Genomic DNA, 72,089 nt, shown 5'->3' on the forward strand with positions numbered 1-72,089 from the left:
GCAGTCATCAGGTTTCGTTAGTTTTGAATACTGAACTAGCATTGAACCGTGCAAAACTTAAGGTCACGCCACACATACGCTGGGACTTTTGGGCACAACTCTAGAGCAGCTCATTTCCCTGTGCCTTGCAGCTCGTTTGTGGTTGTTAGATTGGTCCTGTGCAGCTTTTATTCTTTCTTTTTTATTAGTACTATTGCTCTTGTTTGTTGAATTTGCCGTTGTGAACAGGGTACATGTGGGATCTCAGCATGGCCGTTCTTCTCCTATGGTGCTAAGATTTAAACTGGTTCTTGAGTTTGTTGCTGCTGTTGCCACTCAGTTTTGTGCGTAGATCAGGAAAAAAATTTCTCCATCGTGGGGCTTCCTGCTGCAGATAATGTACAAGTAGGTGAGCTGTGGCACATTTTAATGGTACTCTATGTAGCGTCTACGTGTACTATTTCCTGCCTTGCATTTCATACTGTTACCTTGTTTAACTCGGATTTTTGTGGCTAGTCGATTGAAGACTGCTCGCCACAATGCAGAAGGCAGATGTTCAGCAACCCAAATGTAAACAATGAACGCAAACATTAAGGAATGTGGCCCAACCACTGATAGTTCTACTCAGGCTCAATTTTACTCAACGGTTTGCCTGTCTTTTGTCCAAAAAGTTTTCTGAGATTTATTCCGGCTAAATTTCTAAGCTGCTGTTTAGTATTGCTTCTTTTGATGGTACTATGGGAGGTACCATGTTTGCACAATGTTCCTCACACTTATTGTGCAACCAGAATGTAGGTTCATTGCAGGAGCCCGCACTATGTTGTAAATATAAGAAGTGTGCAAATATGATTTGATGGCGCATGCCATTTGTTGCGACAGCATAGAAACACAGGCGGTTCACACGCTCAATCCCAAATGGACAAGGGCCCCCTCTATTCGAAGGCCAGTACATATATACAGTCAACCAACATCCAGAGGGAGCCACAAACTTTTGGCATACTAACAGAACAGTGGCATCCTTTACATCTCCCTTCTTAAGGACCACGGAAGAGAGGTGAGGCCAGGAAACAGTTAAAAGTGTAGGTGATCTGGGCACACAACACGTTGGCCACTGCGTGTCCTTACTACTCGATCAATTTCCATTGAAAACTGTCCCTGGGCGATTCCTGACCCTGCTGTGCTGCAAGACGGTGGTCCTCGGTTTGCAACGAGATGCTGTGGTGGCTCTTGTACACCTGGTGAAGTTATCTGATGTTCTTTTGCAAGAACGAAAAGGATGAGGTGGTGCCAGTTACGTTGCAGGATGCTGCCTCCCTGCGTTTCAGCCAGCTAGCATCGTGGCGTTTGGGTCAAGCTCAACACTAGCGTGTACTTGGTCGAGTCGCACCTACACCCTCTGACCTGTCAGTAGTGGGGGCAGATTTACGGCTCGGTGACACATATTAAAATCGCTGGTCTGCTTGTCCTTGTACTTACGTTCCACCTTCCTGTAGACCATGGTGCACATACAACTGTGTGCTGCAGCCGCTGACAAACAGACATATTGTAGACACACTTTTATAACAACTACTTGAGGAGAGATTCAGTGCTGGCTATGCTTGTGATACATATGACGATGTTGCTGGCCACATCTCGCTTTCTTTAGTGAAAGAAAATGACTTTTGGAACTAAGGCTTCAGTCACACTCGATGTAGCGTCGAAGAAAGGAGGTTAACCGAGGGGCTCGAGTCCCCGCAGGGGCGTCTGCGTCAGCAGGCGTTTGGTGTGTTGCGACACCACGTACCCGAGCAGACGAGGGTTGGACCCTCCCGCGTGTCGCCGTGCGCGCTTAGCCGTGTCTGGGGAAAGGGGGATCCTGGAGGTTGAGCTGATGCCGGGTGTTTGGACCTTTAAGGCCCCCCGGCGGAGGCAACACGCCTCTTTGGCCTCTGCTTCACATAGACGGCACCTCCAGGCTGACCCACCTGGAGGAAATCGGCAGTCACCTTTTCCTGTCCTTCTCTTCAATCTTCGTCTTTCTATCTCACTTTCAATCTTTCCTGTCTTCTCTTCGCTTCTTCTTACTTCCATACTTCCAGGTGGCGAGGGTTAACCTGGTGTAGCTATCCAACCTTGCGTATCGTATATTAGGTTATAGTGACTATGTACAGCTGGCGTCTTCGTAGCTTTTGGGCTTCGCAGGGTCCCCTTGTTGGGCTCGGTGGTGGGCGGCTGGCATAGCTACCGAAGTGATATTTATTTTGATGGCTTTTTCATCATTCCCCCGACTCCCTGATCGCCCTCTTTCCAAGAGAGGGCGCACCGATGACTCCCTGAAACTTTTTGGCCAGACCAAAGAAATTTATCCAAAGTACTATGTCCTAAGTTGTGGAAACCCTGATAAAACAGCAAGAACCCTATCACCATTTGTTGTCGCAAAGTCTCTTACTGAGAAACTAGGTCCCGGCTACAAGGTCACGAAAATGGCCAGCGGTGATCTGTTGCTCGAAGTTAGTGACAAGAAACAGTACGAGAATCTATCTGGACTTGTTGAAATTAATAGTACCCCTGTCTCGATAAATCCGCATCGTTCATTGAACAGCACACGCGGAGTCGTATCTGAACAAGATCTCCTTGATTTGAGTGAAACTGAGCTGCTTGAAGGCTGGAAGGAACAGCACGTGACAAATCTCCAAAGGATAAAGATCAGGCGGGATGACAAAGAGATCCCCACTAAACACCTAATTTTGACATTCCGCACAAGCACTTTACCAGAGTATATTGAAACAGGCTATATGAAAATAAAACTAAGACCCTACATTCCGAACCCGCGCCGCTGCTTTAAGTGCCAGCGATTTGGTCACGGCTCTCAGAGCTGCCGGGGCCGTACCACATGTGCAAAGTGCGCTTCAAACGAACACCCTGCCGATAATTGTACCAAGGCACACCGCTGCGCAAACTGTGAGGGTGACCACCCTGCACACTCTCGGCCATGTCCTTCTTGGAAGAAGGAAAAGGAAATTATCACATTAAAGATCAAGGAGAACATTTCTTTTCAAGAAGCACGAAAGCGTATTTCTTTTCTCCATACCGCGTAGGGGGGCAGCACCGCAGCAGACGGGGGCATCAGCCCGGCCCACAAAGAGTGTCGCCACGGCAGTGTCCTCAGCCCCCCAGGCGACAGTAGCGAGCGCTGCTGCGCCGTCTCTAAAGGAGGGCCCATCGACCTCTGGGTTAGTGGCCTCCAAGGCTCTGCTTTTCGAGGCAAGGCCTACCCTGAAAACACCCCGCTCTAGTGAGCGGAAGTCCAGCGGCTCCCAGGAGTCGATGGACACAACCCCGAGCCAGAAGGCGCATCCAGCGCCTCGGGAGCAGCGCGAGTCTCGCGACCGCTCCAAAACAGACAGAACCCGTACCATAATCACGGGGCCTGAAACGGCTCCGTAAGTCATCTCTCTAACTTAACTCCTCTTGACACACAGCATAAAAACACGAACAATATGGCTACACAAATAATACACTGGAACGTTAGAGGTCTTATCCGCAACCTCGATGACATTAAAGAACTCTTATACAAACATAACCCAAAGGTGCTGTGTGTTCAGGAGACACATCTTAAATGCACACAAACAAACTTCCATTGTCAGTACGCCATCTACCGTAAAGACCGCAACGAGGCGAATACCTCGTCCGGCGGTGTTGCAATAATTGTAGACAAGTCCGTAGCCTGTCACCAGGTCGCCCTTCAGACGCCCCTTGAGGCAGTGTCAATTCGGACAATTCTTTTTAATAAATTGATCACTGTATGTTGCTTATACATACCCCCCAATTTTCATCTGGAAAAAAGTGATTTTTATAACCTAATCGATCAGCTTCCGGACCCTTACCTACTCGCAGGCGATTTTAATGCACACCACACCATGTGGGGAGACTCTCGATGTGACGCGAGAGGCCGTTTCATTGAAAATTTTCTTGTGAACTCCGGTGCATGCCTCTTCAACAAGAAGGAGCCAACTTATTATAATATCCATAACAATTCATATTCATCAATAGACCTGTCTATTGGCTCGGCTTCAATTTTCCCGGACTTCCAATGACATGTAATAAAAAATCCATATGGAAGTTACCATTTTCCTGTAATGTTAAATTCAATGCCTCAACATGAAAGCCCCCTATATACACCCCGGTGGAAACTAGTTTCCGCCGAATGGAATGATTTTAAGGAAGCAACTTACTTATCCCGAGATTTTATCACTGATTTTAACATAGACAATGCTGTAGCATATTTTACTTCTTTTATATTGGACGCAGCTGAAAAGTTCATCCCCCAAACACAAGGTCTCTCTTGTAAAAGACGGGTACCCTGGTGGAATGAAGAGTGCAGACTGGCACGAAAGAAACAAAACAAAGCGTGGGGTTTGCTGCGTCGCTCCCCGACTGCAGAAAATCTTATTGAATTTAAACTGGCAAAGTCACAAGGGAGGCGCACGCGGAGACAGGCAAGGAGAGCTAGCTGGGAGAGGTTTCTCTCGGGCATCACATCCTACACTCAAGAATCTGAAGTTTGGAATGGTGTAAGAAAGATAAAGGGGCAACAAATCCACCCTCAGCCCTTAGTGGACGACCAAGGGACTACCTTGGAGGACCAGGCGAACGCTCTGGGCGAACACTTCGAACATGTATCAAGCTCCACACATTACACAAAATCATTCCTCAAATATAAACACTTAGCTGAACTTAAGACACTTGATCGTAAATGCCGTCCGGATGAACCTTATAACCGTCCTTTTAACATTGCCGAGCTTAAAGCTGCATTGAGCACATGTAGAAGCTCTGCTCCGGGAGCTGATAGAATCATCTATGACATGATTAAGAACTTACACGAAGACACACAAATCACACTTCTGGCACTTTTCAACTCTATCTGGGCTGCCGGATACCTCCCATCCTCATGGAAGGAGGCTATTGTTATTCCCGTCTTGAAGCTGGACAAAGACCCTTCCTTGGCGGCAAGTTATCGCCCGATAGCTCTTACAAGTTGTCTTTGTAAGCTATTCGAAAAAATAATTAATCGTAGGCTAATACATTTCCTTGAACTGCACAATATGCTTGATCCTTATCAGTGTGGCTTCAGAGAAGGGCGGTCCACGACTGATCATCTTGTACGCATTGAAGCAAATATCCGCGATGCATTTGTACATAAACAGTACTTCTTATCGATATTCCTCGATATGGAGAAGGCGTACGACACGACGTGGCGATACGGGATCTTACGAGACTTGTCGGAGATGGGCATCCGTGGAAATATGCTAAACATAATAGAAAGCTATCTGTCGAAACGTACCTTCCGCGTGAAAATCGGCAATGTATTGTCGCGAGCTTTTATACAAGAAAATGGTGTACCTCAAGGAGGTGTGCTTAGCTGCACACTCTTTATCGTGAAAATGAACACCCTCCGTGCTTCATTACCGCCAGCCATTCTTTATTCTGTTTACGTAGATGATATACAAATAGGTTTCAAATCCTGCAACCTTGCAGTGTGTGAGAGGCAAGTACAACAGGGCTTGAACAAAGTATCTAAATGGGCAGACGAAAACGGATTTAACGTGAACCCGAACAAAAGTTCTTGTGTGCTTTTCACAAGAAAGAGAGGCCTCGTTGCAGATCCTGATATCCAAATGTATGGCCAGCAAATCCCTGTGAACAAAGAGCACAAGTTCCTAGGTGTCATACTTGATTCTAAACTAACATTTATTCAACACATAAAATACCTCAAGGTAAAATGCTTAAAAACAATGAACTTACTGAAAATTTTATCCCATACAGCATGGGGCAGCGACAGAAAATGTTTGATGAATCTTCACAAAAGCCTCATTCGATCACGATTGGACTACGGAGCCGTGATTTATCATTCTGCAGCCCCGAGCACGCTAAAGATGCTAGATCCGGTTCACCATTTAGGAATTAGACTGGCCACTGGCGCTTTCAGAACAAGTCCCATTGAAAGTTTGTATGTCGAATCAAATGAGTGGTCACTCCATCTCCAGAGAACATACATCAGCCAAACATATTTCCTGAAAGTCCACTCTAATCCTGAACATCCGTGCTTTAATACCCTTAACGATATGACATATGACACACTCTTCCGTAATCGTCCCTCTGTAAGACGGCCCTTCTCACTTCGTGTGAGGGAGCTTAGTGTTGAAATGGATGTCCCAATCCTCAAACATCGCCTAATGCATCCAGCCAAGCTGCTACCTCCTTGGGAGTGGCATATGATACAATGCGATACATCTTTCATACAAGTTACAAAACACGCTCCAGAGATTGAAATACAAATGCATTTCCGGGAACTCCAATACAAACACTCCTGCTCGGAGTTCTACACAGACGCATCGAAGTCACGCGAGGGGGTGTCCTATGCAGCCGTCGGCCCATCCTTTTCGGAATCCGGTGTACTGCATCCGGAAGCAAGCATCTTTACGGCTGAGGCCTACGCACTATTGTCGGCTGTTAAGCATATAAGGAGAACAAAACTAAAAAAATCTGTTATATATACGGATTCCCTAAGCGCTGTGAAGGCTTTGATGTCATTTTGTAAGCACAAAAATCCAGTAATCAATGAACTATATTCCGTCCTATGTAAATCATATATCTGTAACCAGCATGTCATCATATGCTGGGTACCGGGTCATAGGGGCATCGAAGGTAACGTTCTTACGGACCAGATGGCCACATCAATTGCATCGTATTCTGCTCATCCTACTGCTCCAGTCCCTGTCACAGACCTGAGGCCCTTCTTGCGCAGGAAACTGCGAAACTACTGGCAACGATTGTGGGACAGGGAAACAAATAATAAGCTGCACGTAATAAAGCCACAATTAGGGTTCTGGCCTTCTGCAATAAAATCACGGCGGACAGATGTCCTATTCTGTCGTCTTAGAATAGGACACACATTTGGCACCCATAACTTTTTACTCACCGGAAATGACCCTCCTACATGTGGCAGATGCGGGGAGAGGCTGACCGTGCTCCACGTTCTCCTGAAGTGTCGGAAAGCCGAATCTGAGAGAAGGAGACATTTTTCCTTAGCATACCGTCAACACATTCCTCTTCATCCTGTAATGTTTCTCGGTCCAGAACCGCTTTTTAATACAAACACTGTCCTAGGTTTCCTCAGAGATGTTGTCCTACACGTTATTAGTCCCACACATTCGTAGCGCTTCCTCTCTTGAGAGGATGCCGCTGTGAAAGTCATACCTTATAGCACATGCCTCCAGGCCCTTGTTTCAAGGGCTCTGGCGAGGCAGTAGTGCTCCAGGTAATTTTACCATCTTACAGATCTTTTATAATGCATCATTCCCTCACGATGGACTTTATTTCTCATAGAACATGTCATTGTCATCGACATAATCTTATAACACATAGATTTTACGCACTCTAGAGCGACTATTTTTAAGGCCCCTTTACAGCCACCTCACACCAAGATCATTGAACTCATAACTACATTGCGAATTCATCAACACTGGCTTGGCGCTCTTTGGCCATACCTGGCCCTTGCGCCAATAAAAACTAAACATTCATTCATTCATTCATTCATTCATTCAGGGGCTCGAGTTTTATGAGTCATATCATATGAAGCCAACAAACACTGACACCAAGGACAACATAAGAGAAATCACTTGCGCTTAATAAATGAAATAAAGAAACAATAAATGATTGGAAATGAAAGTGCATAAAAAAAGAACTTGCCTCAGGCGGGGAACGATCCCAGAACCTTCGCATTACGTGTGCGATGCTCTACCAATTGAGCTGCTGCGGCGCCGTTTCTCCATCCACTTTCTTGGGTATTTATGTTTCCTAGAAGAACCCTGGGTGTGCTTGCCAGTGCCACCACTCGCAAACCTTGGCGGCGGATGTGTAACATTCTTTCTGCCACAGGCGTCACGAGAACATGATCTTTCTGGGTGAAGGCAACTGGTCAATAAACCCACACATGGTACCTGAAGGTATCAATGTTGCCGGATTCGAGACCCTCGTTTTGTTATAAACGAGAACAAAGGAGGTTAACCGAGGGGCCTGATTTTTATTAGTCATATCATAAGAAGCCAACGCTGAGACCAAGGACAACATAGGGGAAATTACCTGTGCCTAATAAATAAAATAAAGAAACAACAAATTAATGGAAATGAATATAGATGAAAAAACAACTTGCCGCTGGTTGGGAACGATCCCACAACCTTCGCATTGCACGTGCCTCCAATTGAGCTACCATGGCGCCGTTTCCCACACGTGGCTTTCAGTGCTGTCTCGAGCTTCACCTTTGTGCCTGTTGTTGGGGTCCTGTAGGCTGTGGCATCATCGCTGCTGTTGATGTGGGGCTGTGGGAGCAGAGACGCTCTGTTGCAACGAATTCTCTTGACCATGTTCGTTTGTATATGTAGGACCAAGGTGTAAGGTATTTTGTGACCATGACCGCTGGGGAACACTCGGAGGTTCAGCTGTCGCAAACTGCGACCACAGTCCCAGGGTGCAGACTCTCCAGGTCTCTTACACCAGGTTATAGTATGTCTGTTGGCGCTGGTGTATCTGAAGTCTTTCAGTCACCTGCGGGGGTGGCTATGTTTCAGGCTCTGGAACCTTAGTGTGCATAGGCAGCTGCGTCCTTGTCCTTCCTGTCAGACGCTGGACTGGAAACTGCAGGAGCTTGTCTCTTGGCATGTTTCTCCACTACAGTAGGGCACTATAGAACTCTGTCGTGTGGTAAGAGTGTCTTGCTCAGAAGTTTCTTCGCCTCTTGGACGGTTCGCTATGCCATTCTGTTTAAACAGGGGTAATGTGAGCTCAATGTACCGTGGATGGTGTCAAACGGCAGTCCGTTGTCGCGGACATTTCCAGGGAACGCCACGCATAGCAAAGAGCTCTTGGTAGAACTTAATGACAGCTTCTGACGCTGTGTGCTTCAAGCGCCGAAGCTCAAAATATACGAGTCAACCATGTTTCCATACTCCTCTCCCGCATGGTGGAAGAAGTTGATGCCAACTGTCGGCCAAGGTAGTTCGGGGATGTCGTGGCTCATCATGGGCAGCTGTTGGCTCCTGGACTTGTGTTGTCTGCAGAGCGCAAACCTTTCTACTTTCTCTTTGATGTTTGCTGTGTTAAGATGTTTATTTGGCCGGGCTATGAGCAGCGCAGCAGCGAGAGTCTACGCAGAGCACAGGCTCCGAGCGAGAGCAGAATTCAGAAGCAGAAGCACTGAAGAGGACGGCCCACTAGAAAGCTCCGTTTCCTTCCAATCCTTCTGTATAGCTGACATACCGTGTGAAGACATACGTCTCTGGCACTTTGCTTCATCTTTTCTGTGCCTCATGTGCCGCTTGCAGGAGGACTAGGATTTGGTTCGTCATGCCGCGGGTAAAGGTGAGTCGGTTGGATCGAAAGCGGACATCGTCTTCAGCATGGATCTCTTCACGACATGGTCAGTAGGCTCGTATTTGTTCCGGGACGCACTTTTTGTCTTCTGGCCTTTTTACGCTTGCATGTAGCTTCAGGGTACAGAGATCCTCATCTCAGTTTGTTTCACTTGATCTGCTGTGGTCTTTTTTTGGAGACTCGTAGATGACGTATACTTGAAACTGCTCTTGTTCCGGCTCATTTTCTTTCGAAGGAAACCGAGACAGGGCATCTGCTATATGAAGATATCGTTTCCAGGTTTGTATGTTATCCAAAGTGAGTATTTCTAGAGTATCGGGCGCATTATCTGCACACTTAGTGTACGTTGAGAGTGGATTCTTAAGACCGCCTCGAGTGGGCGGCGGTCCTATTCCACCAGGATTCATGGCTGTGTAAAGACGTAGTCGTGAAAGCGGGTGTAGCCCAGAGCCAGCGCGAAGATTTTTTTACTAGGGGGAACTTGTGCTTTGTTTTCTCTGTTTTTAACTGGGCTGAAGGCCTTCTGAACACATCAGTGTGAATAAGCTATCCCAGCATTGCAGTATGAGATATATATTAAGTTTTGGCATATTTGCACAGCAGTGCTTAAGAAACTGAAAATTTATATAACACATGGTACAGTACAGACATAAAAAAACAGTATTAAATAGAGAAAGAAAACAGGTAGCCAGCAGCAACAAAATAACATCGGTTGACTAGGTCGCAGTATAGCTTCGAACAAGTACATTTCACAACAGGTGAGAGGACAAACGCCACTAAGCAAAGTGGATATCAGTTCCAGCTTTGGTAAAGATGCGCTAGATAAAAGAAAAAAGTGAATACACTCTTGTGGCACTGGCCGGTGATTCTAAACGCTGGAAATGGGAAAAACAATGAAGAAAAGGTGTAGTGGCAAAGCAATAAAAAAAACAAATAAAAGAGAGGACGGAAGTGCAAAAATAGAGCACGCACTAGGCATTTCAGTCAGCATCACATTTGGTCGCCCAGTGCAGCAGGTTTCACAAGCGCTAATAACAGCTCTCAGACTATACAATGTTCACACAGGCTAGGCCATCGACGTGACCTCGGACATACAACCCTATGTGTTGTCTCTTTCAAGGTGATGACAGGGACAGAGGAAGGTTTCGTCACAACCACAGATGCCAATGCCTGCGCTGTGGCAGTACAGACAAAACACAGCTGGGATTTATTCGATGGTGAAGCGGGTGTTCTGCAGATACCGTTGTGGGTATCGGTCCTACTCCCGCGCTGCACAATTTTCTCACGAAAACGCCGCAAATATACGATTGTGTATGATTATACCAGCATACTAGTGCAGCTGTATACGTTGATTACTGTGCGCACCATCAAATATGTCAACAACACGCTGAAGATGAATCTTATTGGCAAGAGATCGCTCAACCGCAAGGAAAGCTAGGTCGCTCAGACAGTTATTCATCCTCTTGCTGCGAAGTTTTGAATCTTCGAAGGCACGAAAACATGCGCTCACAAGATGACGATGCCGGTGTTGTCACAGCGATAATACCTAGATTGTGCAGTTCGTGGAAGGCTAGTTCATGTTCTCATAAGACAGTCTCCATTTGCTGCAGTGTCTCTATCTTGTACTTCGTTTCAGCTTTAATACGCTGAAGAAGTTTCATTATCAGCTTGCACTCATCCTCAACGCTTTCAATGTGGCATGCATTGTGCTCAGTGAAATTCTCACTCCGTGGGTGGAGAGGGCTAACTCCGCAGAGTACTACATCATCATTCTCCGTGAACCGCCTATAGTCAGCTCCGCAGTAAGGTGATCCAAAATGGATAGAAAAACACTGACTCTGATTGTTTCCTTTGAATCTGTTGCCTTTTCTTCAATGGCCTGATCTTCACTCAATACATGCTGTTATGTGCGTGTCATTCTCTGCATTTTTCTTTGGGACACCCTGTTCTCAGAAAGGCTGCAGGTTTGCGGCCAGACAGTGTCGAATGCTTTCTGCGAATTTCTCATTTCGTAGAACTCGTCAATGATTGTGGGTGCCATGAGGCATGCCTGACTAGTATTGCAGTCTCTACTTTGCAATAGGTCCTAAAGAACCTTAAGGCGGCCGAGTACCTTGGTAAATAGGGTTAAATAAAAGAGAAACAAGAATTTCATTTGCCCAAACATACCGCTAACATCCGTTGCCTGCGTGCTCTTTGTTCCAATGACTTCGGCTAGATATACAAAGATAGCAGGAAAGCTTTTCCTTGCCGATGTACAAGCCATTATCTGGCAGGCCCATCATTTATCGCTTAGACGCTGCAGCTCTATCACGGGCAAAGAACTTTTCTACATCTCTATGTATAGAGAGTGAATTGCAGATCCACTAGGGAAAACATAGAGGCATTCTAAAGGAGATAAAAAATTCCTCACCTGTTTTATCACCTTGCATACATCCACAATGATTAGATTGAGGCAGTGGCTCATGCAGTGGACGTACACTGCCTGCGGAAATTCCTGTTTGAACAGCACCTGGACACCCCTTGAGGTATCGCTCATGACACTCGCACCATCATATGTTTGAGCAATGTACAGCCGAGTATCTATGCCGCAGCGATTCAATGTTTCCCTCACGTAGCCCAGGAGTGACTTTGCATCCAAGTGATCAGCGTTGCGGAATGCAAGAAAGTGCTCAAAGACAGTCCCGCTATCATAGTGCCCTATACTACAACTGATAATTTATCCGTCTTGCTTAGTTCATTAGTTTCATCGACAATAAGTGCACAGTATACTCGGAGCTTTTCATCTCTTCCTTTGTGGTTGGTAGTGTGATGTAACTGAGAATTTTGAGGATCTGGTCTTGTATCAAATGATGAACGTACTTCGCGTTCACTGCTCCACCATTTAGGTTCTTTCCGACAATATCGTCATATGTGCCAAACAATTTCAAGAGCTCAACCAAGTTTCCCTTGTTTTCATTTGTGGCACTCTCATTGTGGGTTGTCTGAGCAATTCCCTGAACGGCAGTGAATCGCAATATATCTGCGACTCTTGCTATATAGAGGCCATTTTCCTGCATTTTCCTGGATTACGCGTGGCTGAGATGTGTTGCAAATGACTTGCTCCATCTTCCCGACTTCATCTGCCTGTAGGAAAGCCACGGTGTCAGGCAAGACTTATGCGCGAGTGAGTTTTCGTGCCTTCCGAAAGCAGCATCTTTTTCTAGGGCTTTTTGCCAGTTACTGTATCCACCGTTTACAAATGCAAATTTCTTATTGGCAACAGTAGAAAACATTCTAGAATGGTAACAGAAAGTTGCGTCAGCCTACTTTCTGCACTCCAACCAAGGAAATAGACATTACTAGTCCGAGTGGAAGCTTACACTCAATTTACTGTACTTCTTAGATGGAAATGGGTTCAGTATTGACTGTGTGGGTGACTCTCTCTTAAATTTCGAAATCTCCAACTGGCCTGCATGGTCGACATCCACATCCGAGGTGCTGAATTCGGTCGCGGAATCGGGTTCATCCCTCGCTGCGCACGATAGGGAAAGCTTGTCGCACACGCTGTTCATTTGCACTGATGAGGACGGACAAGCGCCGTCGGAAGTGGTGCTTTTCACAGTCTCTTCAAGAGGAGTCAAAATGGAGCGCTGAGAAAGATTACCTTGTTCATGGCGCGTCTCCGAATCTCCCATTGCTGAAGCAGAAAGCTCGCTGTGGACGCATTGCTGTTTGGCCCGCTTGCTCGCTTTCGAAAAAAAAAGTCGGTAGTGGACCTTTTCTGCAAAATCTTAAGGCAACCCGAAAGTCCTGTAGCGTTGACCACACGTTGGAGCCCCTTCTGGTGGCGAGATAGGCTGGCGTTTCCTCTTGTGTTACGAGCACTGCTTGCAAGCGAGGAAACAAACTGACTGAAGTGGTTAGTGCGACCGCTGCAGTGAACTAGAAGACTAAAAGGGGTCAATGCAATGAGGGCAACAGCTGCACCGCAGCGCGAAATGGTGCTTCCAGGCATGATCATAGCTGTGGCACTGTCGACACTCGCTACTGAAGCTCCTGTTACAATTCAATACGGCGAAGAGCATTTCTTAAACGTTGACGACAGGCAAGCCACCCCATTCCTCCGCCTATCCCGAAGTCAATGCAGCTTTGACGCCGACCGTTGATGGGTCAAGACCCACAACCTGAACATGACAAGCTGAACTAATGGATGAAAGGGGCCCAAGTCAACTGCTACCGCAGAACAGCAGTGACCTTGGATTCCTAGGTTACTATACGCGTACACATTTCATACCACCGAAGTCGGATATCGACGGAATCGCGTGAAATCCTGGCGGGATATGGCGACCGATTCGACGTTTGTGATTCACCGCGATACAATCATCATATCTTCTAGTCTAGTTGCCTAAGGAGGACGAAGGGATAAAAAGCGAAGACCTTTCATTCATAGACGCTTATGTCTCTTGATGTGAACTCAACATCCTTTCTGATGCAGGCGTCACAAGTACGTGATATTTTTGGGTGAAGGCAACTGGTCGATAAACCTACGCATTAACCGTTACCCTCCGCAGAGGCATTGCAGAAACTGCTGCGCTTACCCTTCTACTAATGTGCAAGTCTAGACGCTAGCTGGATAGAGTGGTAGAGAGGAGGGGAAGAGGAAGCAGAGATAGGGTAGAACAGACTTTTTTGGGTATTCATGTTTCCAACTAGAAGCGTGGGATTGTTAGCCAGTGCCACCACTCGCAACCCTTGTCAGCAGATGTGCAACATCCTTTCTGATGCAGGCTTCACAAGTACGTGATCTTTTTGGGTGAAGGCAACTGGTTGATAAACCTACGCATGTTACCTGAAGGCATAAGTGTTCCTGGATTCGAGACCCTCGTGTTGTAATAAACCCAAAAAACACGTTTCTAGGTACTTTTTCGCCGAAGCACCACAGCAAACGCCCTAGATCTTTCTAGGTATTCGGTCTTACGTCCCTGGCTTTCCCTGGGCATGGAGTCTGCTCAGCCCAGCCCGAATTCACAGAGTTTAGGCAGTGCAGGTAAGTTAATTTTAAATGCATAAGCATTTGTATACATACACAACTAGAAAACCGGTTTTGCAATAGCGCCCGCAGCAGCGAGCAAATTTGTCGTTGCGCCGCCTCAAACTTCAATGCCAATGAAGCGGCGAGAATACAGCGCTGACGGACAGCAAACACCTCACTCTGCCACATGCGCAAGTCACCTTCAAGTTACGGGTGTGCATGTCTAAGCGGTGCAAACACAGCGTGCAAAGCTATGACCCATTGCATCACCAAAGTTCTGCAGATGTCTAGCAGAGATCCGAAGCGGGACATTCGCTCGTCCCTGGGTCATATGTAAGAAGCCTGCGGATAATTCTTGAATGTCCATGGGATCGTCCCATGCACGTGATTTGACGTTCGTAAAAACATCCTACGAACGTCATTATGAGATATTCAGACATCCAAGAGATGTTTAAATATAGATCATTCTTATTGCATAACCCCGAGCATGTCCTACGAACATTTCTGTCACGATTTAGGACACTTCTGGGACATTTTGTGTTATCTATCGTCCAAAGGACATTTGTGGGACATTCGGTTGTGGATTTAGGATATATACGGGACATGCATACTGATTATAAATGAACACAATGCGTGTGTTCGTGATAATGTGCCTTAGCAGTACAACAAGCTTGCTGTATTTCACATACCATGAACAAAGCTTGACGTGGTATTGAGGAAATTATGGTAGGTCAAAAAAGAACCGACTGCTTCGTTTGAGGTGAACAAAACAACTAAACTTTATTTCGATAGGGATGCCCGTCGCCGAGAGAGTTCGGAGGAGTACAGGGTTGCCCGTTGACGAAAAGAATGAGGCTAAAGTTGGCAGTTTCTTCATACTCCCCCCGGAATGAGCTTCAGGTCATTCGTCCATGTATTCCATTGGGTACAACAGTTGGATCGGTCTTAATTCTCAACGTGGTTCCATTAGGCATGCGCACCATGCAAGCTCTGATTCTTCCATCTCGTCCGCGAAGAACTTCTGACACTTGTCCAGTTTTCCAAAGTTGCCTTGGTAGATACTGTTCATGGACCAAAACGAGAGTTCCTTTCTTCAGTGCGCTTGACGAATTAGGAACAGCGAAATGTGCTGACCGGAGACTCGTCAGATACTCCTTTTGCCAGCGACGCCAAAATTGGTCGACCATCCTTTGTCGGTAGTGCCAGCGACGAGTGAGTTGACCAGGGGCTGAGCCACCTCTGTAGCGGAACCACTGTCAGGAAGAGTGGTCAGTCGCTTTCCCACTAGAAAGTGCGATGGTGCTAGAGGTTCGGATTCGCTCGCCTCCGTGTAGACATAGGTCAAGGGTCTAGAGTTGATAACAGCTTCGATTTCAGTTAGGATTGTCGTGAGCTCCTCGAAGTTGCAGTAGCTGTTTCCCAAGACCTTCTTCAACGATGTTTTTACGGACCGAACCATTCTTTCCCAGAATCCTCCCCACCAAGCAGCTTTCTCAGCTATAAATTTCCAGCTGATCTGGTGGCTTGTGAAGAAGTTGTGAATTTCTTCTCCTCTTATTGTTGTCCATAGTCGCCTTAGATCCTTAGAAGCGCGCTGGAATGTCCTGGCGTTGTCAGAAAAGATCACTCGACAAACTCCTCTTCTCGAGATAAATCTTCGGAACGCCATCAGGAAGTTTGAGGTGGACATGTCGGTCACCAACTCAAAGTGTATTGCCCTGGTCACTGCACATGTGAAAATAACGATGTAAGACTTCCGGTTATTTCCTTGATCCTTCGTGTTCAGTGGGCCAGCAAAATCTACACCGGTAACATCAAAGGGTGGAGCTTGTGTCACCCCCTCACGAGGCAGAGGAGCGACTGGCTCAGTAGCAGCTCGGCTGTTGAAACGGTTGCAAGTCACACATTTCTTAAGCACCTTTTTCACCATTTGCCTTCCACGCACGATGCAGTACATTTCCGTCAGTTCGGTAAGAGTCTCGAGTGCGCCGGCATGCAGGAGACGGTGGTGGGCTGCGCTGATCGTTAGCTCTGTGAAGGGATGTCTTGACGGTAGGATAACAGGATGCTTCACGTTGTAGGGCAAATCGGCTGCACCAAGCCTTCCTCCCACTCTCAGCACTCCATCGTCGTCGTAGATGACGCTGAGATCACGTATCGGGGAATCGCCTGGCATGCGTGTCGAGCGGCGAAGACACTGGAGTTCCTCTTGGAAGGCCTCGAATTGTACTTGAAGAATCAAACAAGTATGCGCCTTTTGAACTTCCTCGGTCGTAATAGGTCCCTCGTATTTTTGGCCGGAGTGCTTGGCGTTGTGGAAAAATCGCAAAACTCAGGCTGTCACTCGAACCAGTCTAGAGAGGGAGCTATATTTCTGCAGAGGCAAGACAGATTCCTTTACAGTCCCGTTGTGAACGCGAAGGGTTCTTCTTTCCTCCTCTGCGATGATCATGTCAGCGGTGCCTTCATGCCTTGGCCAGCAAGTAGATGGCTTCGAAAGCCAAGCAGGTCCATTCCACCAAAGTGAGCTCGACTTGAGTACCTGAGGTGTGACTCCCCTTGTCAAAAGGTCGGCGGGATTTTCAATCCCAAAACAGTGATTCCAGATGTCTGGATGCGATCGCTGGTGAATTTCCAACACTCTGTTGGCGACAAAGGGTTTCCATTGTTGGGCGGGACCTCGAACCCAATGCAGCGCAATAGATGAATCAGTCCACAGATACCATTTGGCTATTGGAAGGCTCAGTGACCGCTCCAAATATTCCCTCAGTCGAGCACCTATCACCATGCCCATCAATTCCAGTCTTGGAAGAGAAATTCTCTTAACTGGTGCTACTCGGGACTTTGAGAGGACCAGAGTAACCTTTGCTTCCTTGACCCCGGAGATGCGCAAATATACAACTGCGCCGTATGCTTTGGGGCTGGCATCTGTGAAGACATGTACTTCATTCCAGCTATCGTTGGGTAAGCTACCATATCGTCTTGGCACCGTTATGTCCGTTAAATGGTGTAGCTGGGTGTGCCAGTGCGTCCAAGCTGCTTTGACTTCTTCAGGCAGAGGGGCGTCCCACTCAATACCCAATTCCCACAGTGTCTGAAACATCAACTTGGTTGTAACTGTGCCCGCAGAAATGAGACCAAGTGGGTCATATATACGAGCCGATGCTTGAAGAATGAATCGCTTGGTGTTGCTGTTTCGGTCTAGGAAATCTAAGATGGCCTCCATGGAAAATGCTAGGTGATCTCTGTCCTTATCCTTACAAGTTCGAGGACCCGTGAGACACTTGTTGTTGGACATTCTACGTAGCCAAGGGCGCATCCGCTTCCTTCGTCATTGAACAGCTGTTGCAGCTTCTTGGAATTTGAGTTCCACTTACGCAGTGTCATGCTTGCTCGATTCATGACATCTAGTGCCCCTCGGTAGAAATCTGTAGCCTCCTCCACTGTGTTCGCTCCTGTTATGAGGTCGTCCACGTAAAGGCTCTCGCCGATGGTTTTTCTTATTTGTGGATAATCTCCTGTCGTGGACAGATGGTGGCGCACGGTGGCTGCGAGGAGGAATGGACTACTTGTCACGCCAAAAGGGACACGAGTCATTCTCCAGACCTCAATAGGAGGTTCTGGGTCTTCCTTCGTTGGAAGATGTGCATACCAGAGAAATCGGAGGGCAGCGCGATCCGCCGGTTGCACCGAAATTTGCAGAAATGCCTTTTCAATGTCTGCACTTAATCCAATACGATGAATTCTGAAGTTCAGCAAAACCTTAAGTAAATCTGGATTCGAGTTCGGTCCTGGTTCTAGGGCTTCGTTCAGAGATATACAACCTGCATCGTGAGAAGATGCGTCAAAGACGACTCTAATCTTGGTAGAAAGGCTGTCAGGTCTAAAAACTGCACGATGAGGCATGTAGTATAATCTGTTTACATCGTTGTTGCTTTCTTGCGATGGAAGTCGTTCTGCGAACCCGTGATCCAGGTACTGACGGATAGCCTCGTCATACTTGATCAGTGTCGAGTCATCTTTCATTAACTTCTTTGTGAGGTTAGTCAAGCGCTTCTTTGCAACAGCTTTGTTGTCGGCGAGTTGCATGTTCAAGGGTTTCCAGAGCAGTGCTACCTCATAGCGCTTGTTCATTTTCTCTACCGATGCCGAAAAGGTGCTCATGACTTCTTCGCTTTCTTCGCTCGTTTGGGCACAAGAGTCGATAATTCCAATGCTCTCAAGTTCCCAGAACGATTTAAGCTCCTTGGACAAGCTGGTTGTGTCGGCGAACACTCCGGCACGCAGCACTGCCACGGTTGAGCAGTAGGCAGCTGAGCTACTGCTGGGAATCGCTCCTTGCAGAGTCCAGCCAAATTCGGTCTTTACAGCAACTAGTGCGCCTTGCAGCTTCTTTACTTCACCACACACCAAAGTCCAGTAATAGTCAGCACCGATAAGAATGTCGATCCCGCCTCCCATCAAATGGGCTGGCGCAACAGTCATATCTGCCAGTTCATCCATGTCCGCTTGCACCTCTTTTAGGATGTCCTCAGGAACGTGAAGCCGATCAGAGCAGATCTCCGGTATTTCCAGAGCTTCGATAGAGTGCTCTTTACGGTCGTATTGACTTCTTAGCCAAATTTTTACTCTTCTGCGCTTCTCTTTGATAATGTTTCCTGCTCCTCCGAATGGGTAGATTGTGATGTCCTCTTCACCTACAACCTCGAGTTGCAGTTCACCTGAAAGTCTTTTAGTGACAAAGCTTCGTTGGCTACCTCCGTCAAAGAGTAGACGGGTGAGTGCTCTTCTTCGTGCCTCTGCCCACACTTGAGCGGTTTGGAGCAGCACAGTTCGTACCTTTTCAGATTTCTTTTTTGTCCAAGAGTGCAACTCTGTGGCTTTATTCTCGGGTGGCTTCCATGTCGGGTCACACATCTGAGTCAGATGTCTTCTGCCACATTGCTTGCATTTTATTCTTTTGTTGCGGCATTCCCTTGAAGTGTGTCCTTTTATGCAGCATCGGAAGCACCGGCCAGCTGCAGTGAGCCTTTTCTTCTTTTCATCCAATGAGATCTTCGCCTGGCAATTGTGAGTCGCATGATCTTTTGCAGCACAGAATGCACATGGATCGGACAGCTTCGAAGTACCCGCAGAAAAAAGAGAAGCTGCTGACCCTTTTTGAGGTTTGCTCTTTTCTTTGTCTCGATGTTTTGATTCTCTGGCTGCGAGATTACCAGCTTGCAGTGCCTTTTCCCGGCTCTCTACTTCTGTTTTAAGAAAAGCTTGCAAACTCTTGATGCTGATCGCGTCATCTTTGCTTGCAGCGGAAAGTCCCTTATAGTATTCGACAACAAGATCGGTTGGCAGCATTCGTAGGAGTGCGGAGGAGAGTAGGGCGCCGTAACTGTCTGTCTTGACACCGAGCGCCGTGAGACCAGCGATATGGCGTTGCAGGTGGTCATAGAGTCGACGTAGGCCGATGTGCTCCTTTTCGTTCTGTACCGGTGGCAATTCGAGTAACTGAGTCAGGTGTTCTTGAATCGGCACGTCTCGTCGACCGAAACGTTCTTTCAGAAGTTCGATGACAGTGGTGTAATTTGCCCCAGTCACTTGAATGCCGGCAATGGCCGCTGCGGCTTTTCCCGAAAGCACCGATCGCAAGTACAGAAACTTCTCTACGTTGGAGAGGCCGTCGTTTCCGTGCACCGCTTGCTCGAACTGCTCCCAGAAGGACTGCCATTCCGTGGCGGCGCCGCTAAATCGTTGTAACTCGAGCTTCGGCAGTTTCACTTTGCACTTTGCCCCCGCCGGAGGGCCGTCGGTCTGCGCCCGCGTCGCCGCCATTTCTGCTTGTTTTGTTAGCAGGTCTCTTTCTGCTTCTTGGCGGAGTTTTGCCATGTGTGCGACGATACGGTCGTTGTATTCTATGGTCCGCACATAATTTAGCTCTGCGTCTTGGTCTTGTACTAAGGGCTCGATGGCGGCGTCCACCTCGTTTAGCTGTATTTGGAGGGCGCTAAGCCTCGCAGACAATACATTAAGAGCTCCTTCGTCTGCATGACTCCCCAAGAACAAGTCCGCTTCAGAAATCAGTTTAGTGACTTGAGCTCTCAATGCACTTCTTTTCAGTTTGAGCCGTTCCATCGTGGCATCAATGTTTACAGTTCGCCTACCACGATGGGGCTTGAGTCGTGGTGTCGGTTTCGGTTGGGTGTGGCGTCGTTAGGCCTTGTTGTTGAAGGCGCGCCTCGTCGACCGTTTTCTGCCCAAGGATCGTTGCTGGTTTTCCCCGAGCTCGTTGTGGTGTCGACGTCTGTTGACCTCGTTGCCTCAATGGTAAGTTCGATCGTTTCTCCCGGGTTTCGGCACCAAATATTGAGGAAATTATGGTAGGTCAAAAAAGAACCGACTGCTTCGTTTGAGGTGAACAAAACAACTAAACTTTATTTCAATAGGGATGCTCGTCGCCGAGCGAGTTCGGAGGAGTACAGGGTTGCCCGTTGACGAAAAGAATGAGGCTAAAGTTGGCAGTTTCTTCACGTGGTTTTGCGTTTGCTTGTGGGGCAATGATGAAAGGAACTGCATGGCCCTTGAAATCCCAGTGGTCCAATAAGGCGACTAAACATTTTTGTAATGTAATATACACCCCACGGCATCTTAGAGCATGCTAAAGAAGGCTGCAGTGCAGCTAAGCATTGGGTACATTATTGCCTGCTACGGTAAGCTAATACAGTACATACAATGTGATAAAACTGCATTAAATCAGAACATATACACGTGCAAGCTCTACTTTTTTGGGCTAACAGTAACGAAGCTACAGAAATGAATTCCGCAGGCTGCTGAATCGTTTGGCAATCTCATTAAAAATACAGCATTTATTTCTTAAAACAGTAGCAGGAAGATCACAAGTTCAACTCTCAAATGCATTCAGCACATTTCAGTAAAGCGCATCAATGAAAAAAATAAAATTCAATAATTTCATCGCGCAAGCTCAGTGATTAGGAGTTATTTATGATGCACCATTGTTATTAAAAGTGTGTGTGAATTAAGCTGTCTACAAATGCACTTTGGGCAGCAAGAAAACTTAAGAATTCGCAGTGGGGTCACTAGGGAAGTTACCATGAGGCTTTCTGTGGGCTCTCTTTCGTGGTTGCAGGCACATCAATGCAAATTTGCTGAACAGTTGAGATATGTTAGCCACTTTAAGTTCCCAGAGTCTTTGACTAAGCCATATTTAGTAGTTATACACGCTAACACGAGGTTTGCTAAAGACGTCACTACTACATTAGGCATTAACGAAACTACTTGAGACTAGTTCAGTGGTCATATATAGGCACAAACAGCTTCTGTATGATCATCCATTCATACAGTAAATGCGCTCTGTATCCATAAGTTCCTGGAAAGGTCACCAGAGCAAACATTGGCACTTTCGTGTAGTGACGAGACCACTTCAATTGAGCAAATATTTTTCAGGTGCACCTCGGTCAGTAAAATAATTTTAAAAACCTTCTGCAAGGATGGGGGGTACAAAGGTAGTAGGTCTACTGCAGGCTGGCTCACTTCAGCGTTCTCAGGCACATAAATGCAATATATGCTGTAAAGTTCACAGGTGTCTCAGCTATGAAGGGAGCCATTCCAGACTCTGCGTGCCTGCTCCAGTGGTCCAAAGTTACTAAAGATTTGATAGATACACTGGGTACAAACACAGTTACAAGACACTTGCTTCAGCACAAAACTAAACTGATTTCACAGGTACTAGAAGTGAGAAGATACTTGCGGTACTTGAGTGGTTACAGATACAAATTCGCTTTAATTGTTCACAGGCTCAAAGGCCTCTAAACAAGTAAACAAACTGAATGCGACCTTTCCGTGGTCGCAGCCAAATATTGCTGAAGCCATCACTGGTGCCTACGTGACTACTCAATTCACTAAAAGCTTGCAGCACCCAGTTGAAAAAGACAACAGGAATTCCTGTCGCAACTACAGAAATTTCTGTTGTACAACAGGATTTTTCTGTAGTAACTACAGATTCCTGATAGAGCGACAGACTTTTCTGATGTACAACAGACATTTGTTGTTGCTACTACAGAAGTACAGTCTGTCGTATGTCTGTTGTTACAACAGAAAGCTGAAGCTCTACAACACATTTTTGTAGTACTACAGAAAAATTTGTCATCACTACAGGCACCCTGTTGTCCCAACAGAAATACTCCTGAAGTAACCCGAAAAACTTCTGTAGTGCTACAGAGAGCTGTTGAAATACTACAGAAACCTATTGTGGCAACAGGCCCTCAATTGTCACAACAGAAGTGTTCCTGATGTAATGCGACCAACTTCTGTTGTACTACAGAAAAATGTTGTTGTACGACAGAAACCTATCATTGCAACAGGCCCCCAGTTGTCATAACAGAAGTGTTCCTGAAGTAATGGAGAAACTTCTGTTGTACTACAGCGAACTGTTCCACAACGGAAACCTATCGCCGCAACATATACCCAATGATGACAACAGAAGTGTACTGAAATTGTGTGATGCGACAAGCTTCTGTAGTGCCCGGTTGAAAAAGACACAAGGAATTCCTGTCGCAACTACAGAAATTCTGTTGTACGACAGAAGTTGTTGACATTTCTTAATTGGGAGACATTTCTGACGTTACGACAGAAATTCTGATTTCGCAACAGAAGCATTCTGTCACGACAACAAGAGTTCTGAAGTCGGAACAACAGCTTTATATCCTGACAGCGACTCCGACGTTACGACACCAATTCTGACGTCGCAGCAGAAACATTCGGTCGCGACGGCCAAGAGTTCCGAAGTCACAACAGAAGCGCTTCCCGTCGCGGTCCTTTAAAATTGTATGTTTTTGTATCGGTAGTGTACACTGTACTTTTCTCCTGCGCGGCATTCAATCGCGCTTCTCTGAAGCCGGCAATGCTGACACCGATGGCACCGACACCGGTATTAAAGTCGACGTGGCGAATAGTTATAATTGTGCCGTGACGACGCGGCACCAGCAACGCCCTACCGGGCGTTGCTGCCGGGCTAGGAATCGAGAGGTCGCATGTTCGAATCCTAGGCAAAGACGTTTTTTTTATTTTTTTTACTTTTATGTTTTTCTTTTTTGTGCTAACAAATTTACATAATCTTACGGACGTCTCTGTCAATTTTTAATTAAATATTGATCAAGAACTACAGAACTTTCCACTACAGGACGTCACACTACAGACAACAGAACTACAGGCAACAGAACTACAGGCAACAGAACTACAGACAACAGAACTACAGAAACAACGTCCCAAAATACAACAAACTGGTAAAATTTCCTGTTGTGTTTTTCAACTGGGCATGCTCGCGTTAGCAGTCATAGACACAAAAATGCATCGTACGGATTCACCTGTATCAAAAGTTAACACAGGATTTGTGTGGGCTTGCTTCAACAGTCACAGAGACAAAACTTAACCCAGAGTTTACAGGTGCGTCGGCCCATTAGCAAGTTGGTGGGAGCAGCCTTTCATCCATGGTTGCAGGTGTGGAACAGAAGAGATCACGGGTACGCTACACAATTTACTAATCATCCTGCAGGATCAGTTCCAGTGGTTGCAAACACGAAAATGCACTGTTAAAATCAGAGGTGGTAAGAAAGTTAGCCGATTTCTGTGGGCGTGTTTTTGTGCTGATCATCAACGAAGACTGACGTTGACCCAGAGTGACACCATGGTGATGGCAGGAACACTGTATGGCTGTAATGTATGCAAGAAAAATGTGTTAGCCATGTGTACAAAAATTGCTATCCACCATGTGCATGTTGGCCACTTTTACTTTTAATAGCAAACTGCTGGTTCTGACAGCAACTTTGCTTCCTAGTGGCTTTATACAAGTGCTGAGCTGCAGTCATCAGAAAAGAAGTAATGATTTCAACTCTGTACAAAGATAGAAGGAATTCTCCTAGTCTCTACGTCAGCCTATCTTTGTCAAACGAGCTGATAACCCAGTACAAAATATCCGACAGAACAATCTTGTTGCACCCACAGAGTTCTTGACGGTCCTTCAGGATTTCTTGTTGGCGCCCTTCCGACACCGATAAGATTCCTAATGGTCGCAGAGAACAACCTGTGGGCACGCTACCCACGCCAATAAGATTCTTGAAGATCCCTCAGACCTGCTGTTGTGGAGCCTCCAACCGCAGTATGCTTGTTGCATTTCCCTCAAGACTTTCTATGGGCGCGCTTCCCGCACCCATAAAATTCCCGAAGGGCCCTCAAGCTTACAGGCGACCCTCCAACAAAAATACGATTTTTGAAGATGTCGCTTCCAGACCCCTTCCAACAGCAATACGATTGCGGAATCATATAGTATGTGCTTCGTATATGTTGAGAACTTTTGGGCTTCTTAATTACGTTTGACAAACTAGTATGCAGACCACTTAATGTAGTCGTAATAGGCTGATGTAGTGACTGACGAACGCGAGTCCTCGCAGTGTGCGGGCTTCTGCGAACTACCATGCAATGCTGACGAAACTGCCGATTGACTGCCGTACCAGCTAGATATCGGCCGTTCATCTACAGCGCTATTTCCACAATGCCTCCGCATATATTTATACGTTCTCATGCTTCGAAAGAATTGACCCATTCTTCGAGAGTTGAAATCCGCAAACTTCGATCAGCCCTTGTTACGTTTAGTGAAAGATATATATGTAGCGCAGTCAACCAGTTCTTATGTGCACGTCATCGGCAGATTTGAACTGACAAGTGCTTTTATTACGATTCATTGTCAACTATGGCGATTTGAAATAGTCCACCTTTCCATTCGCACAGTGCAAACGGGAAGCGGCGACATGGCGCGGTGCCCATGCCGCTGTTACGCGAATGATGCGAAAGCTGCCTTCACGTACGTCGCACTCTATCCCCGCGGCGCTTCGCTGAATGAAATGTGGCTGTGTAGACAGCTGTGTTTGTATGCACTCTTATGCTGACACACATAGCTTTTGAGATGCAGTGGTTGCCCTTTATTATACGCCAAATGATCAAGCGACGGCCATTTGACACAGCAGCCTGGCTCGGCCAAAATGAGTGCTTCGTGAAAACCATTTTGATCTGAATGTGAAAATTCGACTCAATCGAGCATGCACTTCTGCAATGCAGGGCTACTAGAGATGACATTGTTTAATATTTCTCACGTTATCTTGCAAGAAACTGATGTGAACGACCTTGTTTAATTCGCGCATTTGCTTGCACTCTCGAATTACGTAACGCTGCTGATGTGTTGACATCTAAGCGGGCACCAAATGCGCGAGGTGGCTCTGACATTCCCTTGGCGCACTGCTCCAAAGACTACCGCAATAATCGTACCTTTGCGGTATTGTGCGAGCGCAGTACACCCTTTAGGCTCATAATCATGCACCCTATTCTAACTAAACAGTTTTATTGATGTTATTCAGTGCTCATGCAGTCTTTAGCTTGCCTTGAGTCTTCGTGTTGCCTTTTTTGTGATGTTTAGCAACCATGACACCAAATTATGTGTACTGCAACACCAAGGCCTTCCAGGCCATCTCAAAAACAACCATCTTGAACCAGCCTAAGCAAGATTTTTGAGTGTGCAATTATTTATACATCATGCACCTTACACATAGCAAACATTGTCAGAAAGATTGGTCATTGTCTTCATGATCGATTAAAAGAATTACACAATCAAGTGTATGCATGGATGCAGATTGTCAGCACATTGCAGCACGTGTGTACCTCCATTGGTAAAAGAATGCACTATTGAGAGCAAACAGAGGGTTCTCCTAATGTGAGGATTCATAATGCCAAAAAGATATCGCATTCACAAGATGTCGGTGTCAGCAATGTCAATTGCTTTATTAGAATATGATCTCTGAGCCATCACCTTGATAGTTTGCTACCAAATAAATTTATATTACTGCAGCGCCTCATCACTTCTGCCTGTTCACCTGAGTGTTTTCCATGCTATACAGTGGCTTATGCCTTATCACTAGGCATGCCAAAACGTGCCTCGTGGTAGAAAGACTACCCAGCAGTGTTACTAACAAGTTAAGATCTTTGTAGCATACAGCTGCTTTGCACACTGCACTATCAAAAAAATTCAACATTAGAGCACCACACTCTTCTTAGCTTTGTTTTCGTGGCAGCTTTCCAACCAACAGACCATGGAACCATGGACTATAGCTAAAGGTTAACAACTGTCTATAAAGTAATTGTACAGATTTTACCGAGCAACAGAGAAATCAAGAAAATAATCATTTAGGCTTTACTGCTCAAATTGTATGCATTGCTCTTCATAGTGCTTCTCTACTGCTAAGTTCGCACACTCTTCAAGCTGATCAGCTACCAGCTAACTGAAGAATTGCCATTTCAACTATCTTCTAGGTGTAGATTTCAATCGCTATGCAATGCCTGAAAACCAAACCAAATGTTCAAAACTAGGCCAGCAGTGTCGAAGAGTTCATTATGAAAAACCAGTTTTAATTGAGTTTTCAGCTTTATCCATACAGGAAGAAAAATTGTGAAGATCCCACACACTGCGGGAATAAATGTAAGCGAAACATTCTGAGCAGTTCGCTTTGATCGAAAATAATTAGCGGCGATGCTGACAGTGAATCTTCAATTCCTTCAACGGTTAGTACATGAGAGTGGCGAGTTGACGTTAGACGTTGCGTTGCGTGCACCACTGTCGTTTGTCTGTGTAGTAGACAAAACAAACAGGGGAAGGTGTTTACTTGAGATAGTGTTTTGTGCCATACTTCATAACCTCTGAGAGGGTTGAACATATTCATTGCATCACATAGCACATCACATCTTGGCAGAATTGTTAAACTTTAATTGAAGTGTGGGACTGTACATGCTAAAACCGCAATCAAATTATGAGGCACACCGTAGTGTCGGACTCTGGATTAATTTTGACAGGTGTTCTTTAAGATGTCCTTAAATCTGAGTGCATGAGCAGTTCTTACTTTGTCCTCATCGAAATGCGCCTACTGCAGTCCGGCTCAAACCCATAACCTCAAGCAATGCCATAGCCATGAAGCTACCGCGGCGGGCGCTGAAGTGTTGACGTGTGACCACTTCCGTTGTGTCGCCTTGACCCTATGGTGTGCTTCAATGTGGCTCTGCTTCTGCATACCCCGCGTAAGTTGCCCATTTGACAAATTTGCGTGGTGTTTATTTTTCAGAAATACCAGAAACGTACCGTACTGTGCCTTAAACTTAAATTTATTCTGTTTGCCTGCAGCTACTGTCTACAGTAGTTGCATTTCCTTGCTATCGCCCGTCCCCTTGTATGGGAACTGCGAGTGAAGAGTGGCAAGTAACAACCAATTATAGCAAATATTTTTATTGAGAATAGAAGTTGAACCTGTTTTAAACATGGGCATTAAGTTGAAGACAGGTAAAGCATATGCAGTGCTAAAATATGGGCACGTCCTGTGCTACTGGGGCTTTGAGGAGAGACGAGAACTAGGAGTCGGATTCTTGATTAATAAGAATATAGCTGGCAGCATACAAGAATTCTATAGCATTAACGAGAGGGTGGCAGATCTTGTTGTGAAACTTAATAAGAGGTACAAATTGAAGGTCGTACAGGTCGACGCCCCTTCATCCAATCACGAGGACCAGGATCTCGAAAGTTTCTATGAAGACGTGGAATCGGTGATGGGTAAAGTCAAAACAAAATACACTATGCTGATAGGCGACTTCAATGCCAAGGTAGGCAAGAAGCAGGCTGGAGACAAGTCAGTGGGGGAATATGGCATAGGCACTAGGAATAACGGGAGAGTTATTAGTAGACTTTGCAGAGCAGAATAAGATGCAGATAATCAATACCTTCTGCAAGCAGGATAGCCGAAAGTGGACGTAGAGGAGCCCGAATGATGAGACTAGAAATGAAATAGACTTTATACTCTGCGCTAACCCTGGCATCATACAAGATGTGGACGTGATCGGCAAGGTGCGCTGCAGTGACCATAGGATGGTAAGAACTCGAATTAGCCTAAACTTCAGGCAGGAACGGAAAGAAACTGGTACATAAGAAGCCGGTCAATTAGTTAGCAGTAATAGGGAAAATAGAGGAATTCCGGATCATGCTACACAACAGGTATTCGGCTTTAACTCAGGAAGAGGACCTTAGTGTTGAACCAATGAATGACAATCTTATGGGCATCATTAAGGAGTGTGCAATAGAAGTTGGTGCATGGTAACTCCATTAGACAGGATACCAGTAAGCTATCGCAGGAGACGAAAGATCTGATCAAGAAACGCCAATGTATGAAAGCCTCTAACCCTACAGCTAGAATAGAACTGGCAGAACTTTCCAACTTCATCAACAAGCGTAAGACAGCTGACATAAGGAAGTATAATATGGATAGAATTGAACATGCTCTCAGGAACGGAGGAAGCCCAAAAGCCGTGAAGAAGAAACTAGGAATAGGCAAGAATCAGATGTATGCGGTAAGAGACAAAACTGGCAATATCATTACTAATATGGATAACATAGTTCAAGTGACTGAGGAGTTCTATAGAGATTTATACAGTACCAGTGGCCCCCACGACGATAATGGAAGAGAGAATAGTCTAGAGGAATTTGAAATCCCAGAAGTAATGCCGGAAGAATTAAAAGAAAGCCTTTGGAGCTATGCAAAAGGGGAAACAGCTGGGGAAGACCAAGTAAAAGTTAACAGCAGATTTGTTGAAGGATGGTGGGCCGATTGTTGTAGAAAAACTGGCCACCCTGTACACGCAATGCCTCATGACCTCGAGCGTACCGGAATCTTGGAAGAACGCTAACATATACCTAATCCATAAGAAAGGGGACGCCAAAGACTTAACAACTTAACAAATTATAGACCGATCAGCTTACTATCCGTTGCCTACAAAGTATTTACTAAGGTAATCGCAAATAGAATCAGGAACACCTTACACTTCTGTGATCCAATGGACCAAGCAGGATGCCGTAAATGCTACTCAACAATACACCATATTCAGACCATCAATCAGGTGATAGAGAAATGTGCGGAATATAACCAACCGTTATATGTACTTTTCATTGATTACGAGAAAGCGTTTGATTCAGTCGAAACTTCAGCATTCAAGGAGGCATTATGGAATCAGGGTGTAGACGAGCCGTATGTAAAAATACTGAATTAATCTATATCGGCTCCACAGCCACTGTAGTACTCCATAAAGAAAGAAACAAAATCCCACTAAAGAAAGGAGTCCGGCAGGGAGATACAATCTCTCCAATGCTATTCACAGCATGTTTACAGGGGGTATTTGGAGACCTGGATTGGGAAGAATTTGGCATAAGAGTTCATGGAGAATACCTTAGTAACTTGCGATTCGCTGATGATATTGCCTCGCTTAGTAACTCAGGGGACCAACTGCAATGCATGCTCACTGATCTGGAGAGGCAAAGCAGAAGGGTGGGTCTAAAAATTAGTCTGCAGAAAACTAATGTCTAACAGTCTCGGTAGAGAAGAGCAGTTTATGATAGGTAGCGAGGTGCTGGAAATGGTAAGGGAATACATCTACTTAGGGCAGGTAGTGACCGCGGATCCGGATCATGAGACTGAAATAATCAGAAGAATAAGAATGGGCTGGGGTGCGCTTGGCAGGCATTCTCAGATCATGAACAGCAGGTTGCCATTATCCCTCAAGAGAAAATTGTATAACAGCTGTGTCATAGGAGTACTCACGTGCGGGGCAGAAGCCTCGAGGCTAACGAAAAGGGTTCTGCTCGAATTGTGGACGACGCAACGAGCTATGAAAAGAAGATTGATGGGTGTAACGTTAAGGGATGAGAAAAGAGCAGATTGGGTGAGGGAACAAACGCGATTTAATGACATCTTAGTTGAAATCAATAAAAAGAAATGGGCATGTTCAGGACATGTAATTAGGAGGGAAGATAACCGATGGTCTTTAAGGATTACGGACTGGATTCCAATGGAAGGGAAGTGTAGCAGGGGACGGCAGAAATTTAGGTGGGCGGAATAGGGTAAGAAGTTTTCAGGGACGACACGGCCACGATTTGTACATGACCGGGGTAGTTGGAGAAGTGTGAGAGAGGCCTTTGCCCTACAGTGGGCGTAACCAGGCTCATGATGCTTAGTATTATTATTAAGTTAACGAACACAACATTTAGTATCTCCCGAGATTACTCAGCCCCTGTTCGTGAAAAACACCGAAAGCTCTTACAGTTCGCTAAAAGTATTAAGAAAGAAGTGATCGCACTAAGCTCGTGTTCACTAAGTTCTTTATCGGTAAAGATATGTACGTGTGGGACTGAGACAACAACTCGAGACAGCCAGCAATTGTAAACGTATGACGTTAAAATTTTGGAGATACTGACGCAAGACAGGAACCAATAGCAGCAAAATGCTTAAAGATTGATGGAAAGCAAATAGCAGCGATCGCAAAAAGCATAAAGAAGAAAATGGAGGCGCTTCCTACAGGAGACTGGGATTACAAGGAACTGGTAAACGTCATGCAGCAGGAGATGAGCTAAACAGGGCTAAAAAATTGTCGAAGCGGAAAGAAGAATCCACATAATGAGCGGATTAAGAAAATAAAGCAAGCTATGAAAAAGCATAAGCAGGCATCTAGGGACAAAAGAAAAGTAAAAAAGTTGGGATTACTCAAAGAAGAGATACTCCTTAGATGGAACAAATACCGAGAAAAGAAAAGGATGGCAAGTGAGATCGTGCAAGAGAAAATTAAGTGCGCCAGTGAACGTCGGGCGCATAGACTTCGCAAAAGAGACAAAGGCGCACGAAAAAGATTCTGGAACCATGTAAGAGCACTCAGAGCTCCAACTACAGTTCGTAAACGGCTATAATAGATGAAGGTGGTAACCTCTTTGATGGAGACGACGCGCTGCTGTGAGAGCAGTTGCTAGTGATAACGTCGTCAAGGAAGAAAGCGTGGTTAAGACAACCGGGACCCAGCAACACAGAAGCCTGAAATATTAAAATTTACCGCGGGTGACTTTTATTGGAAAAAAGCCGTAGAAAATATCCCTAATAACACGGTAGCAGGACCAGATTAAATCCCTATAGAGCTAATGAAACAGCTGGGTCCATGAGCAAGGTACAGCGGTCTAGTGGCATAGAGCAAGTGATTAACGCGAGGGCAATCCCGATTTAATAGCGTAAAAGCAAGATAAACATCATCTACGAAGTCAAAGGTAATAAGGATAATACGAGCTCGAACTGACCAGTTACAGTAACGTCCGTGATATATAGAATGACAATGTAAGTCATTGATCTGTCGAATTGGGTGGGAAAGAAATATGTTGAGGGAACTACAAAATGGGTTCAGACCAGGCAAACGCTTGGAAGAGAATATTTTTGCACTAACTCAGTGCATAGAGAGTTTAAACCTCAGAATAGACGTTTATGGATAGCATTTCTAGATAATAAGGGAGCTTACGAAAATGTGGACATGGAATTTCTGTGGGATATTCTCTACCATGAGGGCATAGATAATTTCGGGGAGCTGCAGAGGGAGTTATATAAGAACGACCGAGTACAAAGTGTACGGGAAGGCCGGAATTGCAAAGAACTAGTGGAATTTCACATAACTGAAACAAGAATGCCCTCTGTCTCCATTGTTGTTCGCGCTTTAATTTCAGGGTGACTGGATTGACTGGCTGGTATTGATTTATACTACATCCGTAATCGCAAAATAGTCCAACAAAATGTCCCTGGGCTGATATATGCAGGCGACATAGTGCTACTAGCGGACCATGCAAGGGATTTACGAAGTGGTATTCAACTGCTTCAACTGGTTCATAGCTAAGATGAGTTTGAACAGCTGAACTGAAAAAAACAAAGGACTAAGGAAGACCTTGTCTATCTTTCTTAGTCCTTTGTTTCTTTAGTTCAATTGTTAAAACATGTCTTAAGATTTACAGAGATTTGCCAGCATATGTGGCCATGCAGGGACAAATCTGGTCCTTTAGTTTAGCACAGAAAAAATCGGGTGTTATGATCAGTAATGGAGAGACGAGTAATTTAATGTGGTATCAATTCAACAGCTAGCCGATGCCCATAGCCAAGCAATATAAATCCACTAAGAATCCACTAGCCAAGCCTCCACTAAGAATCTGAAAAATGAAGGCTAAGCGGAATGCCGCAATAATTAAAGATAGAACAATTTGGGGATACAATAAGTATTAGGCGGTGCGAGGAATTTGGAAAGAAGTAATGGGGCGAACGCTAACGCTCTCAAATGCTATATTGTGGCTAAAATCAGATACCTTGCCGACGTTGTATACATTTAACGAAAGGTCGGTAGACTGGTTGGATTTCGGGTCCTACGGTAAAACCTCAAATGAAGCAGTACAGTGTCACATGGGTTGGGCATCTTTTGAAGTCAGTGAAGCGCAGATCAATATTGGTTTTGAAGAAAGACGCAGGAAAATGCAGGAAATGGGTGGTTAGAGTGCACAAATATGTCTGCACCTCAAAAGTGTTGACATGGAATGGAGGAAGAGGTCAAGAAAGTTAGCAACACAGTACAAGGTAATCTAAAGTGTAAATAGACAACCACGAGTCATAAACAAGAGCATGAGAGAAACAGAGACAGTAAACTGATGCAAAGGATCGAGAAAACGAAAGAAGCATGGAAAAAGAAAAGCATGGAAAGAAGCAGGAATAAATTAGAAAGGAAAGTCTGTACAATAACACAGAAGACAGAGCCTTGCTATTTGAGGCCCGATCTGGTTCTCTAAGGACACAAAAAATCCGGAGCAAATATTCGCAACATGATGAGGCTTGTGTTTTTGCAGCAAAAATGCGGAGACAACTCAGCCCACTATAATGGAGTGCAAAGGTGTTCACCCATGAAGACCAGTAGGTAACGTTAACCTTCCAGAAGCGCTGGGATTCAAAGCGTATGGAAACATTAACCGGTCAGCAGTTGAGATACTCAAGTGTAGTTTAGAGTATTAGTGGAAGAAAAAAGCATGGAAGAGATTGAGAAGGCCGGTGACGTTGCAGGCTTAGATAACTAAGCCTGTATCAGGTAACTAAACTTTTATCAAGTAACAGCACATGGTAGCTAGATTTAGAGTTCTTAAGGAAGATACAAAAGATTAAGAAGTAGGCAAAAGCTTGATTGATAAGCACGTATAGATTATCTGATTATGGCAGACACGAGGACGGAGAAAGACAGAGCACTAAACAACAGGTTAAAAGCGCGGAAGGTAAAAATTGAATAAATTCAATGCAAAAGAAGCATAGTGTTGAACTATATCGAGACTGGAAACAGCAGATCAGGAAGGAAGCGTTTTATGATAACTCAAGAGGCACTGCTCTTCTCTATGAAGCTAGGTCAGGATGTCTTAGAACGCGAAGCTATAAAAAGAAATTTAACAAAGAAGACATATGTACTGTGTGTAATAAACCTGTAGAAACAATAGAACCCCAGTTGAAAAACACAACAGGAAATTTTACCAGTTTGTTGTATTTTGGGACGTTGTTTCTGTAGTTCTGTTGTCTGTAGTGTGACGTCCTGTAGTAGAAAGTTCTGTAGTTCTTGATCAATATTTATTTAAAAATTGACAGAGACGTCCGTAAGATTATGTAAATTTGTTAGCACAAAAAAGAAAAACATAAAAGTAAAAAAAACGTCTTTGCCTAGGATTCGAACATGCGACCTCTCGATTCCTAGCCCGGCATCTTACCACTGCACCACCCCTGACTTTTTTTTTCTTTCTTTCATGGTATTTATTATAGTTGCATTCAACTAGACGTTCACCAGTTCTGCATAGTCAGAGAATGGAGGGCACAATGAAAGTCACGCAGAAGAGGCAGCGTTCATACTGTGAGTAGAAACGTTCGTGTCACTTTAGAAGGGTGGCAAGGATAAGCACCTCACCAAAATAGGGTACCAGTCCGGTTGCACACCGAGTCCATCATAAACCTGCTTTATGTGTAGCGTCATTTGGATGAAATTTGCCCTTGTAGGTACAACCGTTTCGGCGTTGCGGTCCATCATTCGCGTTTTCCACAAACTGTGCATTCCCATGACAAAAAAACATATCGAAAGGTGCACTATTATCAGAGGTTGGCAGCAGGTATCGCACAGTATGAGCGTTAATCTCAAAGTCTTTCTTTAAAGTCCGTTGGAGGACATCCCAAAATAGGATGGCGTCGGTGCAGCTAATAAAACAATGTTCAATTGTCTCTGGTACATCACAAAGGCGACAGTTAACAGAAGAGACAAAGATACCCTTTTTTTGTAGCCATGCTTTAACCGGTATGGTTTCACTATGAACTTTATAAAAGGATGTTTTGCAGCAAGGGGATAAATACATTTTGCGAACTCGCTTTAGCACATCGTGGCCTGGCAATTTAATGTATATTGATCGGTAAAGTGGAGGCGGGAATAGCATGGATAGTAAGTCTCTGTACAACGTTTTGCGCGACACAGAATACAAGTATTCAGTGGAAAACCGAACTGTCAGGAAACGAACCGCCAAGTAAACTTCTTGCATGAACCCCCACAAGCATAAGCGCGAAGAAAAACTTGAAGAAACAACTAAATCAGGTAACGCATTAACAAGTGTGACTTGCATGTATGAACGAATTACAGGATGGGAAGTATCGCGAAAAAAGAAGAAACGAGACACTATCTGCCGCACATAAAGGTGTACTAAGCCCAGCCCACCTTCGCTAACAGGCCTAAAAATGTTGTCTCGCCTCATGGGCTCAAAAGTTGAAGACCATACGAAGGTCGCAAAGATACGGTGAAAGCGTTGGATGTATAGCCTAGCACAATGGATAACTTGCAATACATAGAAAATTTTTGTTGCCAAGAACTTATTGCAGGCTTCGGCTTTCCCAAAAATAGAAAGTCGTTGTGGAACGAATGTCTGGGCGTAACTTTGCAGTACCGAAACCCGTTCTTTCCAATAGTGTGCGCTTAATTTATATGCGTCTAGTGGCACGCCAAGATACTTTGGCGGGACATCAGTCCACTTAACGCCTGCAAACTGTTCTGGTGTATAGCACCATGAGCCAAACCATAAGCCTAAACTTTTTGAGGAGTTCATTCGCGCTCCTGATACGCTGCCAAATTCTTCTATTTTCGATACTACTTTTTCAACACTGGACTTATCCGTGCAGAAGAACGCTAGATCATCTGCGTAAGCTAGGACTTTAACTTCTTTACACAGTATATTGAAGCCATGGATGTTACTCGACTGAATTACGCTTAAGCATAGCGGTTCCAGGTAAAGGGCGAATAGTAGTGGGGACATCGCGCATCCTTGTTTTACTGATGAGCAAATAGAAATGGGTTCGGAGCGTTGGCCATTAATAATTAAACGAGTAGTACAACAGGTGTAGCAAAGCCTAACGCCTTTAAGCACAATGGAGCCAACATTGACATGCTCCAAAAGAGAAAATAAATAGGAGTGGCTCACACGATCAAAAGCTTTAGCAAGGTCTACCTGGAGCATTGCAAGCTGCTCAGTGGAACCATAACAGTATTGAAGAAGGGTACGGGCGATATGTATGTTGGTTTGAATTGATCGGCCCCTGATTCCACACGTCTGATGGGAACCAATTAGAATTGACATCGCAAATTGCAATCTATTAGATAGAACTTTTGCAAAAATTTTGTAATCCACGTTTGACAATGTAATTGGTCGATAGCCTTCAACAGAACGCAGTTTCTCTTTGTCTGAACTTTTGGGAATTAAAATTGTGTGGGTTTTGCAAAAAGACTGCGGAAGGGCGCCAACTTCTAAACTTGTAATGAAAATATCCAATAATATGGGGCTGATAATTGATTTGAAAGCTTTGTAAAATTCACTTGAAAGTCCATCGGGGCCGGGTGTTTTCGACAGAGGCAGCTGATCAATAGCTAGCTCAATTTCTTGAATCGTAAGGCTACCACTGATGACTGCACAGTCATCATCCTGTAATGGTTTTACAAGAGATACAAAACTCTCTAAAACTTTTGCATCGTGATCATTCGGAGGGGCACTAAACAACATAGTGTAGAAAATTTCGAACTGAGAAATGATGTCATTAGTATTTGTTAAAAGACTACCTTCGGAGTATATTTCCGGAATTACTTTGGAAATACCGTGACGTCGTTCGTCAAGTAAAGCTTGACGTGTTGGTTGCTCAGATTGCAGAGCGCGCATGTTTCGAGATCGAATGCGCGCACCTCTGTAACGCAGTGCGTCATACCTTTGTAACTCACATTTAATGTTTTCTATGTCAACAATGTAAGTGCCTGGCATTTCGCATTCAATCTCATAAAGGCTACATAGGCTCTTAAGAAGCGTTTTTTCTTCATACTTTCTATAGAATGATTTCACCGATCCAATTTCTATAGCCACTGTACGAACCTCTTGTTTGAAGAGTTCCCAAGCAGCAAATAATGGCAAGTCACTAGACAGAGAATTGGTTAGAGCCATGCGCACGCGATTAATAAATTCCTGATCATTTAGGAGCTCAGAGTTAAGCTTCCAGAGTGCCCACTGTGGTCGGAAATTAGTTACAAATTTTTCACCAATGTTTGCAATAACCATACAATGATCAGAGAATGAAACGGGGATAGTAATGCAGGATAGTCCTCGAGAGAGGAGTGATGAAGAAACATAAATCCGATCAAGGCGGGCGTAGGAATGACCTTGAATTCTTGTATAAGAGCGAGCTCCCTGTCCCGACACTCCTATATCAACGAGCCCTGCATTTTCTATTATGTTAGACAAAACTTCACCACTCCTGTCCCGCTGAGTGTTATGGCCGCTTCGATCGTTCGGATCGCATACACAGTTGAAATCTCCCATTAAAACAATGCAGCGATCACAGTCCAATAGACTAGACACAGTATCAAATAAAAGAGCTCGTTTTGCAGCGTCATTAAATGCATAGACGTTGACTATGCGCCATGGCACACCCTGCAACACAAAATCACAACATATATATCGACCTTCAGTGTCGACATGATAACTAAAAGCTGAATAAAGTAGGCTCTTTTTCAGAAACAGGAAACAGCCCGCGGATAAACCAAGAGCGTGTGAAACGCAAACATTATACTCAGACAGAAAAGGTCGCAAAGCCCTTTCTGTCTCGTCGTCACTCTCAATCTTCGTCTCCTGCACGGCGACGAAGTCGAGGCGCTTCCTAGACAAAAGCCGGCGAAGCTGCGCCTGTTTCTGCAAAGACCTAAGGCCTCGTACGTTCAAGGTTGCGAATTGAAGTTGCTGGGACAGGGCCATGGTGACTACCAAGTATTTAGACCTAATGATCTATGTGATCGGTCCTAGAGGGCAACGGTGAGGCTCCCTCCGAAACCCCACCTGGCCTTCTGGACCGTGATCGTCGGCACTTTCCTGAGTGTTTCGATGTTTTGCGGCGACGTGCTTTTCTTGTGGTACTGGTCGTCTCGCTGTCTGTGCTTGATTCCGATCTGTTGGTCGCACGGCGCTTCGGAACTGAAGTATCCGCGTTACTTCGGCTGTCCTCTGCCGGCTCAGTGCACGTGTCGAGTTGCTTGGGTGCATCAGATGAGTCATCTCCGGCTCCCTCATTCGCTTGCTGGGCAGCAGCTGGCTCCGTGGTAGCGGGTGCTCCTTTGGGTTGTTGCTTCGGTTGGTCATCTTTCTCTTCGCTACTTTCTTTATTCACGGGCAGTTGGTATTCTTGGCAGTTGGCAGTGGGCAGTTGGCATTCACGGGCGATGGCATTGTGACTGTCTTCAACAGGCAGAGGGGCCTTATTGGCACAGCGGGTCTCCGCGGAAGAGGGAACGTCTCCCGTCGCGTCAAGAACCTCCGTAATGTCCATTATGTGTTCTTGCAAGCTTTCATCCGGAGGCTTTGTTCTGTGTCGTAACTTATCGGCGTATGTTACGACACATTCTTCAGCTGTGTGACCAAAGCGCCGGCAGGTTTCACAACGTGGGGTTCTGCAGTTTCGACGAATGTGCCCCACCTTGTTACAGCGCAGACAAAGTGGGTGCCGGCCTGGAATTAATACGAGACTCTGCACTCCACAAACAGGTAGTAGGTGTGGAACGTCCCCCACGCTCACTCCATCGGCAAGAGTCAACACCACGTCCCGATTTAGCGTACGCATTTGTTCCATCTCCGATACTCTCCAGCTTTCTGCTGAAATAGACTTGACTTTCCCGTAAGCCTGGAGCGCATCTCGAATGTAGTCGTCTTCCAAATGCTCAGGAAGCCACAAAAGCTTCATTTTAACTTCCGTGGGCTCAGGATCAATGACGACACAGCGTCTACCTTTTACGGATAATTCCCCGCATGCGACTAGCTTTGATTTTGTCATCCCTGATTTGCACGTCACCATCCACACGTGCGACATCTGAAATTGTCCGATGGAACTTATTTCCTTCAGGTCAATAACGGTCCGAAGGGCGTCTCTGAAGTCTTGGGCTCGGTACGGTCGACCACTTAAGTCAGCATGCAGGAAAACGGAGTCCACAACCAGCTTACCGGTAGGAAGACGGGGTAACACAACACGGTAGTCATTGCTGCTGCCTGAAGCCTGAGCAGCACCTCGGCCAGGGGCCGATAAATCCTTTGAAGCGGAGAACATGAGAAAAGCGACCGTTCGGAACGCCGTCTTCTTCTTTCTCCACTGCACCACCCCTGACATGGGCTCTCACTGTACGTTGTAAACATGTAAACATCAATGTAAACATCAGCGCATCAGCACGTCGTATTATTCACATGGCCAAAACGTACAGTGAGAGCCCATGTCAGGGGTGGTGCAGTGGAGAAAGAAGAAGACCGTTCGGAACGCCGTCTTCTTCTTTCTCCACTGCACCACCCCTGACATGGGCTCTCACTGTACGTTTTGGCCATGTGAATAGTACGACGTGCTGATGCGCTGATGTTTACATTTGCGTTTTGAGAGCCAAGATCCGCTATCACTCCACCACGTCAAGTGCCGCATCTCTAGAAGAGCAAGAGTGTTCGTACCATCGACAAGTACATCGTGCAGTGCTAGAACATCGATTTTGATGTACGATATCCATATTAAATAAGAAATTCAGAAATAGACAACATTGACTCTTAGGGTTATTACTGCTAGTTTCGACAGTTCTCTCTCGTTCTTTACACTTTTGAGCGAGCATATAATTCGTGTGTTCAATGCAAAATAGCTACATAAACATTCGTGGATGAGAGTTCTTTCTGACAGCATACTGGCTTCTCACGGCAGCACTGTGTCAGATTAATGAGACCCGAGCGAGACAGCTTTTCACGCAACTTTGTGGAACAACCGAAATCTTCTTTTCCGCTTCGCATAAGCTTGTGAAATATTCCTGGGCAATTAACTAATGTGTCATTGTAACAGCACATGTAAGTCCACAGGCCTGTGTGCCACATCTTACAAAAAAAAAAAACGGTACGCAGCCATTCCCGCAGATGGTATGATTTTGATCAGCGGCCGATTTTGAGAAGGCCGGTAGGACGTTGCTGGTGCCGCGTCGTCACGGCACAATTATAACTATTCGCCACGTCGACTTTAATACCGGTGTCGGTGCCATCGGTGTCAGCATTGCCGGCTTCAGAGAAGCGCGATTGAATGCCGCGCAGGAGAAAAGTACAGTGTACACTACCGATGCAAAAACATACAATTTTAAAGGACCGCGACGGGAAGCGCTTCTGTTGTGACTTCGGAACTCTTGGCCGTCGCGACCGAATGTTTCTGCTGCGACGTCAGAATTGGTGTCGTAACGTCGGAGTCGCTGTCAGGATATAAAGCTGTTGTTCCGACTTCAGAACTCTTGTTGTCGTGACAGAATGCTTCTGTTGCGAAATCAGAATTTCTGTCGTAACGTCAGAAATGTCTCCCAATTAAGAAATGTCAACAACTTCTGTCGTACAACAGAATTTCTGTAGTTGCGACAGGAATTCCTTGTGTCTTTTTCAACCGGGCACTACAGAAGCTTGTCGCATCACACAATTTCAGTACACTTCTGTTGTCATCATTGGGTATATGTTGCGGCGATAGGTTTCCGTTGTGGAACAGTTCGCTGTAGTACAACAGAAGTTTCTCCATTACTTCAGGAACACTTCTGTTATGACAACTGGGGGCCTGTTGCAATGATACGTTTCTGTCGTACAACAACATTTTTCTGTAGTACAACAGAAGTTGGTCGCATTACATCAGGAACACTTCTGTTGTGACAATTGAGGGCCTGTTGCCACAATAGGTTTCTGTAGTATTTCAACAGCTCTCTGTAGCACTACAGAAGTTTTTCGGGTTACTTCAGGAGTATTTCTGTTGGGACAACAGGGTGCCTGTAGTGATGACAAATTTTTCTGTAGTACTACAAAAATGTGTTGTAGAGCTTCAGCTTTCTGTTGTAACAACAGACATACGACAGACTGTACTTCTGTAGTAGCAACAACAAATGTCTGTTGTACATCAGAAAAGTCTGTCGCTCCATCAGGAATCTGTAGTTACTACAGAAAAATCCTGTTGTACAACAGAAATTTCTGTAGTTGCGACAGGAATTCCTGTTGTCTTTTTCAACTGGGACACCTCATACTAAAATGTGATGGTATGCATCCCAATGTCGATGCGGGCACAGTCGCGCTTCCTGAGGTCCTAGGGTTCAGAGATAGCACCAGTCATGTAAATAAATAGGCGGTGTTCGACTTCGCCCTGCCATCTGCTAGCCGCCTGGTTAGCTCAGATGGTAGAGCGGCTGCCCCGGAAAGGCGGTGGTCCCGGGTTCATGTTCCGGACCAGGACGAACTTTTCTTCAACTCTTACCCCCGTATGCAGAAAGGCAACTTAAGTCGAAGCACATGCTTGACTTGATTTATATGACGCCAGGCGTTAACGTGCCCAAGGACGCTCACTGCGTTTCCTTCAGCGCATTCCCGATAGGCGTCACTCGGATCAAGTCAAGCATGGGCTTCAACTTAAGTTGCATTTCTGCATACGGGGGTTAGGCTTTTCTTTAGAGGAACCCGTATGGGTTTCCTTTGTAGGAATTGCTACGAACCGGTGGATGTCTGATTTTTTTCTTTGCTCAAATAGGCGGTGGAAATCGGCAAAAAGCGATTGGAGGATTGGTGGCTCAAATGCAGAGAGGTGACATAAGGTTAAATGTGTAGGAAGACGCATTTAAAGAAAATGGCAAATTTTAATAAATTCCAGCACAGTTAAACAAAAATAAAAAGCTGAGCATGGTGCCAACTGCCATCACCCCGTTTCAAATGGGACGCTCCTACCTTCCATGCATCCATCCAGTGCAGCCCTAAGGCGTGCCCTCACCTGTGGTACAGTGTCTAGCCACTGTACCTGTGGCGCGTGAGGCTGGGGGTTCAGGCGAGGGAAGAGGGGCTACGTCACGCAAACGAGGCCCACATAGAAGTTCCGTGCAGCGTGCTACAAACCTACGAGCGGTGCACCTGTGTTGAAAATGAGAAGCGGAAGACCGAGTGGCCGACGACGGCGATAACAATTTGACTATATATTATCGACTATGTAACTATATTATGGTTATCACGTTTCGACGGCCTGCGACTTAAGTGGCTTGCGCCGCTACTTCGTGCGCCCACAAAGCGTGAGCCAGAGAGAAGAGAAATTCGCCGCCCCCCGTATGCACGCTGCTCTACCATTATACGTGCGTGTCACAACACAAATCAGTTGCTAGGCGGGTCCTTCTTGCACATACGAAAGTGTAGTTACGTCACTCCCTGCTTCGTATACAACAGTCAAGCTACCGTCGCCGTGGTAGCTTTATTCTTGCATACGAAGCAGGGAGTCGCCGCGGTAGCTAAAGCAACAGTAAGTGCTTCGCTTCATTTTGATAAGTGTTTGTAGCCTCTGCCTTGAGGTATGAGCAATAGGTAATTATAGTTTTCTGTCTACGTTACGCCACGAAGAAATCCCGGGATCCTACCCATAGAAAACTTCGCTGTAAAACAGGACGCGAAGAGTCGTGCAGCACCTGTTTCGCTTCTTTCCATGGTGTGCGAGAGCGGTTCTGATATATTATTAACATACGTCCGGCAGACAACGTTGCCTAATTGTGTACTACCGGAGTTCATGAAGACAGTCTTTTCGATCATGGCGGCGTGACACTGACTGTTAAAAGAGGCCGAACATATGCACTTTGGAGCTATAATAGGTACGAGGTGGTTAGGGGCGTATGGAAAGGGGTTATGGTACCTGGCCTCACATTCGGAAATTCAGTACTGTGCATGAAATCGGAAGTTCCGGCATGCATGGAAGCAAGACAGAGAAGTGTCGGCAGGTTGGCCTTAGGAGCACACGGGAACACACCTAATGAGGGAGTGCAGGGGGACATGGGATAGGCGTCATTCGAAGGTAGAGAGGCAATAAGTAAACTAAAATTTGAACAGACTCCCAGCACTGGAGGAAAAAATGTGGGCAGGAAAAGTGCACAAATATCTGTACATGAAAAGTTTGAACACAAAGTGGACACTCAGAACGAGGAAGCTGAGGAATAGATACCTACAGCCGAGGGAAGGGGTCCAACGTGGTGCTAGTGTGGGAAAGGAGGTGAAGGAGACGGAAAGAAAAATGTGGGAAGAAAGAATGCTCGGAAAGCTAGCGCTATCAATGTATTGGTCGCAAAAACAGGATATTAAGAGAGAGCTCTTATTTGATAACTAGCGGGGCAGCTCACTATTATTCGAAGCTACGACGGGGGTTTTGAGAACGAAAACATACAGGGCTAAATTTGAAGACGTGGACCTTCGGTGCGCAGCTTGCGGAGCCGAAATGGAGACCACTGAGCATATAGTGCTGCGATGCACAGACCTTCGCCCGACCCTGGCAGAGGGAACAGTGGCAGATATGGAAGGGGCATTAGGTTTTCCCGGGGAACAAGGGCGAATAGACGAGAAAAGAGTAGCAGTAACGAAGGGGAGGCTAGAGGATTGGTGGAGGAAGTCAAGGGATAGATAATACCATAAATCGGGGAGATAATGTTTCCTCTACTGTTTTAGATAGTTATTTTGGGGGGAGGAGGGGAGTGAAAACTAGTTTAAGAAAAAGAGAATATAAAGAAAGGGAAAAAAAGAATAATAATAAAATAGGAGGGGGAGCAATAGGCTAGGTGGCGTCAGCCGCCGCCCGTTACAAAGCGTATAGCCGCCATCCATCCATCCATCCATCCATCCAGCACCACCATGTTTGGAAAATTTATGAGCAGCGCACTGCTCTGTCGATTAAGACACATTCCATAAGTCACATGGCACGTATAGCGCGTCCATTGCTGGCCCATTCAGTTGAAGCTCATAAACTTGCAAGCAAGGTTTCTTAGCTGAGCCACACATTGCAGGTTCTGCGCACACTTTTTTTTCTTTGAGGTCTTCGCGTGCTAGCACCATCGACAGGTACTTGGGAACATATTTAATGATCGGTAATGAGTCCCGTGAAAGCGAGATGAAGGCGTGGTATCCGCGCTGTTTTTGCATCAATGACGCGAACATAGTTTCGAAATACGTACTTTTATTCGAACTATAGCTCACACCCAGCTCCAGGGGCCTATCAGCACGGTGAATCTTCCGATTCCAAACACAACGCCTTTCGTCATCCTCGGGGACAACTTCGGCGCATTCTTCACTTCTGCAACGGGGAGCGAAATTGGTTTGAGAAAAAATGGAACACGAAATAACGAATGCGCCCACAAAACCGAGACCAACATAAATACGCGAACGAATGCAAGCCAAGGTCGATCCAAATACGTCGCAATGCTTCTTGCGAAATGCGGTGCAGTACAGATTGTCACCGACATCAGCAAGGGGGTATATGGGAGCAGCGATTGAAGCGCGACTGTGTTTGGAGGGAACAAACACTGGGAAATAAAAAAGCTTTTTTTTTTCATTTAAGCGAGACACAGTTACATTCATTCAACGAAAATAAAATTGAGCCGTAGTAGCTGCTAATGAGGCGATATGGAAAATGATCCGAGAGAAAGGCTTCGGGGTTGTCGAAGTAAACAGGGAAGTGATAAGGTGTGGTGGTTTTAAACGAAACTGGATCCACTTCAATTACAGGCGGGCACGAGAAGTGGGCTGGTGTCTTGGTGGTCGCGCCGTTGCTTTTTAGGGGGCCCACGGGCGCTCAGGAGGCCAGCGTAGGTAGCCATGAAGAAGGTCCCCTAGGGGAACCTCAGAAGAGCATCGCCGTCGATAACAGAAAAAGGAGGAAAAAAAAGAAAGAGATCTCGTCATGCAATAGGTTACATAAACATGCAGGGCGGCACAAGAAAGGAAAAGAGGCCAGAGATTGAGGAGCAGTTAAAGGGAGAACAAATAGGGGTGTATGCGGTTACAGAAACGCACCTTAGAGACCTGTAAGAGCCGCCAGTGATTGAGAATTATGTTTGGGAGGGGTACAACAGAACTAAGTCGGAAAGAAAGGGAGGGGAGTCGGAATGCTCATCCTTCAGGGAGCCAAATGGAAAAGAGTAAATTCAAAATGTCAAGAGCATCTTTGGTTATCAGGTACAATGAGTGGGGAAAAACTTGGATGGGCGTTACGTATTTGTGGACCGGGAATAATTACACAGAGAAGAATAAAGAGTTATTGGAATGCAGAAGTGCTGATATCAAGGGTTTCGGAAATGGTGCTGAAATTATCCTATTAGGTGAAATGAATGCCCATATGCTGGATTTAGATAGCTATACCGACAACAACGGGAAGTCAATGCTAAATCTTTGTGAGCAACATAACCGCATTATCGTGAATACAGGGCTTAAGTTTGAAGGGCAGATCACGTGAGAGATGGGAACCGGCAATGAACCATTGATTACTGTCTGACGACAGTAGGAATTCATGATAAGTTGAGAGAAATGGTAATTGATGAGGAAGGGTATAGCAACATAGGGAGTGACCATAAACGCATCATTTTGAAAAAGGTATATGTAGTTGGGAAATAGCAAGGAGTGCAAAATGGCCAGTCCAAATTTGAGCGCTGAACAAATAACAAATATAGTCATAGAGTCGAGGAAGAACTTGACAACAATAATATTCAAACAGCGCTAGACGACAGGACAAGAAAGAGGAGAGCCGTGTTTGTCTCCTCCTCTTTCTGGTCCTGTCGTCTTGCGATGTTTGAATTTTATTGTTACCGTGCAACACCAACTCGCCCAATCCGCTGCCCTTCTGCAGAACTTGACAAATGGCCAAATAAAGAGTGGGAATATAGTGAGCTTCTAAGTGTAATAACGACAGAAATACGGAAAGAGAAACATGTTCGTTGGAAAGGAAGAAAGAAACCGAAAAGCTGGTGCAACAGGGAGATACGAGAAGCGATCGCCGAATGACAGAAAGCATCCTGAAAGCACAGCTGCAGGCAGGCAAAGAAGGCGCAGTTGCCGCAGGGTGAACTAACCAGTAAATGGGAAATATACCGGGCGAAAAGTCCATGGTTCAAGTACTGGTGCGAGCAAAATAAAAGGTGAAAGAGAACGTTGGTTGTCAGAAATACGTAAGAAAAAGAAGGCCGCACCTAGAATATTTTGGAACAACATAAAATTATTAGGCAGGAAGTCAACAACAATGCAACGTTAAATTATAGGGCTATACGTGCCGAAATTACTTTCTGATTACGAGGCACGCTGTAGTGGAGGACTCCGGAAATTTCGACCACCTCGGGTTCTTTAACGTGCACCTAAATCTAAGTACACGGGTGTTGTCGCATTTCGCCCCTATCGAAATGCGGCCGCCGTGGCCGGGATCCGATCCCGTGACCTCGTGCTCAGCAGCCTAACACCATAGCCATTGAGCAACCACGGCGGGTTAACAATACAACATATCCTAGATGATGACGAAAACAGACTGGAAGGAGTAGCGGCAATAAATGACATCCGAAAAATAACAGCCGAATCTTTCCAGGGCAATGACGAGGTTGTATTTGAAGAAAAGAAGAGCATGAAATGGACCCAGGCGGAAAAGGAGCTGGTGCTTACAAATTTCAACTGGAAGAAAGCCGAAGAGGAAGCTTCTAAGCGCACAGCCACAGGGTTAGACGATGTTCCCGTTAGGCTGATTAATGAACTAAGACCGAAAAGCAAGGAAGCTCTGTTGAAAGCAGTGGAAAAAGATTTTAAAGACAGACGAATACCAGACAGCTGGCGGCAAAGTAGGATGAATTGAATTTATGATGGTAAGGGGGAGAAAGATCGAATTCACTCGTATAGAGCGTTGACCATTACATCGGTAATATACAGGCTAGCAATGCAGGCAATCAAATTAAAGATTCAAGCATGGGCATCGAATAATGGCATTTTAGGAGAACTTCAGAATGGTTTGAGAATGCGTAGGCGTTTAGATGACAACTTATTTGTTCTTACTCCGTATATTGAAATATCAAAAGTAGAAAGCAGACCGTTATATGTGGCCTTCTTAGACATTACAGGAGCCTATGACAATGTTGACCGCAACATTTTATGGGATATTCTGCAAGGGGAAGGCTTAGGTGACGGTTGTTTCCAGATTTTGAGAGAGATTTACCTAGAAATAGCGTTTGCGTTGAATGGGAAGGGATGAGGAGTGAGGAGAAAGTTTATATCAACCAGGGACTCGGGGAGGATCGCCCTTTATCCCCACTGCTGTTTATGGTGCACATTGTGAGGATATAGAGGGCGCTAGAAGGAAGTAATATCGGCTTTAATCTCTCATACAAACAGGCGGGTACCGTAGTAGAGCAGCAGCTTCCAGGAAATTTAATGCGGACGACATTGTGTTGCTAGCTAACAAGCAAGGTGGTTTGGAACGCCTGACTACAGGAAGGCAGCAATTTAGGTTTGAAATTTAGTGTTTGAAAATAAGGTGTTATTGTATTCAATAAGGTGTTATGGTATTTGCGTCACGGGTCACTTGTCACCTATGTCCACTGCGCATCTTCAACGTATGCGGCTGGGCCGATAGCGAGTCAGCTTAAAGCCGGCTGCTCCGAACGAAATCTTCAGTGGGCATGGACGCACGACAGGAATGATGGCCTCACACATCTTTTTGTTCATTCCACAGGTCAGTCGCCTTTCCATATCGAGGCTAAAATCCGACGATCCACTTATAATCGTGCCTCCATGCCCAGCAGCAGTGCTTGGTCCTTTTTGGTCTTTGTTATTGCTTTTGTGCGGTGACGTTGAGAGTAATCCCGGTCCTCCGAGAGAACAACAATCAGATACATTATCCGAAGTTCTGAAAACTTTACGCGATTTGAATCAAAGGTGTAAAAGAATGGAGGATCACCAAAAAGCAATGCTCGGCACTATTACAGAGTTAAAAACGCATCGGGAAACGGTGGCGGAAGCGATATCTGAAATTAAAGACTTTGCGGCGGTAGAAATTCAGACCGGTAGTTTTGAAAAATGGCAGCATGAACTCGGTGACGTGCGTGAGGCGGTTGGGAATATAGCCAATGACGCTGCATTCCTGCGCTCCCGATTGGATGATGCGGAAGACCGCTCTTGTGGGAATAATCTACTTTTTTTTACGGTTTACCGAACATCGCCGCCCAGTCCGCTATTCAATCGGAGGAAAAGATACTGGACATTCTAAGCAACACAGGTCTCAGAATAACTAGTGACAGCATCGTATTGGTAGATTCACTCCAGGGAAGTCACGTCCATTGATAGTAAATTTTGCTGCCTATAAAGTGAAGGAAGAAAAATTATCGAACCGTCCCGTGCTAAGAGAAATGAGTTACTTTGTTAGTGAAGATTTCAGTCCCGCTGCACATCACGCCAGAAAAACTCTTATCGAATACGAAAGAAATGTACCACTTAAATTAAGGTATAACAAGCTACTAATTGGTCGAAAATGCCACGTATACGACGCCACTGAGCAAAAGGTCTAAGAATTGCAGCCGTTAAGTAGTACCCCAGATGATGCCGCGACGTCTGTTCTATCCTTTAGATCAGGCCGCAGTGTTCTAACAGCGCGCCGATAGGATAACGCGAGGGGTAGGGACCTCGATCCTATAATATCAAGACTATCGGTCCTTTTTACTGATATTCGTAGCTTCTTACATAAAAAAGATTATCTCTGTAGTCTAATAAATGATTGTGATGCAGACATATTTGTATTAACCGAAACGTGGTTGACGAGTAAAGCAACAAACTCTGAGTTATTCTACTGTAATAAAAAGTACAATGTTTAACCTACTGATCGCGCTGACACACTAGGCGGTGGTGTTTTAATTGCTGTTAATGAATGCTTTGACTGTTTCCCTGCTGCCAAATCATGTAATAATGAATATGTTGGTGCTGCATTTCTGTAAATTTCAAAGAGGTTGTGATCGGTGTTTGTTACCGACCACCATCGTCAGGCCCGACTTCTTGCGATAGCATGAACGATTGCTTGTGCTAGATACGTGTTCGCTGCTGATTTCAACTTGGTTCAGGTTGTTACTTCCCCTACACGTGTAACGAACGCCACATCATCTCTTTTAGATCTTGTTTTAACGTCATCAACAGATATCATATCTAAGGTTACACACTCAGCCGGCTTGAGCGATCACGACGTCTTGCATTTTTTCATTAGCCTGGCAATTTTACCATCCCAAAACAGTACTAAAACCATTCGTGATTATAAAATCGGCAACTTCACCGCTATCAACTACGATCTTGCTCTTTTCCTTGATAATTACCTGCCTAAAGTTGCTGAGCGCTCACTGGACACTAACTGGAATATATTCAAAGAAAAAATTCTCGATCTTGTTAACAAGTTTATTCCGCAGAGGCGCATTTTTTCGAATAACAATGCTTCATATTGGTGTACTAAATCTTTGAAACGCCTATCTAACAGAAAAAAACGTCTTTTTCGCAGAGCTGAGTGGATGCAAAGCCAGGCTAAATGGTCTGCTTACAAATAAGCTGCCCCGGCCTACTCATCTGCGATAAAGAATACAATTTTTTTTTCAATAATACCTTTCTGAACATGCTCATAAGTAATCCAAGAAGCTTCTGGAATGTAGTAAGGCCTAGTGCATCGAAAATCATATCACTTAGCACGTCTTCGGCGAGCCTATATCTCGGCAGCACTGCGCTGCGATTTCAAATAATGTGTTTATAAAAGCTTTCACTCCTTCAACACATGATAACGACCTTCCAAGGCTATCATGCTGCAATTTTTTTCCTATGGATCCCGTAATTCTTAACACTACTCGCATAAAAAAATAATAGCCACTCTTAAACTAACGTCTCCTTGTGGAATAGATGAAATCACGACGAAATTTCTAAAAATACTAGTGAGTATTCCTCTATCATCTTAGAGAGCATTTTTTCACAATCGTACCTGTCTTCCTCCTTGCCTCATGACTGGACAACAGCAAAGATTATTCCTATCCACAAATCTGGCGAAACTCAAGATCCGTTTAACTACAGGCACATATCTATTACCTCAGTACGGTGCAAAATTATGGAGCACATCATATTTTCTAACCTTGTCAACTTTCTTGAAGAAAATTATTTTTTCTCTAACAGTCAACATGTCTTTCGCAAATTCTTTTCTTGTAAGACTCAGCTGGCAACTTTCACTAACGACCTACATGTATATCTTGCTAGCGGTTTTTTGACTGATTGCATATTTTTGGATTTTTCTAAAGTTTTTGATAAGGTCAAGCATGTACTACTACTACACAAACTAAGCGCACTCAACATCGACACGGGGGTACTCAGCTGGATCCAATCGTACGTTTCGTCGCGTTCCCAATTTGTTGTAACCAATGACTCCACATCTAACGCAGCTCCAGTTGAATCCGGTGTTTCACAAGGGTCTGTTCTTGGTCCTCTTTTATTTTTAATATATACGATCGATTTACCTGATAACATTCCCTCATAAATTCGTTTATTCGCTGACGGTTGTGTTACATATCTAAAAATAACGAATGCGTCTGATATAGCTACCCTTCAATCCGATTTAAATAACATATCTAATTGGTGCCTCACTTGGTGCGTGGAACTCAACATTAATAAATGCAAATCTATGCGGATTTCTTGTTCTAACACAACTTGCCCTACCTACGCCCTTAATGACTGCCCCCTTCAATCCGTTACATGCCACCGTTATCTTGGCATTCATATAACTAGCAATCTTTCTTGGAAGCAGCATGTGCAATATGTAATGTCTAAAGCTAACCGCTCCTTAGTATATTTGAAGAGAAATTTTTCGCTTGCGCCAGTTTTATTAAAACGGCTGTTGTACACGACATACGTCCGCCCCCAATTAGAATATGCCTCTTCCGTTTGGGATCCTCATTAGATCACATCAATTAACGAAATTGAATAAGTGCAATATCGATCTGTACGTTTCATCTTAGCTAACTACCATCGCACTGCTAGTGTTACATTAATAAAGAGTACCCTTCAAATCCCATTATTATATCTTCGCAGAAAAGAATCACGCATTTCCCTTTTTCATGAAATCTACGACCACAGTAACGCATCTCTTCATCCCCTTCTCATCCAACCTGCGCCTCATTATTCGGCTCGTCGTGGTCACGTACATAAAGTTAACGTACCCCGTCATAACACCGTCGCGTGCTCACCATCTTTCCTTTCTAGGACTTCAGTCGACTGCAATAATCTACCTACATCATTAGTAAGCATCAGTGACCCCACTCGTTTTAAAAATGCACTAATCAAAATAGCATAATGTATGGTGGCAAATGACATAATCATGCACTTATTCGTGAACAATGTCTGCTTCCTAAAGTGTACTCTCTCTGTATTTTCATGTTATGACAGTCTCTGTTATTTGTTATGAATGCATCAATATATAGTTTTTTTCAGATTGCTTTTGTTCCCTGGAAATTCCTTGAACTACTCTTGGAATGTATTCTCACCCTTCCCCTCTGCAATGTAAAATTATGCACCTTGAGGGTATCACAAATAAATAAATAAATAAATAAATAAATAAATAAATAAATAAATAAATAAATAAATAAATAAATAAATAAACACAGTGAACAGACACTGGCGATACAGGGCCAGGAAATACCTCGGGTAACAGAATATAAATACCTTGGTATATGGATAAACGAAGGAAATAGATATATGGAAACACAGGAAAAAACAATAACCGTGAAGGGAAAGAGAAATGCACCCTTAATGAAGCACAGAGTGCTATGGACATACAATAGGTACGAAGTGCTCCGAGCTATGTGCAAAGGTGTAATTGTTCCAGGACTTACATTTGCAAATGCGGTTGTTTGCTTTAAATCGGGGGTACAATCAGGACTCGATGGGAACTATAGGTCAGTGGGTCGCCTCGCATTGGGCGCTCACGGGAAGACTACAAATGAAGGTGTGCAGGGTGATATGGACTGGATAAGTTTTGAAGTGAGAGAAGCTCGCATAAAATCGAGTATGAAGAACGACTGAGGAATATGGAAGAAAGTAAATGGGCTGGGAGAGTGTTCAGGTATCTGTACAGGCAAAACATTGATTCACAGTGGAGGAAAAGAACTAGGAAGCTAACCAGCAAGTATGCGGCCTGTGGGGTGGGCAACACAGCAACAATGAAGGTCAAGCGGAAAGTCAGAGAGGCTGAATTAATCTCATGGGTGGCGGCAACGGAAAAGAAACCTACCATGAGTAACTGCTTAAGAGAAAAAAACGAAATCAGGAAAGAAACCATTTATAATAACTCGAAGGGAAACTCATTACTTTTCGAAGCGAGATCGGGATGCCTTAGAACACGCACCTATAAAGCAAGATATAAGAAGGAAGAAGAAGCATGTGCTAACTACGGTAAAGCTAGGGAAACGACGGAGCATATTTTATTAGAATGTGAAGACGTCTACCCAGCGGTTGATTTAGGCACCACTGGCCTCCTTGAAGCCCTTGGGTTCAGCGGGAGTAGTGGTAAAGCAAACAGGTCCGCAATAGACATTAGTAAGAGGCGATTGGAGGATTGGTGGAAGAAAAGTAGGCAAACGACAAAAGAAGGAGACGTACAAAAGCACAGTTCGCCATAGGGGATCAGAAAATTTTGTTGTGATAAATCAAAGTGTTTTTTTTTTTTATTGCCTGCATTGTTAGCCTGTATATTACCGATGTAATGGTCAACGGTCTATACGAGTGAATTCTTTCTCCCCCTTACCTTTATAAATTAAATTCATTCTACTTTGTCGCCAACTGTCTGGTATTCGTCTATCTTTAAAAGTTTTTTTCCACTGCTTTCACCAGAGCTTCCCTACTTTTTGTTCCCAGTCAAGTCAAGTCGCTTGTTCTCAAGTCAAGTCGCTTGCCCAAAGCGACTTTTACCCGCAGTCTCCTCCATCACTGATGGAAAATAAATAAAGTTATTATTATTTATCAGCCTAACGGGAACCTCATATAGCCCTGTAGCTGTGCGCTTAAGAATTTTCTCTTCCGCTTTCTTCCAGTCTAAATTTGTCAGCGCCAGCTCCTTTTCCACTTGGGTCTCTTTCATGCACTTTTTTTCTTCAAGTACAACCTCGTCCTTGCCTTGGAAAGATTCGGCTGTTATTTTTTGGATGTAGTTTATTGCCGCTTCCAGTCTCTTTTCATCTTCGTCTAGGATATGTTGTGTTGTTGTTGACTTCCTGCCTAATAATTTTATGTGATTCCAAAATATTCTCGGTGCGTCCTTATTTTTCTCACGTATTTTTGACAACCAACCTTTACTTTCACCTTTTAATTTTGCTTGCACCAGTATTTGAACCATAGATTTTTTCTGCCGATATATTTCCCATTTACTGGTTACTTCATCCTGCGGCGATTGCGCCTTCTTTGCCTGCCTGTGCTCTCGAGATGCTTTCTGTCGTTCGGCGATCGCTTCTCGTATCTCCTTGTTCCACCAGCTTTTCGGTTTCTTTTTTCCTTTCCAACGAACATGTTGTTTCTCTTTCCGTATTTCTGTCGTTATTACACTTAGAAGCTCACCATATTCCCACTCCTTACTTGGCCATTTGCCAAGTTCTTCCTAAACTCTAGTGACTATATTTGCTATTTGTTCAGCGTTCCAATTTGGGCTGGCCATTTTGCTTTCCTTGCTCTCTTTCCCAACTACATATCCCCTTTTCAAAACGATGCGTTTATGGTCACCCGCTATGCTGCTAAACCCTTCCCCATCGATGACCATTTCTGTCAACTTATCATGACTTTCTTCTGTCATCAGGCAGTAATCAATGGCCGATTGCCGGTTTCCCACTTCCCACGTGATCTGCCCATCACACTTAGGCCCTGTATTCACGATCACGAGGTTATGTTGCTCGCAAAGCTCTAGCATTGACTTCCCGTTATTGTCGGTATAGCCATCTAAATCCTGTATGTGGGCATTCATGTCACCTAATAGGACAGTCTCAGCACCATTCCCGAAACCCGTAATATCAGCGCTTATGCATTCCACTAACTCTTTATTCTTCTCTGTGCAATTTTTTCCGCTCCACAAATACGTAACTCCCAGCCAAGTTTCTTTCCCACTCATTGCACCTGATAACCAAAGATGCTCTTGACATTGTGAGTTTACTTTTTTCCATTTGGCTCCCTGATGGATGAGCATCCCGAATCCCCCTCCCTTTCTTTCCGACTTAGTTCTGTTGCACCCTTCCAATACATAATTCTCAATAACTGTCCCCCGCAGGGGCGTCTGCGTCAGCAGGCGTTTGGTGCGTTGCGACACCACGGACCCGAGCACATGAGGGTTGGACCCTCCCGCGTGTAGCCGTGCGCGGCTTAGCCGTGTCCGGGGAAAGGGGGATCCTGGAGGTTGAGCCGATGCCGGGTGTTTGGACCTTTAAGGCCCCCCGGCGGAGGCAACACACCTCTTTGGCCTCTGCTTCACGTAGACGGCACCTCCAGGTTGACCCACCTGGAGGAAATCGGCAGTCGCCTTTTCCTGTCTCTCTCTTCGCACATCTTTGTCTTTCCCTCTTCCTTTTAGTCTTTCCTGTCTTCTTTTTTCTTCTGATAACTTCCAACATTCCTGGCGGCGAGGGTTAACCTGGTGTGGTATGACCTACCTTGGTTATAGCATATGTGGTTATAGCGACGACGTACAGTTGGCATGGCGGGGCTTGTTTCACCACATGCCTTGCCTTGTCCCCTTGTTGGGCTCGGTGGTGGGTGACTGGCATCGTCGCTGAAAACTCAACACATTTCATGGGAACCTCCAACCCTTTTTCAACCGATCGTCCCCCTAAAAGGGGGCGCACCGATGCTACATTTCAGTTTTCTCTTAAACACACCCAGACTTTCCCGAAATTTCACGTTGTACACAGTGATAAACCTGACAAGAAGGCAAGAACGATTTCACCATTCATTGTGGCGAAGTACCTCACAGAGACCATTGGAGGCGGCTATAAAATCACCAAGCTGGCCAGTGGCGACCTGTTACTCGAATTGAAAGACAAAGCACAACACGACAAGCTAACGAACCTTGTACAACTTGGAGACATCCCCGTCAGTGTAACAGCACACCGAACCATGAATACGGCCAAAGGCGTAATTTCTGACATTGACTTGATGGATTTGACCGAAGAAGAACTCCTGGAAGGATGGAAGGATGAAAATGTAATAAACGTACAAAGAATAAAGATCAGACGGGACAATAAGGAGCTGCCAACTAAACACCTGATAGTTACATTTGGCTCTAGCACGTTACCAGAGACCATAGAAACTGGATATATAAAAATCAGAGTACGACCCTACATCCCCAACCCGCGACGCTGTTTTAAATGCCAGAGGTTTGGCCACGCTTCCCAGAGCTGCCGAGGGCGGCTAACATGTGCAAAATGCGGCATCAATGATCACTCTGCAGATGACTGTAAGGCTGAGCCCCGTTGTAGCAATTGCAACGGTGGCCACCCCGCATATTCTCGAGCATGCGCTGTCTGGAAAAAAGAAAAAGAAATAATTACGATAAAGGTAAAAGAAAACATAACTTTCAGAGAAGCACGACAACGCATCTCACCAACATTTGCACAGAGCACATCTTTCGCCGAAGTGGTACGTCGGGGGGCAGTACCACAACGGCACTTGGCGGACGCCAGCGCCACGCATAGCGAGCGTGTGGCAACGCCACCCGCCCCCACGGTGGGAGCAGCGAAGGCTGCCCTACCCCTCCCTAATTTGACCCCAGCGGAGGCCCCTGCTAGTGCTGGCACTAGTCAGCACAGCTCAGAGGTGAACACAATCCCACCAACCACCAAGACGGTGGGCTCCAAGGCCTTGTCTTTAGAGACAAGGCCTTCGCGTAAAACACACCGCTCGCAAGAGCGCGTGTCCAGTGCCTCTCAAGAGGCCATGGACACAACACCCAGTCAGAAGGCGCAGTTGACGCCTAAGTAGCGGCGTGATTTTCTCGACCGCTCCAGGAAAGACAAAATTCCAATTACAGGACCCCAAAAGGGCACTGTAAGCTAAACGATGTACATTCTCTCCGACACATAGCACAAAATTTATTTTAATATGGATACACTAATTATTCAGTGGAATGTCAAAGGCCTGCTTTGCAACCTCGATGATATCCAAGAAATCCTTAATGAACTAACTCCAAAAGTGCTGTGTGTCCAAGAGACTCACTTGAAATCTAAACATAAACACTTCCTTCGTAACTATGTTATTTTTCGGAAGGACCGCGATGATGCTCTCGCATCATCAGGCGGTGTAGCCATCATAGCTGACCAATCTATAGCCTGTCAACACTTACAGCTACAAACGCCCCTTGAGGCAGTGGCCGTTCGTGCTGTACTTTTAAATAAACTCATAACCATTTGCTCATTATACATACCGCCGCATTTTCAGCTTCACAAACAAGAATTCCAAACATTAATAGATCAGTTACCCGAACCATATCTTGTACTTGGAGATCTAAATGCACACAGCAACCTATGGGGCGACTCGCGCTGCGACGCGAGAGGTCGCTTGATTGAACAGTTCCTTTTTTCTTCAGGCGCATGTCTTTTGAATGGGAAGGAGCCCACGTATTATAACATGGCAAACAAAACATACTCCTCAATAGATCTTAGCATAGCATCTCCTACTCTTCTACCTTACTTTAAATGGAAAGTTATTAAAAACCCATACGGCAGTGATCATTTCCCTGTAGTTCTAAGCACAGCAACGGCCAATGAATGCCTTCCACAATTACCTCGCTGGAGAACTGAATCGGCTGACTGGGAAACGTTCAAAAAGCTTGCGTGTTTATCCTGGGACGACATGTGTGCTTTAAGCATAGACGCTGCGGTTGAATATTTTACGGCTTTTCTCCTTGACACCTCCTCCAAATGTATCACTGTAACAAGTGGATTGTCCGCAAAACGTCATCTTCCGTGGTGGAACGATGACTGTCGAAAAGCGCGAAAGAAGCAAAACAAGGCATGGGCTTTACTTCGGGATTCTCCGACAGCAGAAAATCTAGGTAATTTCAAGCAGGCCAAATCCCAGGGTCGGAGAACGCGGCGACAAGCTAGAAGAGAGAGCTGGAGAAAGTATATATCGGGAATTAACTCATACACTGATGAAACAAAGGTTTGGAATAGAGTGAATAGAATAAACGGTCGACAGCCTTACTCGTTACCTTTGGTGAATACTCAAGGCGACAGCATGGAAGACCAGGCGAACTTTCTTGGTGCACATTTCGAACAGATATCCAGCTCGTCGCACTATTCTGAAACATTCCAAAGGTACAAAAAGCAAATAGAAGGAAAACCACTAGACCGGAAAAGCACAAAATGCGAGGCATACAATAGACCCTTTTGCATGGCAGAGCTTCAGGCAGCCCTAAACAGCTGCAACAAATCTGCCCCCGGTTCTGACCGCATCTTATATGAAATGCTAAAACATCTGCCGCCTGAAACACAAAAAACGCTTCTTTGTCTTTACAATTCTATATGGTCGTCCGGCCACATTCCCTCTGCTTGGAAAGAGGCCATCATAATTCCTATATTGAAATCGGGTAAGGACCCTTCTTTGGCAAATAGTTATAGGCCTATAGCATTGACGAGCTGCTTATGCAAAGTTTTTGAGAAGATGGTAAACAGTCGCCTGGTACATTATCTAGAAATTAACAAGATATTAGATCCATATCAATGTGGCTTTAGAGAAGGCAGATCGACGACAGATCAGCTTGTACGCATGGAAATGTACATCAGGGAAGCGTTTGTGCACAAACAGCTAGTGTTATCAGTGTTTCTTGACATGGAGAAGGCGTATGATACTACGTGGCGCTTCGGGATCCTTCGGGATCTTTCTGCAATGGGCATTCGCGGCAACCTGCTAAGAATAATTGAAAGCTATCTCTCTGACAGGACATTCCGTGTTAGAGTTGGCAACGTACAGTCTCGACCGTTTTTGCAGGAGACAGGTGTACCGCAGGGTGGAGTACTGAGCTGTACGTTATTTATTGTCAAAATGAACTCCCTCCACACCGTATTGCCTCGCACACTCTTCTACTCCGTCTATGTGGACGATGTACAAATAGGGTTCAGGTCATGCAATGCTAGCATTTGCGAGAGGCAGCTACAACTTGGCTTGAATAGACTCTCAAGGTGGGCGGACGAGAATGGTTTTAAGTTGAACCCCCAAAAAAGCACATGTGTCTTATTTTCAAACAGGAGAGGTGTACTGCCACAACCAGACATTAACCTTAATGGAGAAAGACTAACTGTTAGTCATGAACACAAATTCATAGGTATTATCCTGGACACAAAGCTTAACTTCATTCCCCACATAAAATATCTTAAAGAAAAATGCCTGAAGACCATGAACCTCCTCAAGCTGCTCTCTCGAACAACTTGGGGCAGTGACAGGAAGTGTCTCTTTAGCCTGTACAAGAGTCTCGTACAATCACGCCTCGACTACGGAGCCGTGGTGTACCACTCCGCAACAGAGACTGCGCTAAAGATTCTCGACCCAGTCCACAACCTCGGTATACGACTGGCAACAGGCGCCTTCAGAACGAGCCTTGTTGAAAGTCTCTACGTTGAGTTCAACGAATGGTCCTAGTAAAGTTTCGTTCGTTCTCCGTCCTCGCTTCACCGTTGGAACTTGAAGCTTATCGGACGATGATCGGCAGTTGTTGGTCAAACGCAGGCAGGAAACGATGAGGTCAGATGTACAAGAAATATTTATACGTAAACTTTTCTATATACATGGCAGGTACAACAAATACATTACAATTTTGAACAATTGAGAAACAAAGTCTCACTCTTCTACTGTCTCAATGACTGTTAGAGCCCAGACTCATTTTAACGTACATAGTACGGAGGCTCACTGGTCTATCAGCAATCCTGATCTCAGCCAAGTCTAACGTACATGGTACGGAGCCTCACTGATCTATCAGTAATACTGATTTCAGCCAAGTCTGAGGGACAGCATGTCGTCCCGATTTTTATAGCCCAAATATACAAAGAAAAAAGGCGGTAGGGCCGTTGGCCCGTCCCACAGGTTCAGTTGCCAATCAGAGTCAACCGTTTGTTAAGCCACAACCTACAGGGATTGGCTTACTCTTAAAAATAAACATATTGGAAAACAAAGCTCTTTTCCTTCTTCGCCAAAACTCCGTTGCCCTCTCATTTCTCCGTAGTGAGTGACCGGCTCAGCAAACCACGCCAGGCCCGAACAAGTTATCGCTAGACCGTTTCAAATGCCAACGGCGTCTAGGCTGCACCTGTCTCGGAAGCAGGGGCACCGGCACCACGAAGTGCCGCTGTACTCAAAGTTTGGCCGTCTGAGAGACGGATGACCCTCCTTGTCCTTCAAATTTATTGTCTACGAGACAAAGTTCTTTGAGTGCGTGTTTCCAAGACGCCGTCGTGCGAATGCACTCTTTACGTGCGCACCGCATTCCTACAGCGTGCACGGTAAGCTGGTCTTAGACACCAAGCAGGCAGTCGCACCCAACAACAATGCTGGCGATTACCTTCCGGAGGCGTAGAGGATTAGGTCCATGCTCACTGCATGCAGCACGGAGTCAGAGTTGCTAAGTCCTTCTTAACCTCGGCGGCGCCTCCAATTAGTCAGGGACTCGGGCGCCAGGCTCACAATACCTTTTGTACAGCGGTTCGTTTTAAGGCTGGTCCGTGTGACCCGTCGGCGGACTGGCAACATCGTGCGCACAATACTGACTCCCAGGAATCGGCACACGCCCGCCTGGCACCTGCCGCGACGCGTCATCGAACCCCGCGCGTTGCCTGTGACCCCGCATAACACAGCAACTGTCGCCCCGCTGACATGGGGGGGGGGGGAGTGAACCCCCTCTCTATACACAGAGCACGAGGCCGATTCGTGAGACTTAAGAACCCGAACAATCAGAGCGACCTTACAGTCCTTACATCTGCGAAGAATATTCTTAAGTTTATCATACCATTCCAAGGTAAAATCAGACACCGAACATCCATGCCATTCCATCGTTAGCGACCTGCGCGCTGCCAGACTGTACAGTAACCGCCCACGTTTTAGAACCCCTTTGAGCCTACGCTTGGAAGCAATGGTAGACGAAACAGACATCCATCTCCCAGAAAATATCCTGCCTCCCACTCGCCTTCCACCGCCTTGGGAATGGCAGACCATGGAGTGCGATATCTCTTTTGTTGCAATAACGAAACATGCACCTGAGGCACACATACGATCACACTTCCTCGAACTCCAAGCGAAGTACTGCTGTGCCGAATATTATACAGATGCTTCCAGATCATCTGCTGGTGTTGCGTATGGAGCTCTTGGGCCATTTTTTTCGACCTCGGATTCTCTAAATCCTAACACAAGTATTTTCACGGCTGAGGCGTACGCGATTCTCTCAGCTGTAAAACATATCAGACAAAGTAATCTCAATAAGGCCATCATTTTCACAGATTCATTAAGCGTAGTAAGAGCCTTAATGAGTTTACGAAAACATAAGAACCCTGTTTTTAATGAACTATACAAACAACTATGCCTAGCATTAATGCACAACCAGAACATCATCCTATGTTGGGTACCTGGCCATAGGGGCATAAAAGGCAATGTAGCTGCTGACGAAAGTGCAACGTCAGTCACCTTTAATGAAATGGATATGAATAAACCTATATCAGCAAAAGAACTTAAGCCCTTCTTACGCAACAAACTGAGGAAGTACTGGCAGGACCAATGGGATAATGCAGTATTGAATAAGCTACACGTTATTAAGCCAAAATTAGGGAACTGGATAACTGAAAGAACAACAAGACATAAGGAAGTGCTTCTGTGTAGATTAAGAATAGGACATACGTACGCCACTCTTACCTTTTGACGGGAAGCGAACCTCCTACATGTCCCAAATGTGGCAACAGGCTTACAGTTATTCATGTTCTCATCCAATGCACTGAAATAGAGGCAGAAAGGAAAAAGCACTTTCCCTCTGCTTATATCCAACACATACCGTTACATCCAGCATTTTTTCTTAGCAATGAACCCCTTTTTACTTTTCAATCACTATTCAACTTTTTATTAGAAACTGACACCCTAAATGTGATTTGGCCAGGCTACTTGTAGCGCGGCCTCCACCTGGAGGTCGTAGCTGCAATGAAAACATTCTCTAGAGCATCTGCCTCCCAGCCCTTGATTTCAAGGCTTTGCTGAGGCACTAGTGCTACAGATTTTACATAATTTACTGACCATCCCCATCTTGTGAAACATCTGTTGTCAGCGCAGAAACGATCAATCACTGTCATTTTTTATACTATGTATATACTTGTATTTTACGCACTTTAGAGTAAATAAATTTTAGGCCCTTTTACAGCCACATCGCACCACATGCATATACTCCGCTTTTTAGCGAATATTTTAGGCCACTATACAGCCGTGTTTCATTACTCCCCGCAATTAACCCCATATATCATTCAGAAGTATAGACCATCGACTTGGCGCTCTTTGGTCACATCTGGCCCTTGCGCCAAAAAACCCTACTAATCAATCAATCAATAACTGTCGGCTCCTCTGAGTCTCTAAGGTGCGTTTCTGTAACCGCATACACCCCTATTTGTTCTCTATGTAACTGCTCCTCAATCTCTGCCCACTTTTCCGTTCTTCTGCCGCCCTGCATGTTTATGTAGCCTATTGCATGGCGAGGTCTTGTTCTTGCTTTGCTCCTTTTTCTGTTATCGACGGCGATGCTTTTCTGATGTTCCCCTAGGGGACCTTCTTCATTACTACCTACTCTGACCTCCTGAGCGCCCACGGGCCCCCTGAAAAAGCAACAGCGCGACCCCCAAGTCGCCAGCCCACTTCTCGTGCTAGCCTGTAATTGAAGTGGATCCCATCTCGTTTAAAACTACCACAACTTCTCACTTCTCTCTTTATTTCGACAACCTCGAAGCCTTTCTCTCGGCTCATTTTCTATATTGCCTCATTGGCAGCCACTACGGCTCTTTGCACGTGACTGTCACGCACAGGCACCTCCGGCACCTTGCACACCACGATCTGCACCTGAGGGGAAAGCTCGCGCAAGTCGTCCACCCCCTTCGCCAAGCGCTGGGCTAGTCCTGGCCCTTTCCTGTTTAGGACGTCATTTAGCCCACCTGCTACTACGACAAGGTTGCGCACGTGGGCATTTCCCGTGAGTTTTTCTTTTGCTCGCTCCATGACAGAACTCAGTGTCCGCCCTGGAAATGTCCCTACCGCCAGTCTTTTGTCGCCTTTCACCCTCTCCAGAATTGCTTTTGAGCACCCAGCCATGTTCTACTAACTATGCCCAGCCATGTTTAGGTCGCCAGCGATAATCACTTTTTCACTCTCTCCTACCTCTCCCTGCTTCCCTGTGTCCTTTTCCGCGTGATTCGGACTCGACAAAGGGCATTGTCCCCTGTGCTCCTGCTTTTTCCGCGTGGCTGCCTCCCAAGGTAGGTGCCGCTCTTTCCAGCTTCCTGTGGCTGCAGCGTCTCCTCACTCGGGGCGTGTTGCGCTGCTTCACTATTGGCGGCGAGGTGTTACGGAGTCGCCATATATCGGAAGCGCCTCGCTGGCGTAGTATGAGGGATCACGTGGCGCGCTCCTCATAGGTTTTGCTGTCAGCGCTCACTAAAAACACCACGCGCGAGCTCTACCAGACATTTCTGTAAGTACTTTAGAAACGAGAGAAGTTTTTTACTGTCTAAATAATAACCTTGGGCACACTGAAAGCACACAATCGTTTACAGACACTATCTCTTTACCGAATACGTACAGTGAACGCCGCTGCGTGCGGTCGCCGCGATGAAGTCTCCCGAACCGGCTTCTTGCGTGAAAGGTAGGTAAACGCTGAGAGCAAATTATGTCAAATATGTTCTTATAGTGTTTGTATAACTAAATGGAGCGTAATAGAACGAAGCCTCAATGCAGCGATCACGCAGATTCGCAGCGACCGACTGCGCGTCTGCATGCTTGTCCGCGCACCGTTTCGCTTTCTCCGCGCGCGCGTTTTCGCACCGTGCCATAAGCTTTAGGCCGCAGAATATGAGCATTTGACAGTATACAAGCAACCATTGTTGCGCGGGCGCTATCAGACCTGTTCAAAAATAATTTCATTATAGAGACTTCGATGTCTACAGGGACTTTGATGTGCCGTCGCGACGATTCAATATTTTTTTTCTTCTAAATTCTTTGAACTTTCAATATTGTTTCTCGAGTTGCGTCGCACTGTATGTTTATCGGTGTTCTCAGCGTGCAATTTCCCGCTGCTCCTTTTTTGTAATACAGTGCATTAATTCATAACACAAACATGACCATATGCCATGCTTTTTTTAAATGTGCGTCTTACCGCTGCCTTTCCACTCCACTGAACTTACCAGTATCTATAGCATCGACAAGTTCATAGACCAAACCGTCATGACATTAGTCGGGCAGCGGATTCGGGCGAGCGTCTCAGTGCGCGTTTTCGGAACATCGCAGACCGGGCGCCGTAGCAGAAATCTTCCTCGCGTCTGTGCTTGCTGCATACCCGAGTTGTAGCCGATGATTGTTTGCCGGTTTTATGTTTCGCGAGCCAAGCTTCACGCAGCTTCTTGTCCTGCGGCTACGTGTGAATAAGGCTGACACCGGCCTCCGTTACGTGTGTCCGGCCCGGCGGCACCGAGCAGTAGCCTACCATGTTGCGCGCCTTCAAAGGCAGCCTCCTATTGTAGTGCTTTCAAGCGTTGTAAAGGAGGCACTCGAAGGGGGAACATTTCGCTACTAAATAAGGACCGCAGCGTACGAGGGAATTTAAACTCGTTTTCAGCTCGCTTCGGCGATCCCGAAGCAGCCGACGCGGCCGCTATGTCCACGTGATCCCTCCTAGCACGTCACGCCGACGGTGGCGCCAGCTTTTCCAGTGGTGGAGCTCGAGGCCAATAGCTACGCCTATAGTGTACTAAAATAATTATTATTCTAGTACACTATTGAACATTATTTAGAACATTATTCTAGTACACTATAGCTACGCCGATTCACCAGGGGCGAGCTGGCTGGCGACCGCTTGCTTTGGCTCCCTGCCTCCCAATTCGCCTGTAGGGTCTACCCTACTTTCTGATCCTTTGCCACCGCTTTGGTGTCCTGACCCGACACTCTCCGCTGCCCGCGTCTCAAGTGCGTCGAGCCACTTTTTCCGTTCGGCGCTCCTTTCTTTCTCTTCCTCAAGCTCGGCCACAGTCTTTGCTAACTGCGCGGCCTGGGCCGCCTCCACCTTGACGAAATTTTCAACTTAAGCCTGCAGTGCTCCCCGCTTATCCTGCTTCTCCCTCAGGTTTGCCTTAAGCTCTTCGAACTTGGCCGCCCAATTCCCTTCCAGTTTTTGGACGGCTTCCCTGACGCCCTCGCACGATCTGCACGTGAAGCTAGACCCCTCCGCGTCTGCTAAATTTTGGAATTTAGACTCGTCGAGGAAGCACCATCGCAGGCACTCGTCGCACTGCACTTGCTCCCCGTCCCCCGCGGCTTTCGCGTTCTTCGATTTCATCGCTAAGCCTACGTCCCTAGGCCCAACGAGCAAGTTCGCCAAATCACTCACGCAAAGCCGACCTCTACCGCTATCCCAGACAAAAATAAAGAATTATCACTTGCTACTCCATGTAAGAATCCGAAGAGCGAGCTGAAAGAATTAAAAAAGCCTATCAAATAGGTCCCTCCCAGTGGCGTAGCAACAGGGGGGGCCGGGGGGCCGTGGGCCCCGGGTGCACGGGGCCAGGAGGAGGGGGGGGGGTGTCATATACGTCTGAAGACACCCGAAAATTGTAGATATCCTCGCCTTCCTCGACTACACCCGAGGGGGGGGGGGGGGACAGAAGAGCTAAGGGCCCCGGGTGCCAGAAGACCTAGCTACGCCACTGGTCCCTCCTACCACCTAGGCCCAACTGGGGAGCCGCCAGACCTAGACAAAGCGGGTACGCCTACTCCTCCTACCAAGAATTAAAATTTGCGCCCCTACTCCATGCAAAAGAAAACACTTCAAAACATTAACTAATAAAGATAAAAAGTGTATTTAGCGACGAACGAAATCACTGAAGTGCTATTGCCAAGGCAAGGCTATCCGACTGGACGAAATTTCGTGAAAAACAGAAAACAACCGGCAGCATAACAGACGTAGGAGAAGGGGCCGAGCGGATCCGAGTTATTCACTCTAGGGTCACAAAAACAATTGAAACGACAACGGAGGCTCCAGCCGTGGATCGTCACCTCTTGCATCTCTGGGAAGCCCGGAGAGGCCTCACAAAAAGGTGAAAAAGGCAGAAGCTTAATCGCAAACTCAGGATACGGATAGCTCAGCTAGCGCAGGAGGCTAACGAATACGCACAAAAGTTAAGCGACAGCAATTGGCGTCAGTTCAGCGACTCGCTTCGGGGTACGTTGACTGCAAAGAAAACATGGCGCATTCTTCGAAGTATGATTGACCCGGGAGGAACAAAAACAGTCGCGAATCGCACACTCAAGCTGCTTGAAAACGAGCTTGAAGGCCGGGAAGCTGACATGATAGACAAAATTAAAGAGATATACGTAGGAACTGTACCGACCGGGCAATCCACCAAACCCGTTTACGAAGGTCAGGACCAACCGGAACTGGACGCCCCCATAACCTTTGAAGAGGTTTACGCAGCGGCTCACTCCTTCAAGAAAAACACGACCCCAGGGGTAGATCAGGTCACGAACGCAGTGATTCGCAATCTAAGTGACGACACGCTAAAGAGCTTGACCAAATTCTTTAACGACACGGTCTGGACACAGGACGGCGTCCTTCCAAAAGAATGGAAGGAAGCAAAAATTATTCGTATTCCAAAACCAGGTAAGCCTCCTAACACCAACAACCTTCGTTCCATCTCCCTAACGTCGTGCGCGGGGAAACTCTTTGAAAAGGTTGTGCAGGTCCGGCTCTCGAACCACATAGAGCTAAACAACATGTTCCCCTCCAACATGTTCGGTTTCCGACCCCACGTGTCAGCGCAGGACGTTTTAGAGCGCAGCTCTTTGGCGTCCGTTCCTGGGTTTCGCGTCGTCGTCGGCCTCGTAACCAGCTCGCCGACGAATCTGCTCCGCCGCCGCCGCGCATGCGCGCTGTCGGCTCTCCGGGCGAGGGAGGACGATGGAAGGGAGGAGGAGAGACTGTGGAGGAGGGCTGGCTACACAAATGGCTCTTTGGCGTCCGTTCCTGGGTTTCGCGTCGTCGTCGGCCTCTTAACCAGCTCGCCGACGAATCTACTCCGCCGCCGCGCATGCGTGCTGTCGGCTCTCCGGGCGAGGGAGGATGATGGAAGGGAGGAGGAGGGCTGGCTACACAAATGGCTCTTTGGCGTCCGTTCCTGGGTTTCGCGTCGTCGTCGGCGCTGTCGTCGGCCTCGTAACCAGCTCCGCCCCCCTTTCATCCCCCCAGCGCTAGCAGCGACCGACTGATACCGCTTTCGTGAGTCCGCTACCGCACTCACGAAAGACGTCGTGCACTTCCTGCAACTCGCATTAACCGTCCATCGATCCACACCGATGTTAGTAGTGGGGGACTTTAATGTTGACATAAAGACAAACAGCAATTTCCTAACACTTATGCGGGAGAACATCCCGTTCCTCACGCTCGTAACGCGTCCCACGGCTGTGACAACCTCGCGAGGCACTTGTATAGATCTCGTCTTTGAGAATCAAGCATTGGTGTACCAAGTCGAACATATATCAGTCTATTTCTCCGACCACAAAGCTTCCTTCATGACTGTCAAGAACTGTTAGTGCAGTCTTTGTTAAAGGAATACGTGTGAAAAATAAAAAAAATTCTGTGATAGCGCATACATGTGTTGCTCGATTTCTTTGCCTCAATCTATCGACAAGGTGAAACAGCTTATTTGCTGCGCTCAAATTTCGCATTAGGAAGTAACGTAATCGTCGGTATTTTTTTCTACTACTAAAGCACGAGGTCCCGCACCCCGACAGAGGGTCGGAAGATAAATTTGTACTGACATTGGACAACAAAAAGGCCTTCGAGAGCGTCTCCCACCACGCTATTCTGAAGGGACTGGAAGCGGTGAACTGCGGAACGCGTATTCATAACTACGTGCGCTCGTTCCTCAGCCACCGCACGGCCACAATCGGATTAGGCTCCACGAGGTCCGACACCTTCAACTATCCCGACAGAGGTACCCCTCAGGGAGCTATACTCTCTCCACTGCTATTCAATGTAGGGATGAGAAAGCTAGCCCTGGCGATAGATAAACACCCGAATCTCGGTGGTGCGATATATGCCGATGATATCACGTTCTGGGCTCACCAGGGGTGCTACGGGGACAAGCAAGAAACCCTTCAAAAGGCCATAGACGCAGTCGTGGAATACGCGAGGGCGGCGGACATGGCATGCGCACCCGAAAAACCGGAATTCATTCGGGCGCGTGTGAAATACGCAAGAAAGAAGGACTGGGTGCCGCTCACTCTGATTCTCGACGCGGCGCCAATTCGTGAAGTGGAGACACTCAGAATATGGGGGATATTGGGGATGTGGATACAGCAGAATGCTGGAACATCTCACACCCTACAAAAACTAAAGGCGGTCACAGGAAACGTGGCCAGAATGATAAGGAGAGTGGCAAGAAGCAGAGACGGCCTAACTGAAGGAGAGACCATCAGCCTGGTTCACGCAATCGTAATTAGCCGACTCACATACGCCCTTCCGTGTCAGGCCTTGACAAACGAAGAGATTAAACAGGCAAACGCAATAATAAGAAAAGCCTTCAAAGCCGCCCTTGGTCTTCCCGAATGCGCTAGCGCAGACAGATTCGAGGGACTGGGCCTGCACAATACTTTTGACGAGTACGCAGTCGCGACATTATATGCCCAGTAAGAACGACTTTGTTCTTCAACTCAGGGCAGGGAAGTATTGGCGAGGTTAGGCTTTCCCCTGAGACCCCAATATTGCGGAGAGGAAACGGCACAGATAGACGGCAATGTTGGATCGCACATCACGGTGGCCCCAATTCCAAAAACATGCACCCCAAGTACCATCCCGGACGACGCAGAGCAAGGGCAGAGACCCTTCACAAACGTTTCGCATGGGACCGGGGGTGTATTATACGGATGCCAGTCGAGCCAGCTCAGACACTTTCACCATAGTCTCTACATGCAACAACAACATAACAACGGCATCCTTCAAATCCGCCTCGGCATGCGTGCGGCTGCAGAGGCTGCGTGCGGCTGCAGAGGCTGCAGCCATCGCTTTGGCCATTCAGGACGCCGAGCGCCAAACCAATTCGGCTGTCATATTATCCGACTCACAAGCGGCTTGCCGCCTGTTTTTACAAGGAACGGCACCCAAATCAATAATCAAAATTTTAGGCACTCAACTAGAGGGGCACCACACTATCGTCTGGTATCCGGCACACAAGCGACTGGCAGGAAACGCTAGGGCAGACCGTATTGCTCGAGGTTTGAACATCCGAGCAACGGCATGGCCTAACGACGACCTTCCACCGAATTCTCGTGACATCCTCCTACAGCAAAGGCAGGAGCGGAGACGTTTTGGACATCCTCACTCCGATTTAAACAGCCAACAGGAGAGCGACTGGCGTCGTATTCAGACGAATACATACCCCAACCTGCACCACCTACACAGAATACACTCCACAAGGTTCACTGACGAGTGCCCGTGGTGCACAGACACACCCATACTAAAACACATCACATGGGAGTGCCCCAGGAGGCCTTCGCACACAGACAGTCCCATATTACACGAACATCCACTAATGAGGCATAGGCAGTGGGAGGCATGGCTTGCGGACGAGGGTCGGGAGAGCTAGTTGGCTCTTCTGGACCAAGCCCAGCGAGGCGCTCGTGCCATTGGGGCCCTGGAATAGGGGCTCCAACCATCGTGCCTTATTTTATTTACACTGAATAAAGTTTTACTCTCTCGTGCACAGGAGCGTCCGTGAACCACGACCAACCACGTAGACAACTCCACGAAAAAAAAATACAGTGAAATAATGCCCTTTAATTTTTCAAAAGTAGCGCCATTCTTAGATCTTTCCGCCACCCCGCTCACCCTGGCGCGTCCTCCTCCACGCCTCCTGTCGCCTCCACGCCTCGTGTGCTGGAAAACTCTACGAGCACATGATGCACAACCGCATGATCGACTATCTCGAAGACAACGAACACGTCCCAAGCACTATGTTCGGATTTCGAGCTCACCTGTCCGCGCAAGACGTGTTGCTGCAAATCAAGGAAAAAGTCATCGACAAGCTATACACGCACAGCAAAAGAGCCATCCTCGCACTTGACGTGAAAGGGGCTTTCGACAACGTGTCACACGAAGCCATACTGCAGCACCTCAACGTATATAGCTGCGGTGAAAAAGTATATACTTACATCAAAGCTTTTCTGAAAGAACGTACAGCCACAGTGGGGATAGGCATCTTACGCTCTGAGAAATTCGACATACCGCGAAAGGGAACGCCACAAGGCTCCGTCATTTCGCCGATGCTATTCAATCTGGCGATGAGCTCACTACCCAAGCAACTGAAGCAAATAGAAGGGATTGGTCACGCAATATATACTGACGACCTCACCATCTGGACTACGGGAGGGTCGACAGGTCAACAGCAAGACGCTCTGCAAGAAGCGGTTGACACTACGGAAAAGTACCTGGAAGCATGTGGACTGATGTGCGCACCTGAAAAATCTGAGCTCTTGGTGCTAAGAAAGCGCACAAGAGGCCGACAACCGCAGCAGATACCAGACCCGGTAGTAAAGGTGGGAGGCATCATGATTCCGTAGGTTACGACGCTCCGCATCCTCGGACTCCTGATTCAAAACGACGGGGCCGGGGGAGCAGAGTTGGGAAAAATTCAGAGAACAGTGCAACAAATAACCCACCTTATCAAAAGAGTGACGAGCGAAAGCCACGGACTCAAGGAAGAAGACTGCACGAAAATGATACAAGCGCTGCTCACGAGCATCGTCACGTACGGGACTCCATACATTGACATAAAGAACAGTCAACGAGACAAAGTAAACGCCCTCATCAGAAAATCATACAAAATTGCCTTGGGTCTGTCCCCCTCCACGTCCACAGCGAAATTACTCAAAATGGGAGTCCACAACACGTGGGAAGAGCTCGTGGAGGTGCACAACGTCAACCAACTGGAGAGACTAAAGCTGACAAAGACGGGAAGAGCTCTGCTGCAAGATCTGGGCTACCAAGTCGAGGATGAAAGGCACCTACCTCAGCGTATCCCACACGAGATCAGAGACAAGCTACACATAAGTACCATTCCCAGAAACATGCATCCCGAGTACGACAAGGAAAGGAGACAGGCGAGAATACAGGCGCTCAAGCGCATACTCGAACGCACCAACAGCAAAGAAGAAAACGTTAGATATACGGATGCAGCTGCATACAGTACCAACGACCGATTCGCAATCAGCGTGGTCGACGAGAAGGGCGAACAACTTGCAGCCACATCCATACGTGCCAAGGACGCGAGCACAGCGGAAGAAGTGGGCATAGCCTTGGCCATCGCAACGTGCAAGAAGGCCATGGTTACCGTGGTGACGGACTCGCAAGAAGCATTCCGAAGGCATATGAACGGAAGGATTGGAAAGGCAGCGCTTCAGGTCTTGAACACCACCAAGATAGAAGCAGCTCAAATCCTCTGGACACCGGGGCACGAGTCTCTCACGGGGAACCAGGCGGCGCACGCCGCGGCTCGAGATCATGCACGCCGAGCCATCTCCGACGCGCAGAGAACGCGTACCAACGACTGTGACGAGGATGAAGAACGCATATCCAAGAAGTACTCGGATATCTTGGCGCACTACAGGAAGCAGAGGCGTCGCTACCCGCCCGCGCATAAGACGATGAGTAGGGACCAAGCGGTAACCTGGAGAAGGCTACAGGCTGGAACCTACCCACACGGAACACTGCTGCACGCCATGTACCGGGCATCTACGGGCGAGACTGCAAGTTATGCCCGCCGGACACGCCCAACACCTTGCGCCATATGGTGCTGGAGTGCAGAAATAACCGCGAAGTACCACCGTCATCATCACCACCAAGCGATAACAACCAGGAAGAAGCGGATATGGAGGAAGAATCGAAGGACCAGTGGGAGGCTCTGCTGGTGACGCAAGACCCTGACAGCCAGCTGCGGTTGGTGAACAGGGCTCGGGCGGCGGCAGCGAGCCATGGCTACCTGGTCTGAGGAGGCCACCCACCTTTGGGCTCAAGAAGCCTGGTCTCAAAATAAAGTTTATTTCTCTCTCTCTCTCCAGCGCGGAGCAGGCGCTGCGCTTTTGTATGTTTTTCCTTTCCAGCGCGCGCCGGCCTCCATTGTTGGGCCTGCGCGATGAAAGTACGGCAGGCGGACTGACGGAGCGCGTTAGCGTAATAGAATGTGCAGGGCCGAGAACTTAATTGCGATGCCATGCTGCTGCGCCTTCGGTTGCCGCAACAGACACAGCGAGGGCAGCTTTTTGCTTTTCCTTCCGGCGGGCGCAACGCCAAAAGAAGTGTGGATTCGCAGGATCGGCGGGCTGACTTCGAGGAAGTAGCCAAGACGTACGGCTTAATGAAGTAAGGGCTACGGCTACTCACAACCTCGTATCGTGAGCCTAGTTCACGCCTTCCGCTTCGAAAAAGTGTGTGTTCATGCTCTGCGTGGTTTTTAACGCGTTGTTTGACTTTTGTTTTTCGAATGTGCTCTTTGTTTCATGTAGTTTCGTCTTGCGGTGAAATGTGCGCATCTGCAGCTGGCCTGTGACATAAAAGCGACTTTATTCAGGGTGTGTTTTGAGCTCCACCAGACGTTAGCACATTCTCGACGCTTTTGCAAGGCTCACTATGACTTACGATGCAGTCTTTTAGCTTCGAATGTACGCCCGCATGTGTTGATTTGGTGTTTGGTGATTAATGTTTTTAACGTTCCGAAGCGACTAAAGCTAGGATGGAGGTCGTAGTGGATGGCTTCGGATAACATTATCTAGCTTGCCTGGGGATGTTTAACGTGCACTTTGATCGTAGAGTCGTACGTGGGCCGGTAAATTTCTCGTTGACGTTTCATAATATTCGCGCGCTAGCGCTGCTTTAGAAGTTGGCGCCTCGGCGCGATTGTATTTCTTCAATAAATTTGATTTACTAGTTGTAACAACTCGTCAATATTTCGTATTATTGACGGCGCCTCCAGGGCACCAAAGCGGCAACGGGAACACCAAAGCAAGAACCAGGGCTGGATGGGGCTCGCCGAAGCCTGTGCATGCCAAGGGGGTATAAGATCGCGGACAGCCAATTTTGTATGCGAACACTCCCTGCGACGC

The 72,089-nt window shown here is 46.3% G+C and overlaps 3 protein-coding genes and 1 pseudogene across 3 annotated transcripts; all 4 read right to left on the bottom strand.

Annotated features, from left to right (window-relative positions):
- Positions 1–10,720: 10,720 nt before the first annotated feature.
- LOC135896053 (uncharacterized) lies at positions 10,721–15,473 on the bottom strand (annotated as a pseudogene).
- A 75-nt stretch (positions 15,474–15,548) lies between these two features.
- LOC135896054 (uncharacterized) lies at positions 15,549–16,580 on the bottom strand. Its single transcript, XM_065424380.1, has one exon. The coding sequence runs from the start codon at positions 16,578–16,580 to the stop codon at positions 15,549–15,551; it is 1,032 nt and encodes a 343-aa protein (XP_065280452.1).
- Positions 16,581–17,638: 1,058 nt separating this feature from the next.
- LOC139049248 (uncharacterized) lies at positions 17,639–20,230 on the bottom strand. The gene has a single exon (XM_070524619.1). The coding sequence runs from the start codon at positions 20,228–20,230 to the stop codon at positions 17,639–17,641; it is 2,592 nt and encodes an 863-aa protein (XP_070380720.1).
- A 3,721-nt stretch (positions 20,231–23,951) lies between these two features.
- LOC135896039 (uncharacterized) lies at positions 23,952–38,973 on the bottom strand. Its single transcript, XM_065424369.2, has 2 exons — positions 37,716–38,973; positions 23,952–24,124 (listed from the first exon to the last, which is right to left on the bottom strand). The coding sequence occupies exons 1-2, from the start codon at positions 38,971–38,973 to the stop codon at positions 23,952–23,954; spliced, it is 1,431 nt and encodes a 476-aa protein (XP_065280441.2).
- Between the last annotated feature and the right edge of the window lie 33,116 nt (positions 38,974–72,089).

Source organism: Dermacentor albipictus, chromosome 8 (assembly GCF_038994185.2).
Source record: "Dermacentor albipictus isolate Rhodes 1998 colony chromosome 8, USDA_Dalb.pri_finalv2, whole genome shotgun sequence".
NCBI classification, from domain to species: Eukaryota; Metazoa; Arthropoda; class Arachnida; order Ixodida; family Ixodidae; genus Dermacentor; species Dermacentor albipictus.

What these genes read in the sequence shown, in the direction of transcription:
- LOC139049248 (XM_070524619.1), bottom strand. Translation starts at nt 20,230, where the DNA reads ATGGCGGCGACGCGGGCGCAGACCGACGGCCCTCCGGCGGGGGCAAAG.
- LOC135896054 (XM_065424380.1), bottom strand. Translation starts at nt 16,580, where the DNA reads ATGCCAGGCGATTCCCCGATACGTGATCTCAGCGTCATCTACGACGAC.
- LOC135896039 (XM_065424369.2), bottom strand. Translation starts at nt 38,973, where the DNA reads ATGTTCTCCGCTTCAAAGGATTTATCGGCCCCTGGCCGAGGTGCTGCT. An exon ending in ATCACGGTCCAGAAGGCCAG is followed by an intron (nt 24,125 to 37,715) that starts GTGGGGTTTCGG and finishes CATACATTACAG; the next exon opens with CCATACAGTGTTCCTGCCAT.